Source organism: Petromyzon marinus, chromosome 45 (assembly GCF_048934315.1).
Source record: "Petromyzon marinus isolate PM22_M1 ecotype Great Lakes invasive population chromosome 45, UKy_Petmar_22M1.pri1.0, whole genome shotgun sequence".
Classification (NCBI taxonomy): domain Eukaryota; kingdom Metazoa; phylum Chordata; class Hyperoartia; order Petromyzontiformes; family Petromyzontidae; genus Petromyzon; species Petromyzon marinus.
In genome coordinates, this window is record NC_133711.1 from 5,417,456 (window position 1) to 5,489,544 (window position 72,089).

The 72,089-nt window shown below is 52.3% G+C and overlaps 1 long non-coding RNA gene across 1 annotated transcript in view; it reads right to left on the reverse strand.

Moving 5' to 3' along the window:
- LOC142930911 (uncharacterized) overlaps window positions 1-934 on the reverse strand; it is a 20,568-nt gene extending 19,634 nt beyond the window's left edge. The window contains exons 1-2 of the long non-coding RNA XR_012946893.1: window positions 623-934; window positions 1-174 (exon numbers count right to left, since the gene is read on the reverse strand). The exon at window positions 1-174 is cut by the window's left edge and continues 4,792 nt beyond it. This is a non-coding gene — a long non-coding RNA (uncharacterized LOC142930911). The remainder of the gene's footprint in view (window positions 175-622) is intronic.
- Window positions 935-72,089: the final 71,155 nt, after the last annotated feature.

Sequence of the window (72,089 nt, forward strand, 5' to 3'; positions counted from 1 at the left end):
CATACCGGTAGGAATCCGATGAGCTATGAAGCTCTTTTTTGTCGCAGGCGTCCAGTCTGAACCATCACGGGGCAGCTCTGTCCACCCAAGACGTTGTCGGCAGTCGGTCTTCCGTCATCGCACCTGGCCCGGCTAAAGGCAGCGCGGCCGCTCGACGGTCCGAAGGGTGGGGGACTGTTACGAACGTGGCAAACACAAAAAACATCACCGAGCACCCGACCGTGGAAGTGCCGGGGATTTTCTCTCTCTCTCGCGACGGCTGTGGATCACGCTGCACCGCGCTCGGACGCAGCACGGGGTTGCGTGCGCGGTGCACCACGCCGTTCCATGAACGAAACATCGAAGGTTTTCCAATCTCCAGAATGCGGTAAACCCCCAAACCATCAAACGCATCGCCGACGAGTAGCGCCGTCCACGCCACACACCCTGGCGGTATGGCTGCAATCCGTACAGCGTATACTGCCGCCTTCGATTGGTCGAAGGACCTTAACACTCAAACTATGACACGTATACGAACTGTTGCTGACACGCTGAACGAAAGAAGGAAGGCCCAGCCGGCTACACCTTGAACAAAGCTACACAAATACACTAGCGGGCAAATACGCCTCCTCGACCCCAGCACCTGCGATTAGCGCGGTTGGCTGCGTGCGGTGCCAAAGAAGTTTCAACGTTTCGTTTGTCTCGCCGGTAGTCGTACGGCTTTCCGGCAAATGCGGAATGTCAGCCGCGGGGAACATGGGACCTATTTCTACGAGCAGCTAATAATTGCCAGCCCGTTGTCAATAATGTTGGACATTTGACCGATTGGTCCAAATGAGTCGTAACTTCTTTGGCCGCCCCGCCATCCCTGGTTGTGAAGGTTTCCTGGCTCGGTTGAGAAGTTGGGACTGTGGTCACGTGGACTCGTGTATCTCCGTCGTGATAACCCCTTTGTGGTGTCTGCTTGGTCGTCGGGAGTTTTCATTTGCTTGGTAGTAGCTGTATATAGAAACATAGCTATATAGTTCAGTGGGCCTTACCTGGTAAAATAAAAAAAGTTTAGTTTCATAGAAGTTGGTCCTCATATATAATTAATGCACAGCTGGGATGTCCTTCCTCCGCACCTCCAATCAGCACGGTTGGCTACGTACGGTGCGAAATAAGTTGAACATACACACATACATAGACTCACATAGAGACCCATAGACTCACATAGAGACCCGTAGACTCACACAGAGACCCATAGACTTACATAGAGATCCATAGACTCACGCAGAGACCCATAGACTTACACAGAGACCCATAGACTCATAGAGACCCAGAGATTCACAAAGAGACCTAGAGTTTGCTGTCCTTCCCCCGCACCTCCGATTAGCACGGTTGACTACGTACGTTGTGAAAGAAGTTCAACACCAACCCCCCCCACCACCCCCCCCCATATCTCCAATAAAAGTTTGATTTTAACATCCCACCAGCCACACGGAATTCCATCTTGTAGCTATTATTTTTCCAGCAGCATTGGTTTTCAACAACAAGCAAACCCGGGGACCAGCTTTGACATTCAGTGTCTCATCAGCAGAGTCAGGCTTTGCTCAAACCCGATCCATGGTGAACTGCCGGATGCAATTCCTCTTTCATCGTCATCGTCAATCAGAGTCAATCATCGTCATCATCAAATTTAAAGACAAATTGCAGAAGGAATTCCCCAGGTGCGCTGCTTTGTTTGAACGATTTTTGCTTGCTGTTACCGTCCGGTGCCATCGCAATGAGACAAGCGAATGGAGTAACAAAACCAAGTAATGAAAACATTCGCTCTGGGCGGTAAAAGCACGACTGCTTGGGAGGGAACGAACAGCACCTCTCTCGTGAAATAAAGCCGGGGACTATTCACAAAATGAATGGACGAATAAATAATAACACATTCTGCTCGCAAACCTCCCCACAACCGCCCACCCCACCCACCCCGCCCACCCCACCCACCCCACCCACCCCGCCCGAGCAGCAGAATTGAATGGAGCGGCGGTGGGGGGGGGGGCCAGCTCAATACGCAGTTAATAATTCAACTGGATGTAGCCGAGTGTGGCGAGATATTCATTGACCTGAGTATTCACAATTATTTAGCGTTAACAATTATTTACGTGGGACCGCCGCCGCCAGCCCGCCCGTACATATTTACCGTGAACGTCTGGCCACTCTGTCCACCGGGGGGTACGGGCTTGCTTCGTGGTGATTGAATGGCTCGTGGTTGATTAACGATGATGGGTTCAGCAAAGTGCCCATCGCGCAGCAACGGCAGCCGGCCGGATTACCTTCGGACGCAGCAAACGCCTGGTTAAAAACGCCAACGCCCCCCCCCCCACCACCACACCACATCGCGCGTCCTCACACGCGGGGGGTTAATATAAACGATAATAATTTTTGCTGACTCTTAAAGTAAGCAAAATTTTTTTTATTTTATTTTACCAGAGCAAGGCTACATAGGTCGTTTTTTCTTTTCAGAAGCGACCTGGTTATCACAAATGTTAGGTCAACGAAGTGGCTCATCGCGTGGACATTTATTGCATCCAAATGCTCTAAACGCGTGACGTTCATTCCAAATTTGAAGGGGGAAAACCTGAGGACCCGGAGAAAAATCCACGCAACCGCGGGGAGAGAAACACACTGACTCCAAATATACAGCAGCAGGCGTCAGGATCGGGATCAAACCGACGACCTCCTGTATACCAGGCGGGGTAGTTAACATCTTGCCACCGTGGCAATAGAACTACCCTCCAATCTGCCAGGGCACATCGCAGCATTGCACAACGTCACATCTCATCTCAAACGCGTTTTTTTTTTTCTTCAAGTGCACCCCCAGCGGCAGCTGTCCCTGTGCGGCACGAGGTGACTCAGCGCCTGGCCCGGCGAGCGGGGCATCGGCATGCCCAGCGGGAGGAGACGCAGATTGCTGCCGTGCGTCACCGCAATCGAGTGGCTTGCGAGCGTTGGCCAATTTGGACGACGGAGCCGGCACGCAACTGGGCGGCCTCCTCACCGCGGGCGACGTCGCCACACGGTATCGCCGTGAAACGGACGGGCGCGTGTTTAGATACCATCGACGACAACCCCCCACAAGCTGGAAAGGGGGGGATGGGGGGGGGGGGAATGAGACCTCACAGAGAGAGGAAGGCCTCACGGGGGGATGGCACGACGGCGGATGAGGACGACATGAGAGATCGGTGCCAGAAGAGATGCGCAAGGCCACCACACTTGAGCATATGGGCACGAGGCAGAGAGGAAAGTGGAAACAAGTGACGAAACTGCGGCAGTGGACACACCTACTACGGAGCTCTCCGCACCCATGGATCACGACGACACCCACGACATTTAACCCATTTACACCACTGCTGGGTGAACTGCTGCGCCGGGAGATTGAATCCCAGCGCGCTCGCTATCGCACCGCCGAGGTTAGCATTCCTGGCGCAATGGACGGACGGGGAAATCCCTATACCCCTTTACGTCCATTAGTCCCAGTGGGATGAAAACGGGGGTGCTATAGGGGACTTTCTGCCAAACCTTACCCTGCACAGGGGGCGCGTGGCGAACGCGGAAAAAAAAACAATTACAGTTACGAAGAAAAATGTATTTGTTTTGACGCGCGACGGATTATTTTTTTCCGCGGGTTTTTCAGAAATACAGATAACCGTTCCAATGAGCGAAGAATGATACATCACAGAGGCGTCACGCTCTGCGCCAGCCAGCCGTCTAACGGTGGGCAAGTGAGGGCCTGAAAAGTGGAAATTTTACAATGTTCGGGAATTTTTTTTTTTGCTCAGCGGGTTCCCGAGATACGCATTATAGCGACGAAATGAGCAAAGTTTGCGACGAAAAATAAACGCAAATAATAATAAAATACACGGTCAGATCACGGTGTAAGATTGTACAAAAGCAAATATATCAGTAGTTTAAATATTTGTTTTTATTTAGCTTGCATTGCATTCAATCGCAAGACAATTTACAATGCCGTCAAACAACAGACAAAGCTCGTTCCTCCCTCTTTTCTGGTGCCCGAGTGCAAAAACAGCCCTGAAATGAAACGGATCAAGATATTTAAACAAATTTAACGCCTTTTGCAATCACTGTGCAAAGGTAAAAGGTGCAGCCCTGCAATTGCTTGCTCACACCACTCTTGGCAGAAGGGATCATTGGCCTACTCTTCCACGCTGAGCAGAAGTCTTGAAGGAGGCTGAAGTACCCGCACACTCTGCCCCATAGGCAACGGCATCAGAGAGCGCAATGCTTCGTGAACCCACAAAACCCAGAATCCCCCCTTCCCCCGAGTTCAATCCCTGTCCGTGGCCGGCTAACGTCAGCGGCGAGCGACGCCTGGACCCGTCCCGTCCCTCCCTCAATTCAACAAACCCCGCGGCGACCCAGCGCGGCGAAGTACGGTCGAACAAGCGACGAGCCACGCGGCGTTCGGGGAGGTGTTCACGCCCCACCTCCCTCTCGCCCTCACCACCCCCTCCCCCGCACCCCCTCGAACCGAGCACTCGCACGCCGGGGACGATTCCGTCGCTCCGTCTCCGCCGATGGACGTGGGCACCTCGCTGCACGCGAAACGGTCGACGCCGACGTTGGAGGCCGACGTTGGAGGCCGACGTTGGAGGCCGACGTTGGAGGCCGACGTTGGAGGCCGACGTTGGAGGCCGACGTTGGAGGCCGACGTTGGAGGCCGACGTTGGAGGCCGACGTTGGAGGCCGACGTTGGAGGCCGACGTTGGAGGCCGACGTTGGAGGCCGACGTTGGAGGCCGACGTTGGAGGCCGACGTTGGAGGCCGACGTTGGAGGCCGACGTTGGAGGCCGACGTTGGAGGCCGACGTTGGAGGCCGACGTTGGAGGCCGACGTTGGAGGCCGACGTTGGAGGCCGACGTTGGAGGCCGACGTTGGAGGCCGACGTTGGAGGCCGACGTTGGAGGCCGACGTTGGAGGCCGACGTTGGAGGCCGACGTTGGAGGCCGACGTTGGAGGCCGACGTTGGAGGCCGACGTTGGAGGCCGACGTTGGAGGCCGACGTTGGAGGCCGACGTTGGAGGCCGACGTTGGAGGCCGACGTTGGAGGCCGACGTTGGAGGCCGACGTTGGAGGCCGACGTTGGAGGCCGACGTTGGAGGCCGACGTTGGAGGCCGACGTTGGAGGCCGACGTTGGAGGCCGACGTTGGAGGCCGACGTTGGAGGCCGACGTTGGAGGCCGACGTTGGAGGCCGACGTTGGAGGCCGACGTTGGAGGCCGACGTTGGAGGCCGACGTTGGAGGCCGACGTTGGAGGCCGACGTTGGAGGCCGACGTTGGAGGCCGACGTTGGAGGCCGACGTTGGAGGCCGACGTTGGAGGCCGACGTTGGGCTCGCGGTTGGAACTGTTGGGCGAGTGTTGGCCCACAGTAGGGCGGACTTTCAAGCGGCCCACTGGGTACACCCCTGGCCCATTGCGAGGCCATGGGAATGCACAGCGCAGAGGTGTAGGGGACTTCCCGCACGCCCGCGCGCGCACAAAACGTTTTTATATTTGCGTTCTTTGTTATTATTCTTATTATTGTTTTTGCATTGTGAAAAGTGATGCAGGTGCGTTATAGTTTTCAGTCAGGAGTAGAGTTGGAATGACTGCACGAAATACATCCCTGAGTTTTTTTTAGCTTTAAAATAAATGGGCAAAACAAAAAGCCATTGCGATTCGCAAAATGTCATTTGGACGCGCGTGTTCTTTTGAAGAACGTGTCCCCCTTTCGTTAATCGAGGGGACACCAGAAATTTCCTGGATTTATCGTCGGCCTATCACGAGGCGGAGTATCAAGCGTGGCCTCGCGGCAAACGTTTGGCGAACGTTGGCAAAGATTGGCAAAGATTGGCAAAACGTCGCAGCTGGCGCTGGGAGACCGGCAACTTGCGTGGCTGTTGCCGGCCTCCCAGAAAGAGGGGTGGATTAGACTTTTAACTTTTAAACAACTTTTATTGCCGCCAGCAGCAACGGCACTGGAGGCGATTCCGATATGAAATTACACAAAGTCACCAGCAACACAAATAATCGCTATAAATCCACGCGCTGTGGCGCTAAATGCAGCGCGCACAACACGAAAGAAAAGTCACGTGGTGGTGGTGGTGGTCATCGCGCACGCCACGGTGACGAGCGAGCGCTTCAGAAGGTGAACATGAGGGTGCCGTCCACGCTGGTACAGAGAGGGGCTTGTCCGGCTCCCCAGCGTTCGAAGAAGATGCACACATCAGAGAGGGGTGGATAGAGAGTGAGCTAGAGAGAGGTGGATAGAGAGTGAGCGAGAGAGAGAGAGGGGTGGATAGAGAGTGAGCTAGAGAGAGAGGGGGATGGATAGAGAGGGGGGTGGATAGAGAGTGAGCTAGAGAGAGAGGTGGATAGAGAGAGAGGGGGGTGGATAGAGAGTGAGCTAGAGAGAGAGGGGTGGATAGAGAGTGAGCGAGAGAGAGAGAGGGGTGGATAGAGTGAGCTAGAGAGAGAGGGGGGTGGATAGAGAGAGAGTGACAGCGAGAGAGAGACGGTGGAAGATGGAGGGGTGGATAGAGAGAGAGATGTGTGGTTAAATCTTTCATTTAAAAAGGAGGGGGGGGGGGGGTTACATGAAGCAAAGCATTAACAAACAAAAACCAAAAAACTAAATGATGAACGAAGCAAAGTGCCGACTACACCGAGCATCTTCTTGTTTCCTCTGATCGTAAAAAAAAGAGTGAGCTAGAGAGAGAGGGGTGGATAGAGAGTGAGCAAGAGAGAGAGGGGTGGATAGAGAGAGGGGTGGATAGAGAGAGAGGGGTGGATAGAGAGTGAGCTAGAGAGAGAGGGGTGGATAGAGAGAGGGGCGGATAGAGAGAGAGGGGTGGATAGAGAGTGAGCTAGATAGAGAGGGGTGGATAGAGAGAGAGGGGTGGATAGAGAGAGGGGGTGGATAGAGAGTGAGCTAGAGAGAGAGGGGTGGATAGAGAGATGGAGGGGTGGATAGAGAGAGAGGGGTGGATAGAGAGTGAGCTAGAGAGAGAGAGATGTGTGGATAGAGAGTGAGCTAGAGAGAGAGGTGGATAGAGTGAGCTAGAGAGAGAGGGGGGTGGATAGAGAGAGGGGTGGATAGAGAGTGAGCTAGAGAGAGAGGGGGGTAGATAGAGAGAGAGGGGTGGATAGAGAGAGAGGGGTGGATAGAGAGTGAGCTAGAGAGAGAGAGAGAGGGGTGAAAGATAACGGGAGGGGGGAGGCGCGAAGGCGTGGGTTATGCCATGGGGGGTGGGAAGGGAGGGCAAAAGTTACCACTGTGTGATAGAGGCCCACTGCGCTCTATTGATCCAATGCAATTTGTAAATTGCTATTGGCTCAGCACCTAAAATAGCTTTCCCGTAAACTATTACAGCAGGTTTATCAATTCTTGCCGCGTTTTAACAATGATTCTGGCCTCCCGCCCGCGGTATATCACAGCGGGCAATGGATCGCCGCCCCCTGTGCCTTTATTGCCAAAGTAGTATTTCCACTTCCGAGCGTGGCATGTAGAGTTTATGTTTATGTATGTATATCAGTGCGTGTGTGCGCGTGCGAGTACGGGGAGCGGTGGTGCAACGGTTGGCGCGCTGCGCTACGACCCCGGGCAGCCCGAGTTCGATTCCCGCTAACGGCCAACACCGGTGACAATTATCTGAACCGGCTCTGGGCCTCCCCTGTGTCGGCTCAGCCTCAAATAAAATTTGTTTTATACATTTGTGGCGCCCATTGGAAAACATAAACACTGGATATCTCAGAATATTGAAGTCAGCCCCCCCCCCAAAGTCAAAATCCTGGCTCCGCCCCTGTTCATGGGTGCTCGCCAACAGCACTTGCCCCGACAACATACGTGGGCTAGGCGGAAGATGTTTGTCTTTGTATTGGGTGGCGCAATGATGACACTGACCCGAGATTCATGGTCACGATGCTCATTAACAAGATTGGCAACTGGTCACCAGACTTGGCCTGGACCACCCCTGGGTGAACCCAACGCCGTCACTCGTGCCTCAATCGCAGACTACACCGCTACACAAGCCACCACTACGGCCACCACGATCACCACCAACACCACCACCGTCATTACCACCACCAGCATCACTACCACCACCACCACCAGCAGCAGCACGACCAACGGCACCACTATCACAACCACCACTACCGCCACCAAAGATAAAGGCAAAGATCCCCCGTATAGCCTCGACAGACTCTTGCGGCAAGTGCTGTTAGCGAGATGCACCTATGAAAGCCGGCACGGCACACTAGGGCGTGGGTGGTCAGCACCACCATCACTACTAAAAAGACCAAGATCCCCCGTATAGCCTTAACAAACTGTATAGGAAAGTGCTGTTAGCGAGCACCTATAAAGGCCGTGGTCAGCACCACGCCCGACCGCCTTTGTCTCCCCAGTGGCGATGTTTACACACCACACCAGGTACTCATTTGAGGCCGAGTCGACCTAGGGGAGGCCCAGGACCGGTTTAGATCACTGGCGTTGGCCGTGAGCGGGAATCGAACTCGGGTCGCCAGGGTTCGTAGCGCAGCGTAGCGCTAACCGCTACACTACCGCTCCCCACTAGCAGCAACACCACCACCATCACCAACACCACTATCACCACATTCCCCACCAGCATCATCACTCAACCACCGCCGTCCCACCGCAACTCCGACCTGACACCAAGCGATGCACGCAGTAGCAGCGGTAGCAGCAGCAGCGGCAGCAGTGGCAGCAGTAGCAGTGGCAGCAGCAGCAGCAGTGGCAGCAGCGGCAGCAGCAGTAGCAGTGGCAGCAGCAGTGGCAGCAGCAGTGGCAGCAGCAGTAGCAGTGGCAGCAGCAGTGGCAGCAGCAGTGGCAGCAGCAGTGGCAGCGGCAGTGGCAGCAGTGGCAGCAGTGGCAGCGGCAGCAGTGGCAGCAACGGCAGCAGTGGCAGCAGTGGCAGCAGTGGCAGCAGCAGTGGCGGCAGTGGCAGCAGTGGCAGCAGCAGTAGCAGCAGCAGTGGCAGCGGCAGCAGTGGCAGCAGTGGCAGTGGCGGCAGTGGCAGCAGCGGCGGCAGCAGTGGCAGCGGCAGCAGTGGCGGCAGTGGCAGCAGCAGTGGCATCAGCAGTGGCAGCAGTGGCAGCAGTGGCAGCGGCAGCAGTGGCAGCAGTGGCAGTGGCGGCAGTGGCAGCAGCGGCGGCAGCGGCGGCAGTGGCGGCAGCAGTGGCAGCGGCAGCAGTGGCGGCAGTGGCAGCAGTGACAGCAGTGGCAGCAGCAGTGGCATCAGCAGTGGCAGCAGCGGCATCAGCAACGGCAGCCGTGGCGGCCGCCGTGGTTGCGCACGCAGTGTGGGAAACGTGCCGAGAGGCAGTGCGGCGCGACACACGCGGCCATACGGTTCACGCTGGGGTCATTAGACTGGGCACCGCTGACTCGAGCGTGAACACGCGCTGCATACGTCTTCATTTGGCAACAAACGGCCACCTCTGAAAAGCTTTTAGATTGTTGTTTATTGTTGGGACCCTGTCTCTCTTTTATTTTCTCTCGCTGCCCGTGCTCTCTCTCTCTCTTTTCCTCTCTCCATCGCGCTCTCTTTTTCAGTCCCTTGCGCCTTTCATCTCTTTTACGATGCTGCGACGGGGAACAATGGCCAATTAGCCCTAATGCGAGACTAAGAAGCAAACGTGGTGCTTTTTTGACCGATCGCGCACAACCAACAATATAGAAAACAATAAAAGTTGTACAAAAGCGGCGGGCTGGAGAAAGAAAGAGCGGAGAGAGAGCGATGAGAGAGGCGAGAGAGCGACAGAGAGAGAGAGAGAAGAGATACAGGCAGGCGAATAAAAAGAAACCACCTAATTCAGCAGCGGCTCATTGTCGTTTAATTGCTCTCATAAACTTCGGTGACCGTAGAGGAGCGGAGGGAGAGAGAGCAGAGAGAGAGAGAAGTAAAACTTGCGCTCACAAAAGGCGAGAGAGCCGCCCGGCGATTATCCTGACAAAGGCGGCCCCGGGGTCGATGGCACCATGGAGTTGGCGCTGCTATGTTGTTGGCGCAGGGACAATGAGGAGGAGGAGGCGTGACCTCCGATCTCGCTCTCGCTCGCTGGGAGAGAAGAACTTTCTCTGCCTCCCCCCCCCCATCACTCCCCCCCTCCCCGCAAGCAGTCGTGACCCAACGCGGATTTTTCTTCAGCCGCTCGGCACCCCCCCCCCCCACTGCTGCTCCAGCAGTGACCGCCGGAGTGATCGTTGTGATGATCACCGTGGTGAACACCAGGCTGATCAGTGCGGTGATAGTTGTGGTGAGCACCAGTGACCACCAGTGACCACCACAGTGATCACAAGTAACCACCACAGTGATCACAAGTGACCACCAGTGACCACCAGAGTGACCACCAGTGACCACCAGTGATCACGAGTGACCACCAGTGACCACCAGAGTGACCACCAGTGATCACGAGTGACCACCAGTGACCACCAGAGTGACCACCAGTGACCACCAGAGTGACCACCAGTGACCACCAGAGTGACCACCACAGTGACCACCAGTGACCACCAGAGTGACCACCAGTGACCACCACAGTGATCACCAGTGACCACCAGAGTGACCACCACAGTGACCACCAGTGACCACCAGAGTGACCACCACAGTGACCACCAGTGACCACCACAGTGACCACCAGAGTGACCACCAGTGACCACCAGAGTGACCACCAGTGACCACCACAGTGATCACCAGAGTGACCACCACAGTGATCACGAGTGACCACCAGTGACCACCAGTGACCACCAGTGACCACCAGAGTGACCACCAGTGACCACCAGTGACCACCAGTGACCACCAGAGTGACCACCAGTGACCACCAGTGATCACGAGTGACCACCAGTGACCACCAGAGTGACCACCAGTGATCACGAGTGACCACCAGAGTGACCACCAGTGACCACCAGAGTGACCACCAGTGACCACCAGAGTGACCACCACAGTGACCACCAGTGACCACCAGAGTGACCACCAGTGACCACCACAGTGATCACCAGTGACCACCAGAGTGACCACCACAGTGACCACCAGTGACCACCAGAGTGACCACCACAGTGACCACCAGAGTGACCACCAGTGACCACCACAGTGACCACCAGTGACCACCACAGTGATCACCAGAGTGACCACCACAGTGATCACGAGTGACCACCAGTGACCACCACAGTGACCACCAGTGACCACCAGTGACCACCACAGTGACCACCAGTGACCACCACAGTGACCACCAGAGTGACCACCAGTGACCACCACAGTGACCACCAGTGACCACCAGTGACCACCACAGTGACCACCAGTGACCACCACAGTGATCACCAGAGTGACCACCACAGTGATCACGAGTGACCACCAGTGACCACCACAGTGACCACCAGTGACCACCACAGTGACCACCAGAGTGACCACCAGTGACCACCACAGTGACCACCACAGTGATCACAAGTGACCACCAGTGACCACCACAGTGATCACCACAGTGATCACAAGTGACCACCAGTGATCACAAGTGACCACCAGTGACCACCCGAGTGACCACCAGTGACCACCACAGTGACCACCAGTGACCACCAGTGACCACCACAGTGACCACCAGTGACCACCACAGTGATCACCAGAGTGACCACCACAGTGATCACGAGTGACCACCAGTGATCACGAGTGACCACCAGTGACCACCAGAGTGACCACCAGTGACCACCACAGTGACCACCAGTGACCACCACAGTGATCACAAGTGACCACCAGTGACCACCACAGTGACCACCAGTGATCACCAGTGACCACCAGTGACCACCACAGTGACCACCAGTGATCACCAGTGACCACCAGTGACCACCAATGATCACCATAGTGATCACCAGAGTGATCGCCAGAGCGATCGCCGGAGCGAACGCGTCAATCCTCCTTCCACCTTATCGCCTCCGACCGAAATGGGACCCCCTTTAAAACGTAAATAAAGAACCCAACACAATCCCACAGTGATATATTTTCTTTAAAGGCTAAACAACTCCCAGGTTTCTTTTGTAGGACGGGGGAGGGAGGGTGACGGAGGGTGTGAGTGAGGGGGCGGTGGTGGGGGGTGGTGTGGGTGGGTGGTTGATTTGGAGGGGTTCTTTTTGTCTTTTCTTGAAGCCCAACATTTGACCTCTCCAGCGAAAGCAAGGTCGGGGGAAATATTAACTGACCAATTAACGGGCGGCGGACAAAGGTGCGGGGCATTTAGCGACAGTTAAGGATTTCCACTAAAAGCCGCGTGAACTCTCTCGCTCAGGAGATCAAGAGAGAGCCACGGGGACGTGGGGACAGAGAGATACAATGGGGGTTACGATTGGACATAGAGGAGAGAAGAGACACAGATACGCAGAGACACGGAGAGGCACTGGGGTCACGATTGGACATAGAGGAGAGAAGAGACACACAGAGACGCAGGGACACGGAGAGACAATGGTATTACACGATTGGACGTAACAGAATGATTTGCTGCTATGAATGAAAATCAGAAGGACATGGGGACACAGGAACAGGGTATGTTGGAGGAATTAACTTTTAAAATACGACAATTGGAGCGAGACACTAGGGCACAGATTAAGAGGTGAGCTAATTGGGTTTTAATTAAGAGGTGTTATTTACTGTTAGAAATGTTCATGAGTGTATATTTGTACTCGTCCCGGTGGAGTGAGATGCACGAGGTGTAAGTTCGAAGCTAAGAAATACTTTTGTTTTTACAGAACCACAATTGACTTAAATCAACGGCACTTATTTCAGCGGAAGAAATCTTGAGCGGAAAATTCGATGCGTGAGAGAGACAGAGTGAGAGAGAGAGAGAAAGTGTTAAGAGCAAACAGGGGTCTGTCCGGGTGAGCGACCTGTCAGATAATTCCACACCCGCCACACCACAACATCCACCAAGCCTCTCACCACCGCGCCCGTGGTGGCTATTATAATAATCTTATTTTAACTTCTTAAACTTACATGGATTGATACAGCGCCTTATTCTCACGAACTTCATTTGCCTCCTTATCGCTCTTCTGATGCTGCAGGCGCCTAGTTCCGAGGCTCCGTACAACATTGTCAAAAGTCGTACGAGAGATGACGGTGTTCGGGATAATAAAGAGGAGTGGGGTTGTCATTAAAAGTGGTGGTGTAGTTCGGAATCGGAATGTCTATTTATATTGGGAGAATCCGATGAGCTATGAAGCTCTTTGTCATGCATTTCCAGTAGGGACACGGAGTCAGAACAAACAATACAAAAACACCACAGGGGTGCAAAGTCGAGGAAAGGTAAACAAATCAATGGAAAAAATATGCAAATAAAACTAAATTAAAAAAAAATATTTTACCAGGTAAAGCCGACTGAGCTAATTAGCCTCGTTTATAGACGCGACCTGGCCACAAACGACAGCTCAACGAAGTGCAAAAGAAGTTCAACGTACATGCACATGCATATGCATGCATCACGTGGAAATTCACGGCAGGCAAAAAATCATCTCAATAATCTCGCCAGCCTCGTGCCACCCACACCAGTCTCCCGGCGACCGGCGACTTTGCGCCTTGTGCGGTGAACGGAGTGGGTGGTGGGCCACCGGTTCAGATACACCGCTCGCCGATGTCAGCCACGGCCGGGAATTGAACCCGGGGAGTTGGGGGGGGAGGGTTCATCGGCCGCGCGGAACACCGACCCGGCGATTTTTCGCGGCGAGTTCCAGTCGAGCGGAGGCGGCGGAGGCGGCGGAGGCGGCGGAGGCGGCGGAGGCGGCGGAGGCGGCGGAGGCGGCGGAGGCGGCGTCCAAACGGCCAGCGGCTGCCTCGTTGGGGCGAGCCGGGGATATTTCACTGCGATTGGGGAGGACGACATAAAGCGCTCGTCTGGGTGTGAACAATCTGCGAACAAACAAAAAAAAATCTAACAAATAAAGAGGCAACTTGAAAAAGGAACGGCGGTGGGGGGGGGGGGGGGGCAAGGGGGCCCCGGACTTTGGGTTCAAAATTGGGCCGCCCCGATCCGCGCTGGGCTAGCGGGACTTTTCTGTGCGGTTGTTAAAAATTTACAAAAGTCCGCTTGAGGTTTGCCCGGTGATTTATTGCCGAGTGTGGTGTTCTATTGTTGTTTTCGGTGGTGGTTGCGGCTGTTGCGTTTGTGAGATGCCTTTCAAGCTGGCCAAAATGAGCTTCCCGGTTAAACGAGTCAGCCGCACTCACCCGCTGGTGGCCAGTCACCTCCGTGTAGCTCTTCTACCGCTACTGCCGTGGTTACCGTTCTCACGAACTTCACTCATCGATTCACTCCAGCGGGCACTCGCCCACTGGCGATCAGTCGCCTCCGTGGAGCTCTTCTACCGCTGCTAACCACGGCTACCGTTCCCATAAACGTCCCTCGCTGAGTCCTCCACCCACGTTGAAGCCTCATTCTGCCAGACTGACCGTTACATCTCATCCACATTGTGTTCGACCACCACAAGGCTCAATTACTTACCCACTCGTTCACCCACTCACGCACCCACTCAGCACACTGCAGGTCACAACAATTATCTTTCCCTCGCATTGCTCTGCTTTGGAATTCCCTCCACCGATGATCTCTTTTCCCCAAGCTCTTATAATAATATTTTTTTCTCAATTCAATAAATACATTACAACTCTTATTGATTATACATTCATTATACCACAGAACCATCCGGCAGTGGGGGGGTAAAGTGTGGGTACGCCCACTTCTCCCAATATATCTCACCAGAGTGGAAGAGTAGGCCAAATACCCAGTGGCATGAGCAAGAAATTGCAGGGCTGCGCCTTTACCTATTACCCACACATTCGATGTAAGCAACACTCCAACCTGTATCTCCAACGTGTAAATACAATAGGTGTAACCCTTTCTGGCAATAAAACAGGTCTTGAGATGTTCAAACACCAAACAGAAACCTTTTGCAATCAAGACTGCATTGACAACGCGTGCTTGTCGTGAACATGCAAAGAAACGCGCTCTGATAGTATATGGCATTGTCTTTGAAACTGATTGGCCTACACCAGAGACAGCCTTCTTCAGGGCCTAGACCTCACACCAGTGTCAGACCACAGAACTTGATTCCTTGCAAAATGTTTCTATTTGGTGTTGGAACATCTTAACACCTCCTGTTTTATTTACAGAAAGGGTAAAACCTATTCTTATTTTTTCATACTTTGATACTGGCGAGAAAAAAAAGGTAAAAATGTTGCGTAAATACACAATGTCTCAGTCCATTTGGCCTACCAGCAGCTTTAAGCAGACCACTAATACCAAAACCAACTCTCTACTGGTGTCGGCCCTTCGAGGTCTCATCAAGCTCGGCGAGAGACACGCCGCCCGGTGTTCACCGCAAGCCGTTCGGCGAGAGACACGCCGCCCGGTGTTCACCGCAAGCCGTTCGGCGAGAGCACTCCGTGCGGTGCAACGGGCAAGAACCGAGACCTCGTGCGGCACTCCTCCAACCAAATGTAGTCGGTGGCTGTTTGTTGCTGGCCGCCTGGGGCACTTTGTGGGCCGTTGCCAATGGGGGTTGGCGGGGGGGGGTTGTGGGCTGGGGTCTCAGAGATCTCGATGGTGGTAATAATAATAAATAAACAAACGTTGAATAAGCGGTACACATCGCTTCGTTAACCGATACGCCTCCCGCGACGATTCCAATTCCTAGCAGTAAGCGCGTGGCGGTGATGTAAAAAAAAGTAATTTCCCCATTATTATTTTTCATTCGTGGGGGGTTTAACGGCGGGGATGATATACACGCTGAGATTAGGGAGGAGGCTGGGCTCCCATGAATATTATTACTCCCAGCGGTATATATTTTTTTTCTTACGGAGACGGTAATCATGGCCCATTTGCGCGCAAAGAAGGGCCCATCTGGATTAAACAACAGGGAACACACAAGTAGCAAATTTGACAGTGTCTCTCTCCCTCGCTCTCTCTATCCCTCTCTCCCTCCTACTCCATTAATGCATCCTGCGCCAGGCCGGATAATGGGCTGCGGGTGAAAAATAATAATAATTTTTTAAACAGTTAATTCTCCAGAGTGGGCTTAGGGATGCACGCGAAGAAAAAAAGGCAAAAACGGGCGAAATTTGCACCCACCATTCCCGCGCACGGTGGTAAGGGGGCACTCAAACATCGTCCGCCTTGACAAGAGCCACGGATTAAATGAAGAGCTAAATGTTCAAAAATGAATTGCATCCGGCCTGCATGGCTCGGAGAGATGGAACTCCAAAGCGCAAGTTCAAATCCGGCCCATCACTCCTGCCTATGGGGTCGATAAGATACATACTCCATTGGAACCTCCTTTGCCAGTAGCAAAATATGATTAATTGTTTTTTTTTACCATTTTATCTGGTAACAAAACTGACACCTTTTTTTTACAAGGAGTCATGTTTGCATTGAGCACAATACCTGCGGTCGGAATGCAAACAAAAAACACAACTCTGATAATGTATGCACTGTCCTTGAAATTGATTGGTCCACACCCGAGACAGCTTTTCTTAGAGCCTAGTCTCACATGGTCCAACACCACGGTCCAACACCATGGTCCAACACCATGTGAGACTAGGCTCTTAGAAAAGCTGTATCGGGTGTGGACCAATCAATTTCAAGGACAGTGCATACATTATCAGAGTTGTGTTTTTTTGTTTGCATTCCGACCGCAGGTATTGTGGTCAATGCAAACATGACTCCTTGTAAAAAAAGGTGTCAGTTTTGTTGACAGATAAAAGGGTAAAAAAACTATTATTAAGATACATACTATTCTGTCAGGAAGAAAACGGTGGTTGTCCTAAGGAGAAAACTCTCGTCCCCCCCTGCCATTGGAATGTGGAATTTCCACCACTGGCAGAAGGCTATATAATAAGAGATGAGCACCCATACCTTAAATGCGCATATGAGTAACAGATGACTCGGATTTTGAATATTACAACTGTCTGCTGTGATCTCACCGTATTGTTGTCCCTACAGATATTAATGTATTTATATAAACTCATAGATTATAGATGAAATTTAGATAAAACTAAATAATTGCATTTGTGGATATTTAGGCCGAAATTTTGACTAAATTTCATATTTATGGATTTGCAGATTGCAATGTATTACATTTTACTAACCATCCTTGTATCTTCGAGATTCATCATTTTAATTTATCACACGAGTTCCATCGGTAAAACAATAATAGCAATGTATTTATATACATATACTGTAGAAGACAGCTTATGAAAAAGTGACGAGTCACGTATTGTCTGAACGATGTTCGGTGATGGGAATTTTTGCCGGGAGAGGCAAGGAAGTGACAACATAGAAATTACAGCACTTACTGTGACATCACATTTCCGGAAACATATTTGTCCGCAACTCAAAAATTTCTCATCCAGACCAGATTTTTTTTTCTCCCTCATATCGATTAAAAAATTTTCGGAAAACATCCCGAAGATATACATACATGAGTATGTGTGCATAGCTCCAACGGCTTCCTAATATCGGGAAGGAAGAGCGCTCCAGACGGCCGCAGAAGCGCGTCTGAAAGTGCCGCGCGATGCGGTGACCACCGCCTTCGTTCGATGGCCGAGCCAAAAGCCGCCGCTGCCGCCGCTGCTGCTGCTGCTGCGAGAATGAGCGGAGTTCGCACGATGATGATTTACAATACCTCGCCAATGGAGATCAGCGACGTATTGCGGGTGCTCCGGTTTCTTTCCACGGACAGAATCACTCGAAACATCTTGATAGACTGCGGGCGGCAGAGCTCCAGGCAGCTGTGGCCCGATGCCTTGTCTGCGGTCCCTGGTGCCCAAGCCGTTCTCTTCGAGAGCGGCCGACTAACTCTGCGGCACGTTACGAGTTGAAATTCTCATTAATTGTATTTGAAAAAAAAGAAATAACAGCAACGAACTTGTTTTCCTTGTCCAGGAGAGCCACGCTGAGTCTTTGGCTCTTTTTCAAGAGGGTCCCGCAGCTACCACACTGGGTTTTTATTTGCAAAGATGTTTTCAGCCAATTACTGATCGTCTGTGTTTATTCTACAAGTGGGGAGGGAACCAGAGGCACCCGAAGAAAACCCCACGCCTTGCGCAAGGGGGCAACGCTCTATTCCCCCATGTACAGGTGGAATAAACAGATGGCGATTAGTCCAGAGGCACCCGAAGAAAACCCCACGCCTTGCGCAAGGGGGCAACGCTCTATCCCCCCATGTACAGGTGGAATAAACAGATGGCGATTAGTCCACACTTGTGGTACTGCCTTCTCCTGGCGGGCCAGGGGTACGGCACTTCCTCCTCGACACCCACAACACCCGTGCGGTGATCCGCCAACCCTAACCCTTCCACAGTACTGGATTACAGATCGCGTGAATATCAGGATGGAAATATTTGTTTATACTGCCGGAGGAATCCGATGAGCTATGAAGCTGTCCAGCAGAGGCACGGGGTCACAACGTTACCACAGCAATGCATAGCTACCACCACCTACTGCAGGGATGCACCTTTAGCTTCCTCTTCTACAGCCAACGCCCCCCCCCCCACCCCCCTCTCCCCCGCTCCAGTGTCTCAGAAAGTGTAAGGTGTTTTGTTGGAAACCAGACCGGGCCTGGTGTCACGGTTGATTATCCTGGACAGCAGGGCTGTCTTGTGATGGGGAGACATTTGAAGCCTAGGCCATAGTATCCCCACCACCCCCCACCCCCCCTACTGACAATGCATCTAGCCCCGGGCTAAATACAAACACACAGCGGCGGTGCGGAAACAAATGTGGAGTGGTGCGGCGGGGGGGGGGGGTGAGAAATCTGAAATTCGATGAAGCTCCCCCCCCCCCCACCGATCCCGAGCCATGCACGCTCCGTGTACCCTGCCGACACACCCAGGGCAATAGCCTTGAGGAAGCTCACGTGGAGAGAGCGAAAACATATTTAAGAATTCCGCGGCAAGTTGTGGTTCGGTTTTTTTCGAGGCGCCGTGCGTGCTTTTAGCCGACGGGGTTTTTTTTTTCGGCTGTCGTTTTTTTTGTCGTCGTCGTCGTCGTCGTCATCATTGCCGTCCGCCCGAGTGTTTTCTCGCATTAACGTCGGAGCGTTATCACAGGGACGACGCTATCGCGCTACCGCGTGCGCTACGCGTGTTGAACTTCTTTCGCGCCGTACGTAGCCAACCGTGCACTAACCGGAGGTGCGGCGGGGGGAAGGGCAACAAACTAAGCAAGTCTGTCGAACTAGATGATGATTTAAAAGTACGTGGCTTCATAGACTTCCTAATATCGGAAGGAAGAGCGTTCCAGACGGCCGCAGAAAGCGCACCTGAAAGCGCCGCACGACACGGTAACCGTCTTTGTTCGATGGCCAGCAATGCAGAGAGAGAGAGAGAGCGCTTGCCTGCAAACATCTGGGCAGTTCGCCAGCATTGGCTTAAGCGAGGCCGACTCTGCTGCCGATGAGACAGTGAATGTCGAAAACCGGCACGGAGATTTTGCTTGTGTCGAAGCAGACGCTGATGAATTGATGCACGTGGATGGGATGTGTGTGTAAAAAAAATACATTTCCACGTTTTTTTTTTTATGCGGGGGAACATTGTGCGGGAAACGTGGCATATCGTCTGCGTATTTATCACGTGTATGTAATCTGTAAAAGTAAATAACAGCCAAGGCATCCGTAGCAGCAGCAGCAGCAACATCGATAATCACGCCTGCCACGTTGGTATGCATGATATGTTTGTCGGCATGGAGTGCGGACATCACGGAAGCTCCCTAGCCTCAGGCAAAGTGCTGGTTTACAAAAGAAACTGCCACCTCCGTCTACAAACAACTAACCCCCCCACCATTCATCCACCCAACATCAAATCCACCACCCACCCACCACCCACCCACCATCCACCCCATCGACCACCCCACCATCCACCCACCCACCATTCAACCCCTTGTTTAATACGCCCAAAATTAAGCTCACAGCTCCCTCTCTCTCTCTCTGGCTTCCCTCCTGCCTGTGCGGAAGGACCTAGCCAAAGGATCAACAGTCAAGAATCTGTCACCCTCGCCTTGTCGCGGGGTTGGGTTCGTTCCCTGCAACGTTGCACCGACGTCTCTACCCCGAAATCCGCCGCACTCTGCGGTTTGAATTCACCCGTAGGTCGGACGTGGGGCAACAGCGCTGTTTGTGCGCCACGGTGGCTCGGAGATATTAACCACCTCGCCTGGTGTACAGGAGGTCGTGGGTTCCATCCCGACCTTGACGCCTGCGGTATATTTGGAGTTATGCGGTTTCTCTCACCATCATCAAGGTGGCTCGGAGATGTTAACTACCTCGCCTGGTATACATGAGGTCGTGGGTTCAATCCCGACCCTGACGCCTGGAAATGTGCAGTTTGCATGTCTCTCTCTCTCTCTCCCCGTGGTCACGTGGATTTTTCTCTGGGTCCTCTGATTTCTCCCTCCACACATTTAGAATCAACATCATTTTGTTCAGAGTATTTGACAGCTAGATAATCATATTTTTTGGGTCTTTCGGTCGGCCGTGAGCGGGAATCGAACTCGGGTCACCGGGTTTGTAGCGCAGCGTGCTAACCGCTATGCCACCGCTCCCTAAACACATCACACACAGACCCAGACACACAAAGACAACTCTCCCCCGTAGAACCTTAACATGCCGTTCCGGGGTCCTCTGGTTCTTCTCTCCGCATTTAAAATCAACATGCACTTTTAGAGTATGTGGCCGCAATACATTTTCACGTGATGATAAGCCACTTCGTTGAGCTATCATTTGTGATGGCCAGGTCGCTTCCGAAACAGAGCTATACAAGCTGAGTGGGGCCTTATCTGGTAAAAATACAAAATTGTTTCGTTTGTGTACCGTGTGCGCTACTCGGCAGGCAGCTGTTCCGTGCCGGTGCATTGTTTGGGTCGGGTGACTGCGCGTTGTGGGCATGCTGTGTGTTTGTGGATTGCGGGTGACTCTGCGGCACGTGTGGGCATGCTGTGTGTGTGTGGATCGGAGGTGCAGCTGCGCGGCGCTGCACACGCGAGTCTATGCGCATGTGTGTTCGCGTGTGTGTGTGCGTGTGTGAGTGGGGGGAGCGGTAGTGTAGCGGTTAGCGCGCTGCGCTATGAACCTGGCGACCTGGGTTCGATTCCCGCTCACGGCCAACACCAGTGACGATTATCTGAACCGGTCCTGGGCCTCCCCTAGGTCGACTCAGCCTCAAATGAGTACCTGGTGCGGTGGGTAAAAACATTGCTACTGGGGAGACTAAGGCGGTCGGGCGTGGTGCTGGCCACTCACCCCCTCGTGTGTACCGTTCCAGCCTTCACAGGTGCTCGCTAACAGCACTTGCCCCCAAACAGCATGTTAAGACTATACGAGGGATCTTTGTCTTTTTCCTGTGTGTGAATGGGTGGTGGACTGAGTGTGCGAGCGTGTGCGTGCGTGCGAGTGGGTGGCGGAGCGAGTGTGCGAGCGCGCGCGTGTGTGTGTGCACGAGCGCGTGTGTGCACGAGCGCTGATGCCCACATGCTGTGCGTGCCGCGCGCCTCGTTAATGCAAGACTAATGTAGCGTCTCTCCGTTACCGCGTCGTCTGCCGCGTCGCTACAACCTTCACCGCGTGCGCTACGTAATTACCGACTCCACTGTCAGCACTTCGCTCCCAAATTGAATCTCGGCCTCATTCCGCAAAAAAGATAAATACTTTGCGCATAAGAGCGCCCTATTTATATAAGCGCTAAGTGGTTAAGGGCGTTTGTTTAATATGCTGCCCCAAAAAAAGAGAAAACGGAAGAAGCGTTTATCCAATTTGCACAGCGGGTGAACACTTTCTCATATCCGTCACGATGTGCGAGGGGGTGGGCGTCACGGTGGCTAGGAGATGTTAACTACCTCGCCTGGTATACAGGAGGTCGTGGGTTCCATCCCGACCCTGACACCTGTGCACATCTGGAGTTCGCGCGTCTCTCTCTCTCCCCCTTGGTCACGTGGGCTTTTCTCCGGATTCCTCCTTTTTTTTTCTTCCCCTCCACATTTGAGAATCGACGTCACGCATTCAGAGTATCTGGCTGCAATAAAAGTCCACGTGATGAGCCACATCGTTCAGCTATATAGCTCAGTGAGGTTCACACCTGGTAAAATAAAAAAAAATAGATGCGATGTTGCGGATGCTATTATTCGCAGTTTTACTCCACTTATCCACGACGATGATGAATTAATTTGCGGTGTGACGACTCCCTCTTAGTGGCTTTTGATAGACAGGAAACCCGTTTTTAGCGAAGCAGCTCGGGGGGAGGGGGGGGGAGGGAATCGCCGCGGATGCACGGATGGTCGCGGATAACGGGAACGAAAAGGGGAATCGCTAGCAGTTTGCGTGAAACCCATTGCAGGTCCCGCGGATTATGGGAGTCGCAGGTAGACAGGGTTGCGGGCGAGAGGAGGGAAGCCCTTTCGCGTTTGTTACTCGGTCGAGCGATCCGTGTTTGACCGCTCGCACGTGTTAATCCCACGTGTTAATCACACGTGTTTATCACACGTGTTAATCCCACGTGTTAATCGCACGTGTTTAACCCACAAGGTGACCTTGGTTTAACGCGTAGTAGGCTTTTTTCGCCACCAATGTTATTCATAATGGAGGTTTTGTTTGGGTTAGATCGTGTGTCTATAAATGCGTCGTTAGACCCACCACCACCCGCCACTGCCAATTAGTGAGGATTGTCACGTAAAAGAAACGTGCCGATTAGTTACTAAGTTCAGCACACACCGATGGCGGTGTGTTGGAGAGTAAACCCGCAACATTTACCATTGCAGTAACGTGTCGTTAACCCACCACCACCACCACCGCCACCCGACACACACCGGTGGCGCTCAAGTGGCAACTTATCGGTACGTTTGGTTCACGTGAACAAAGCCCTCGCCCGAGCGGCCGCGTTCCGGTGGCTCGCGATCCCGCGACGCAACGGCCCGCTCGACTCTCGCGCACACGAGAGCGGTGCTTCCTGCCCCGGGCACAGACCTCAAAACCCCTTCCGGCTGCCCCCGCCCCAGCCCTCCACCCACTCCCAAAGTTTGCCCCGAGCCGAAATGCGAGCGTCTAGCGCCGGCAGTGTGGCGTGAACATCGGCACCGGGGAGACAAAGGCAAGCGAGCCGAGTGATATTTACGCAAGTCCCACCACCGATCCACCCACTGGGCATTAATAGTCGCTCGCTAACAGCGCGTTCCCCAGCACCCCCCCAACCCGCCCCCCGCCGGGTTGACTAAAGTGGCCAGCTGACGCAAATACGGGTAAGTTGATGAATCCATCTGTGCAAAGCTACTTAGTGCTTTTGTTTTGATTGGATGTTCTGCAAACGTTCCAGTTGCCTGCCACGTGCCAAACATCCCAACGTGACAACCTCCTGCAAGGGCATCTTGAGGCTGTGCAAGGGCTCGCTCCCCTGATGAAACGACGGGAATTATTATCGTTGCCGCAAATACTGAGGCCTTTACAGGCAGCACAAAGATGCCCCGTGTAGCATTAAACGGACTGTTTGGGAAAACGCAGCTAGCGAGCACCTATGAAGGCCGGCACGGCACACGAGGGGGTGGGTGCCCAGCATCCACGCCCGGCCACCTTTGCCTCCCTAGTGGCGATATTTACACACCGCAGCAGGTACTCATTTGAGGCTGAGTCTACCTAGGGGAGGCCCAGACACACACGCACAGGCGCGCGCGTTAGTATTTACGTTTGTTTTCACAACTTTAGGGGAAAATCATGCGTGCTCGTAGATTCCGCGATGCTTCGTCAGGTGCGTTTGTCTTCGGGAAGTGTTTAATTAGCCTCCGCGGAAGCTGTCAGGGGGGGGAGGGTGCTAAAAACGAAAACATATTTCGTCGTATTGTGGCAACCATCCCTTTAGCGCTCGTTGCCGCGTCTTACAAGTTGCGGGCGACGTTTTAAATCATCAGAGGTAGCGAGACCGATCCCTGGCCCCCCCCTCTGTGCGCTGTAGCGGTGGATGGACAAACGCCGAAAATGCTGCTGTTGATGCTGATGATGACGGTGGTGGTGGTGGTGGTGGTTTCACTCCCCGCCCCCCCCCCCCCCCAGTTATGAACGCACGGCCCTAATAGCCTCGACCTTCGCTGGAACGCTTACAAAGGGAACACCGACAACCCCGAAAATTATTTATAATTCTTAGATCTCTGTTCATCTACACCACCTCAACCACCACCCTCACCATACCCCCCACCGATCTCTCACCCCCCCCCTCCACCACTACTAATCTAAAACTATTTGTTTATTTTTACCAGGTAAGCCCCCACGGAGTGAAATGTAGCTCTTTTTCAGAAGCAACCTGGCCACAAACGATAGCCCAACGAAGTGGCTTATCACTGTGTGGACATTTATAGCGGTAGGCAAATACACGCGATATTGATTCTAAATGTGGAGGAATGCATCACTCGAAAAACCGGAGGATCCGGAGAAAAATCCACACGACTGCTGCGAGAGAGCGAGACGCAAATTGCAAATATATAGGAGGCATCAGGGTCAGGATCGAACCCACGACCTCCTGTACACCACGCGAGGTAGTTAACATCTCCTAGCCACCGTGATGATGATGATGATGAGAGAAAGACACCGCAAACTCCAGATATACCGCAGGCGTCAGGGTTGGGATCGAACCCACGACCTCCTGTACACCACGCGAGGTAGTTAACATATCCTAGCCACCGTGATGATGATGATCATGATGACAGAAAGACACCGCAAACTCCAGATATACAGCAGGCGTCAGGGTTGGGATCGAACCCACGACCTCCTGTACACCAGGCGAGGCAGTTAACATCTCCTAGCCACCGTGATGATGATGATGAGAGAAAGACACCGCAAACTCCAGATATACCGCAGGCGTCAGGGTTGGGATCGAACCCACGACCTCCTGTACACCAGGCGAGGCAGTTAACATCTCCTAGCCACCTTGATGATGATGAGAGAGAGAGACACGCAAACTCGAAATATACAGCAGCAGGCGTCAGGGTTGGGATCGAACCCACGACCTCCTGTATACCAGGCGAGGTAGTTAACATCTCCTGGCCACCGTGATGATGATGATGATGAGAGAAAGACACCGCAAACTCCAGATATACCGCAGGCGTCAGGGTTGGGATCGAACCCACGACCTCCTGTACACCAGGCGAGGCAGTTAACATCTCCTAGCCACCTTGATGATGATGAGAGAGAGAGACACGCAAACTCGAAATATACAGCAGCAGGCGTCAGGGTTGGGATCGAACCCACGACCTCCTGTATACCAGGCGAGGTAGTTAACATCTCATAGCCACCGTGGCGCACAAACAGCGCTGTTGCCCCACGTCCGACCGCGTCGCCGCCCTACGGGTGAATTCAAACCGCAGAGTGCGGCGGATTTCGGGGTAGAGACGTCGCACGGAACGAACCCGACCCCGCGACAAGGCGATGAGGGGGTGGAAAAAAAAAAGCCTGGATTCTATAAACTTGGTGACCCGATTCTGATCTGTTGATCCTTGCCCAGGTGCTTCTGGATCGCCCCCCCCTCCCCCCAGACCGAAACCCCGCCCCCCCCCCACCCCAAACTCCCCTTCCCAATGTAAAATTTCACAGTGGGGCTATCGGCCTGCCCCGGTCACGAAATGCACCCCCCCCCCCCACTCCCGAGATTCGCCACTCATTATCTCACACAGCTCCCTCCTCCTCCCCCCACCTCCACTCCCACCGCCCCCCCACCAACCTCCCGCCAGCCCAAGTCAATTTAAATTCACCCTACACCCGGGGAGGTGAATGAGATTGGTAGAGGAACGGAACGGGGAGGTGGGGGGGGTGCAGGGGGTGAGTGGATTGTTAAAGGCGTCTGAAATTAAGCCGACGTGTCCTAATTTGATCACCGTGTGGCTGTGCCTGCTGTGACGTCGCGCGGCTCAAAGGATTCTGGGAGTGGTTGTTGTTTGTTTGTTTGTTTGCGATGTTGGTGAAACGGGAACGATTCGTGGTTTTCCGTGAAGTTCTTTGGCCCCTGTGACCAAATCTCGCAGACACCGCCCAGGGGTGCCACGGTGGCTAGGAGATGTTAACTACCTTGCCTGGTTTACAGGAGCGCGTGGGTTCGATCCAGACCCTGACGCCTGCTGTATATTTGGAGTTTGCGGTGACTCTCATCATCAACATCATGGTGGCTAGGAGATGTTAACTACCTTGCCTGGTTTACAGGAGCGCGTGGGTTCGATCCAGACCCTGATGCCTGCTATATATTTGGAGTTTGCGGTGACTCTCATCATCAACATCATGGTGGCTAGGAGATGTTAACTACCTTGCCTGGTTTACAGGAGTGCGTGGGTTCGATCCAGACCCTGACGCCTGCTGTATATTTGGAGTTTGGGGTGACTCTCATCATCAACATCATGGTGGCTAGGAGATGTTAACTACCTCGCCTGGTTTACAGGAGCGCGTGGGTTCGATCCAGACCCTGACGCCTGCTGTATATTTGGAGTTTGCGACTCTCTCTCCCCGTGGTCGCGTGGATATTTCTCCTGGTCCTCCGGGTTTTTCCCTCCACGTTTAGAACCGACGTCACGCATTCAGAGCATTTGGCTGCCCCGAATTTCCACCTTGCGATATCGACCATAGCATTGGGCCATCATTTGTGACAGCCGCGTCGCTTTCGAAATAGAGCTAGGTGTTGCGTTCTGTGGGCCTCGCCTGGTAAAATAAGAAATACTAGAAGTAAAATAGTGAATTGACGCACGGCGGCTGAGATGAGACACAGCCGACTTTGCGAGGTGGAGTTGTCACCGCCCGTGAATGTACCCTGAAGAGCTGGGCGGACGGATTGGCTAGAGAGAGAGAGCGAGCGAGAGCGAAACGACTACGATATAAATTATCCACCGCGCACGCTTAATACCGCGACTTAGAGAGAAAAAAATCAATATTGAGCGGCTTTAATTGATGCATTTGTCACCTTTTAAAAATTAATTTTCCGAGTGATGCGGTTTCACTGCGCACACACTTAGAGCCTCCTCCTCATCACCATCATCATGGTCACCCTCCTGTCGTTCTGCCTACGCCCTCTTCTTCCTGTCCCTCCTATCGATCCTCCTCCTCTCTCATCAACATCATCATCATCCTCATCATCATTTTCCTCAACCACCCCATTGCCTCCTCCCGATCTAATTATCTCAAATACTCCTCTGTATCTCCTCCTCCCTCCTCCGTCTCTCCTCCTCACCCCATTCCTGCCCCCCCCCTCCCTCCATCCCCCCCGCCCCCACCAGTTATTCCGTAGTATTAAACAATGTCATCCCCACGATGGTCGCGTGTTGAGTGCTAATTACGCACGCTGTCTGTGCTCTTCTCGGGAGTAATTTAATAACGCCGTGGTTGAAAGTGAGAGTTGTGTGTTTTTTTAAATATTTTTTTTCCTCCTCCTATCATCAGGACCCGGTGGCTGTCATAGCGGGGGACATCTTTCCTGCTTCAGAGAAGTAATCGGAATCTTTATTTTATACTGGAGGAGGAATCCGATGAGCTATGAAGCTCTTTTTCACAGGCACGGGTGGTCAGAACGTTACAGCAACAAAACAATGCAAGAAAAACACGAAAGGAGTCCAAAGTATAGGAAAGGTAAGCAAATCACACGGGGAAAAACAATTTTTATTTTTACCAGGTAATGCACACACTGAGCTATTACCTTCTTTTTCAGAAGCGACCTGGTTTACAAACGACAGCTCAACGACGTGGTTTTTGATCAATGTGGACATTTCTAGCCGCAACCTAAATAATCTAGACGCACGATTATGACAAAACAAAAAAAACTCCACGCAGTCTGAGTGGGAGGGACGGCTTCCTAACTGCGATGTCGGAGGCTCTCCGTCTCTTGATCCAGAAGTGCTGGACGTACTAGGTTCAAGCCTTGGATCGTCGATCCGTCTCCTGCAGCCCCCCCCCCCCACTTCCCCGCCCCCCCCCAGCCACCACACCATAAAAAATAAAAGCAAAGATTTCCCCGTGTCGCCTTTAACAGAATGTTGGGGCAAGTGCTCTTGGCGAGCACACAGGAAGGCCGGAACGACACACGGGGGGGGTTGGCCCGGCCACCTTTGTCTCCCCAGCACTGATGTTTTTACACACGGCACTGGGGTTAATTTACCGCTGAGTCGACCCAGGGGGAGGCCCAGGACCGGCTTAAATATTCGTCACTGTTATTGGTCGTGAGCGGGAGTTGAACCCTGGGTCGCCGGGGTATCGTAGCGCGTCAAGCTAACCCTTGCGCCACCACGTTACTCCCCCACGCCCCCCACCCCCCACACCACCACCACCAAAGACAAAAATTCCCCGTGTAGCCTGAAGAGACTGTTTGGGCAAGTGCTGTTAGCAAGTAGCATCTATGAAGGCCGGCACGGCACACGAGGGGGTGGGTGGCCAGCACTACGCCCTGCCGCCTTTGTCTCCCCAGTGGCTATGTTTACGCACCGCACCAGGTACTCATTTGAGGCCGAGTCGATCTAGGGGAGGCCCAGCACCGATTCAGCTAATCGTCACCGGTGTTGGCCGTGAGCGGGAATCAAACCCGGGTCGCCGGGTTCATTGCACACCGCGCTAACCGCTACCACCGCCGCTCCCCGCACAACCACCACCGCCACCAACAGCAATCACCACCGACAACAACAACAACAACACCTCCCACGGTGACATCCGCAGGGGACAGACAACACAAAAGGCAGCCGGATGGACAGAGTAGGTGAGGAACCGGGGCGAGAGCATTATCATACCGACCCGAATCGTTATCCAATAACCCCCCTCCCGAACGTCCACGCGGCGCTCGCGTTTGAAAGCAAAAGAAAGCTGGGGAGGGGAGGGGTGAGGGAAGGAAGGGGGGGGGGGGTGAGGGAAGGAAGGGGGGGAGGGCGAAGGAAAAATCCTCGTCCCTCCCACCGCCGTCAGCCGCGGCGCCTTGATGCGCGTGTAAAACTGTCAATTTTGCAGGGAAGCAGCCCTCAAGTAATGAGTGGTCACTTGGGCTGAGGGCCCACAGAGAGAGAGAGCGAGCGAGAGAGAGAGAGCGACGCTTCTGAGGCAGAAGGTCGTTTTAATGGCCTCATTTAAATAACACACAGAGCCCAGCAAGCGCTCCTGGGGCCCCGGGTAACCAGCGCCAGCCATGGGTACCGTTTTATCGAATTCGTTCCCAACAGGGAGGCTTAGATGGGAAGCGTCAGGGAGGGAGGGTGGAGGAGGTTGGTGGTGGTGGTGATGGTGGGGGCGGTGGTGGTTGGTGGTGGTGGTGGCGGCGGCGGGGATTGTGGTCGCTGCTGCTGCTGCTGCTGCTATTGAGGATTGGCGGTGATGCTGCTGATGGTGGGTGGGAGCAGGCGGGGTGTTGTGTACAGCCACTGCTGGGAGAAAGCCTTAATCCTTATATCACTTTTATTTCCCCAACCTCTGCACTACCCCCCCTCCGCCCCCTATTTCGCAGCCAAACCCTCACCCCCAAAAAGCTGCCTCAAAACCACCGCCCCATCTATAAAGACATCAAGAGGCAAGGGGCTACGGCAGCTGCTCATCTCTTAGGCCCAGAGCCTAGGCAGGACCGATTATATATATTTGTATTCAAAATAATATTATATTTTTGTTATGCTTTTCTTTCCCACCCACAATTCCCCCCACCCCACCATCCCATCTCCCCCCCCCCCCCCCCCCGTCATTTTCTCTTAGGTTAACCCGGCCCAGGCTGTGAAAGCCAGCCCCCGAGACGCCGGCTCGCACCGTCTGACCCGACACGGAGGCATCTCTTATCAGCGCGCGAGCAGCAAAGAGAGAGGCCCGCCCCCGCCCCCCCGCCCGCCCGCCGCCCCACCGAACCCCCCACCCCTGGTCCATCTCTCCTGGCCGCCGCGTCAGAGGATTTGGGGGGCGAGCGGGGGGAGCGCGAGAGGGGTTGCTCTTTGGTGGGCTCCACACGCGCGTGACGAGCGAGCGGGCGAGCTGGCAGGCGAGCGGGCGGGCCGGCACGGATAGAGAGAGAAAACATTCTCTCCGAGAGGCCACCGCCGATAAAAATCCAGGCGGGAGATTGCAGCTCTGGCCGGCAGTCTCTATATATTTATATAAACACCACAAAGCCGCGCGCTGGAAACGACTTCACTGTTTGTACTGATATCTGCCGGACATTTTTCAAAGTGCGGAGGGACCTACGGTTTATAAGGGACAATTTTTTTTTAAATATATATTTTTCCTTCCTTCGAGGGAAGGTGCGATTTGGAGGAAGAGGCCGTGGCTTGACTCGGTTTGGCCACGGAGGTTGGAAGAGTCTTTATCGAGTTTTGTGATTTAAAAAAAAAAATCTTTCTTTGGCCTGAGCGAAATGGAACTATTTCCAATTCTGAAATTGCAAACAGGTAAATGTTGTCCCACCCACCCACCCACACCCCTACCAAACAAAAATAAACGAAATTCCGTAAATGTTCCCATATAACTTATCTTGCATTCTCCATTAAAACCGACTTTGCACTTGTCCTCATAAAATAATTTACTCCATATTTTTTTTTTATTTTATCAATACGTAAAGTTTCCACTTCAAACTTAAAAAATATATATAAAGTTATATTCAGACGAAGCTCAGCTTATTCACAATTTATCACGGCAGCATTCATTTCATGGGCTTGCCCTGCAGAATATAAGTGTCGAGGAAATTCAATAAAATGGTGTCGCATGATGACACGTCTACTCCACATGCTAGCAGCAATAATAACGTGGATGTTTTACAACCCCTTGTAAATCCACTGCTGGATGAACGCCTTCACACCCTACGTCAGTCGTAGGGAATATTTGAATTAACTGTAAGAAACTATAAACTATCTTTATTTTAACCGGCTAAGGCCCACTGAGCCATAGAGATTTTTTTTCAGAAGCAACCCGGCCACAAATCTGGCTGTCGCCTGATGAAGCTGGTTGTAATTACTGGTCGAAACGTCGTACTCAGATTGTAAATGTCGTGGCTTGGCTCTCCAACACTACCGGTGTGCTGTGCTAGTGACGAATTGGCACGTTCTGTTGATATGACAACCCCTTACTAATTGGCTGTGTCGAGTGGTGGCGGGTTTTAATGACACTTTTATATATTTACGCGATCTAACCCACAAAAACCTGGATTCTCGCCACAAACGATTGCTCAATGAAAAACAAAAATCCTTATCACGTGGAATTGTATAGCAGCCGAATACTCTAAAACGCGTGACTTTGATTCCAAATGTGGAGGGAAAAACCGGAGGACCCATAGCAAAAATCCACGCGACGACGAGGAGAGGGACACGGAAACTCCAAACATACAGCAGCAGGCGTCAGGGTCATGGATAGAACCCACGACCTCCTGTATACCAGGCGAGGTAGTTAACATATCACCGCACTGGGCAGTGGAAGTTGATAAAGGTGAAGGGGGGGGGAGGAGGGCAGTTACCCATGGCTCATTAATTTATTTATTTGACCATACTTCACCACGATGCTCTCAGTGGGGGGTTTGGTTAAAGAATGGTGCCCAGGACCGGTTCAGGTGTCACTCATCACTCTCGTTAGCCGTGGCCGGGTATCGAACTCAGGTGAGCGGGTTCACAGCTCAACGAAAGGATTACAGCGGTGATGCTGCAGTTAGCGCACTGGAACTGCACCTTAACAAAGTAAATGTAATTACGTTCCTATATATTTTTTTATGTCTGTGCACATATTATTCCTTCCCCTTCTTTATGCTACCCTACCCTTTCCTGGTATCCCCTTCCCTGCCCTTTCACTAATTCACCTACTAACCATCACCGTACCATTTTTTTTGTAAGTCATCACAAAGCCGCTTAAGACAGCGTGATATAAATTCCTTGTTAAGGTATATACATATATAACAACCGTCATTCGCCACTAAGTGGCAGGTGACATCACCATGGCGCTTGTGCCAGGCTAAGTGCACTTTAAGGCCACGTGAAGTGTCCAACGGGACAGACCCAGGTGCCATGGGTCGACTGACTTGAGAAGTCAAAATTTCGAGGTGCCGATATGAACCCTGTTCATCCCTGCTGCCCACAATCACTGCCACTCACACGCGGATGGGCAAAGTGCCGTTCATGAGCAGCATGTACGAAGGCCAGCAGGGTCCCAGCGAAGTGAGAGGTCAACAACACCACGGCGTACCGGCACGGCGTACCGCTGTGTGCCGGCTGACGTTCCCACCGCCGTGCGCACACACATACACACACACGTTGCCACCGCAGTGCGCACACACACACGTGCACACACATACACGTTCCCACTGCCGTGCGCACACACATACACACACACATACACACACACGTTGCCCCCGCAGTGCGCACACATACACACACGTTGCCACCGCAGTGCGCACACACACGTGCACACACAGACACGTTCCCACTGTCGTGCGCACACACGCACACACACACTCGCACACACACACGTGCTCACACAACACTAATCTCCAAGCAACTTCATTCGCGAGCATCGATGATGCCCCACCTGCCCACTTTATTGAATTGACCTTTTTTTATTTAAAATTTGAAACCAATCGGGGCTCCCCCTGACCGCTCCCCCCCTCCTGCCCTGTAGTAAAAATAGAATACAAAAAGAAATAAAGAAAGCCTTCAAGGACAATTTACCATGAAACACCGCCGCTAATCTTGCTGTTGAAATGGATTTCCTGCAAAAGGAGCGAAAGAACCGCAGCCTAATTACTTGATCTCGATCCTCCAAGCCTTTATTTTCGTGGAGGACATCAAAGCCATCAGGCCCCAGCATCAACAGTGGGGATTTCTGCCTCTCCCAACAACAGTGCCGCATTCTCAACTAATTCCCTGATTAAGCCAAGAATGTTGGAAGTAATTATCCGAACGCCCGGCCCGTCAATCCAAACGAACGGCAGCGTGTCCACCCTCTCACGACTGGCGGGGGTGGTGGCGGTGGTGGTGTTGGGGGGGGGGGGTTGGCGACTGGATGTCAGGGAAGAGATGGGTGCAGGGGCTGGGGGTGGGGGGGAAGGACAAGAAGAGAATGAGCGTGAGAGAGAGGTGGAGAGAGGGAGGAGGACTGGGTGAGAACATTTACTGGGGACAGGGGGTGGCTTGGGGTGCAAGGCTTGGGTCTTTTCGGGGGTGTCTTGTCATGGATATTTATCTTTCCCCCCCCCCCCGCCCCACCGCCACCAGCTTTTCTAAAGCAGATTACAGATCCTTCTGTCACATTAGTCGGCACCCCATGATCCCACTGATGTCGCTGATCAGGAAGGAATTATGTGGCAGATACTCGCGCACACACCACGCGTGAGCGAGAGCGCGCGCACGTACGCACGCGCACGCACACCCACGCGCGCACAAAGGCGCAAATGCACTCGCGGGTACTGATGCACACGCAGGTATGCACGTACGTACGCACACGGTCATGTACGAAGAAGACAAAGATCCTCCATACAGCCTTAAGCAGACTGTTTGGAGCAAGCGCTCTTCGCGAGCACCTATTAAGGCCGGCAAGGATGCAAGAGGGGGTGGGTGGCCAGCACCACCTCCAGCCGCCTTTATCTGCCCAGTGCCGATGTTTGCACACTACTCATGCAAGGCTGAGTAGACCTGGAGAAGGCCCAGAGATGGTTCAGATATTTGTCATCAATGCTTACGGCGAGCGGGAATGGAACTCGGATCGCCGGGTTTGAAGTGCTGCACCACAACTGCTGCGCAACCCGCTCCCCCAGGCCTGCACAAAAAAACAAAGATCCCCCGTATAGACTTTAACAGACTGTTGGGGCAAGTGCTGTTAGCAAACACCTACGAAGGCCGGCACGGCACACGAGAGGGGTGGGTGGCCAGCACCATGTCGAGCCGCCTTTTTCTCCCCCGTCGCGATGATTACACACCGCACCAGCTACTCATTTTTAGGCTGAGTCGACCTGGGCGATGCCCAGGACCGATTCAGGTAATAGTCACTGGTGTTGGCCGTGAGCGGGTATCTAACTCGGATCGCCGGGGTTCGTAGCACAGCGCGCTAACCCGCTACACTACTACCACTCCCAGACAGACACATGGGCAGACGGACAAATGTAAGAGACAGGCAGACAGACAAATGGAGGTGGACATCAAGAAGACAAACAGATGAACATGCGCTGCAGAAATACACAGGGAGGTCCCGACGGAGGGAGACGGATTCCAGATTGACAAAGCAAAGTAATAGTAGTAGTAATAATGAATGAATGGAAGTAATAATATAAAGGTAATGAGAGCAGACGAGATGGGCTGAAAATTGGTCGAGGCTACCTTGCTTTGCTGGCTTTGAGAATAAATCTCTTTTCGTGAAGCTTTGAGCCAGCGCGAAGTGGGGGGTGGGGGGTGGGGGGAAGTGGGGCGTCAAATTGATGGGAGCACCACTCCAGGTGGTAAGATGCATTGGGGGGGGGGCAGGGGGTGGGTGGGTGCAGGGGGGGGGGGGGCGACTAATTCCAGCACCGATGTTTGTTATTGCTCCGACAAAAATAGAAAATTCACACGCGTCCGTCCGTAACACTGCGGCATTAAAAATAAAATACGTATTTGTGTGCACGCGCGCGCACGTGTGTGTGTGTGTGTGTATGCAAACAGGCGACGTTTCTCACGCTGGGCTCTTCTTTAAAGGAAGATGGAAAAAAAAAGTCACGGAATTATGTTTTTTTTAAATAAATAAGTATGCACGTAGAAGGCCCATTGCCTGAAACGTCATCTATTATCATGTCCACTTATTTTCCCAGGCAGCTTTTTTTCCCGTCGTATGGAATTGGCAACGTTTGAGGCCCACGGTGGTGTTGTTGTTGTTGTTGTTTTTGTTGTTGTTTTTCACAGGTTGCTGCTCGCTCACAACACTTACCCCCCCCCCCCCCCAACAGTCTGTTGAAGCTTCCACGGGGGATCTTTGTCTTCGTTGTTGTTATTGACACGGAACGCGTCGAGTGGTTCTCGTTGTTGGCTGTGCTTGTGCCCCGCTACCGACACAGCAGCAGCAGCAGCATCCCGCACCTCCGATTCACACGGTTGGCTATGTATGGTGCAACAGAAGTTCAACATACGTCAAAGAATGTGTTGGCAGCAAATCGATTATTTTTTAGATCGCACTACTCTTCGGTGGCTGCCCCTAGTCTCTGGAACAATATCGCCGCAAAGCCAAGCCTGCAAGTCATTCCCGTCGATCAGTCACTTTAAATCTCGACTTTCAAGTGAATTCCTGCCCAGCTGCTAATGTGTAGAGAGTTAGACGATGTATACATATTATTTGCCTGTAAGCGAGCACTTCTGTGCATTGTTTACACTACGTTTTTTATGGATGCTGTGTTTTTTTTATTCCTCAATATAATGCCATCGTGTTGAGGCTCTATCTGAATTATAATTACTATTGCGGATTTAAATTAGTATTATTGAGAGATACAGCGTGGCATCTGATGATAATCTCTATTCAACTACATTTTTCTTTAAGTAAAAATAACTGATGTTGTGATTATGATTTGCCAGCAATTGTTTTATTTCGCTTATCTGTTCTTGTTTAGTGTTGATATATTTATTGTGACTCGTTGCGTAAGCCGGATAAGCGACGGTGGTATTGTATTTGTTGACGAAATACGATTTAAGAGCTTCTTGGCCCAAGGGGTACTTGAAAATAAACTTAAACTGAACTTCTGTATGTGCTATACACTGCTTTACAATCGCTGAGGGACTGTGTTTTCATCAAGACAGGGTGTTGCTTTTAATTGACACTGATATTGATGATGATGGCAACCGATGATTGACAGTGGTGGTGGTGATGATGAAGACGACCAAGCTGAGCGTTAGGTACGGAACACTCTCAGCAAACAGGGGGCCGAGAAAATACGTGGATATCTTTTGGAAACTACTCGAAATGTTATCTGTCAACCTGGCCTTTAATTCTCAAACGCACAATTAATGCTGCGGTGCGCTACTGGCCAACATTGTAAGCAGCGCAATAAGTAACTTTTGGTATTTCAATGACAATGGAAGATCGGGAGTGATGATGATGGATTATGATTGACAGATTAATTACCGAGTCGAGCAAAAAAAAATTGAATGTTCGCCAAATAAATACACCGTAGGTAATAATGCTGTAAAATGGGATTTTAGCTCATAATCATTATTGTCAGGCATGATCAATCCACTGCTGGATGAACGCCTCCCAAAGGCTTCATCGCCACCGCTCACGATCTGGCACTTGAACCGATTCCATCGCTCCATCTCCTCCCTTCACGCTCGCCCGGACGCGATCCCGTTCCTCGCTCGTCACGTATAAATTCAAATAAATAGTCGTTATAACGTAAGTTAAGGTGTGAGTCAAAATAAGCTGTTTGGAAGATCGGATTAAGAAAAATGTTTACAAAACCATGTCGGATAAGCCAATATATTATAATTGCAAATGTTCCTCTTTCGCAGAAAATAAATCTATATAAATAAAAACCCTAATCTGTCTAAGTCAAAAACCTCCAGGGTACATCCCGACAAGGTAGAACGCTGGAATTTGGTACGTATGTAGCTTTTAGGAGACAAATATCAACAGGAGAAATCTGAAAATCCCCCAAAACATTATTTGAAGGCCCCCCAAATCTCAATTTAAAGTGCCCCATGAACATGTTTGTGCCTGGTATCATTCAGACACCGTTTAAAATATACGATTGCGGGTTTTTTCGTTTCATAGAGCATTAAACAGCAAATAAATTTAAAGCGAGAAGCATTGTTCTATATTTTATTTTATTTTTTAATATTTCGGATTCAAGTGGTTTTGAATGAAACAATACATATTTTATGATGTTCAAATCTGAATAATTCGAAAACGATCAAAAATAGGAGCCTTCCCCTCATAGACTATTATGTTAATTAATTGTTGTTCTTTCTAATATAAAAAAGAACGGAATCTTTAAATAGAGCGGTTTCCGATGAGTACTCTTTAAATATAAAAAGTTGTATCAAGTCGTCAACTATTTTCGTGTGTTTTTTTTTTCCGGAAAAGTACAAATGTTCAGAGTAGTTATTAGTGTCTTATCGTAGATAATAATTGTAAAAATCACAGCAGGTTAATTATTATATTTATTGAAATGTTTTGCCTGGCGAAGACAGGCTTCATGAACTAGTATTATATATTTCGGTAAAACTAGCCTTCACGTTTCAAACAGCTAAATCTCACATGCTTTAGTTGTAAGCATGCCTAACACACACACACATACCTTGTCAAAGATCCCCATTTAGCCTCACAATAGCCTGCGGGTGTAGGTGCTGTTAGTGAGCGTCTATTAAGACCACCACTGTCCACAAGCGGGTGGAGCCAGACACAAATAAAGATCCCCTGTATAACCTTAACATGCTGTTGGGGCAAGTGCTTTTCGCGAGCACCTATGAAGGCCGGCACGGTGGCACACGAGGGGGTGGGGTGGCCAACACCATGCCCGGCCGCCTTTGTCTCCCCAGTGGCGATGTTTATAAATCACACCAGGTACCCATTTGAGGCTGAGTCGACCGCGAGAAGGCCCAGAAATTGTTCAGATATTTATCATCAATGCTTACTGTGAGCGTGAATGGAACTCGGATCGCCGGGTTCGAAACAAAGCACACCAAAATGCTGCTCCACCGCTCCCCCAGGCCTGCAGAAAAAGACGAAGTGAACCTTGGGGAGGCCCAGGACCGATTGAGATCATCGTCACTGGTGTTGGCCATGAGCGTGAATCGAACTCGGGTCGCCAGGTACGTAGTGCGACGCGCTAACCGTTGTGCTACCAGTCCCCATGGGGCCAGAACAATATCCACACACGCAAAGATTCCCCGTATTGCCTAAACAGACTTTTAGGACAAGTGCCATTGGTGAGCACCTATTGAAATGTTAAATTATGTTAAAAGTTTAAATGTAGGTTATTTTTTACTCATGCAACTATACATTCAAAATGTTAATTCAGTGATGAATATTTAAAACTATTCACACCACGACATTTAGTGATCTAATCAACTCCGTTATGTTACTAAAAACAATTTAACTGTAAAATATGAAAATACATAATAAACTCTTCATTTTTACCGAAGAATTCTCAAAAATCTGGTATCCAAATAGTTTTTATACAAAACGCCTCCTTTGTACCTTTGTTGTGAAGTAATCGCTTAGCCGGATGATGGACATACAATTGTTTGGTAATTTTAAATGATCATAAAACAGAAAAACAGAGGCCTTCATCCAGCAGTGGATTGACCACAGCTCCTGCTGCTGACATAACAACAACCGCCATTCGCCACTAAGTGGCGGTGACGTCACCACGACGCTTGTGCCAGGCCATGTGCACCTTGACATAAACACACGTACACACACACCAACGCACGCACGGACACCAACGCACGCACAGGCGCGCACACCAGCACACGCACGCACAACGCACGCATACACCGACACACGCACACGCACGCACACACACCAAGACACGCACGCACACCCACAGAGGCGGCTGCAAGTGATTCCTGCAGAGGCTGCAGGGGGTGAGAAACTTAAGTTTGTTTTTCATCTGCTCACTGTTGCTCTTTGAAACCGCGAAGCCCCTAATGCGCCAGTGTAGTTGACGGGTAATTTAAGGCAATGAATGCACGGAGGCTTAGGGAAAATCCCCGTAATTATAGACAGCAGGACACCTAACGTGGAAGGATTAGCGCTGTACGGGAATGCTAAGGGGCACCGCATGCTCCGAACAAAGGGAACATCCACCCACCCATCACACCCACAACCCCATCCAAGCGTGTGTACGCAATAGAATCCAAACACGTACCACTTCTATGCCACGCGTGTGTATGCGATACAATCCCAAAAAATACCACTTCTTATGCCACGTGTATATGCTATCGAATCCCAATACGTACCACTTATATGCCACGTGTGTATGCGATACAATGACCAAAAAAATACCACTTCTTATGCCACGTGTGTATGCAATATAATCCCAATACGTACCACTTCTATGCCACACGTGTATATGCGATACAATCCCAATACATACCCACCAATACACACAAGTATAAATGCAACAGAATATCTAAATACCGCCTGTCTATGCAACATAATCTCAATACGTGCCATCCCTATCCACACGCGTATGCAAAATAATCTCAATACATATCACCCCTATGCAAACACGTACATGCTATAGCATATCAATACAACCCACCTCAGTGCCACGTGTGTATATGCAACTGAATCTCAATACATACCACCAATACACACAAGTATATATCAAACGTAATATCTACATACCACGCCTACCCACACGCGTGCGTGCCACAGCGCCACCATCTCGGTAAATACGCTAACGTGGGCCATGGTCAATCCACTGCTGGATGAAGGCCGAATCTGTCAGCATATCGCATCGCGATCCCGCGGCGGTGCAACGATCCATCTCGCTCCCGCACACGAGCCGATGTCACTCGCTCTGCCACAGGCGGTGGGCGGGTGGGGTGGGGTGGGTGGGGTGGGTAGGTGGGGCTGGGGGGAGCGACACGGCGGGAGAAGTCCCGGTCCCCCCACATTTCAAGATCGCTGGGCACCTGTGTACCTGGACATCCGCGGGGGGGGGGGGGGGGGGGGGGTGGCGGGAGAAAAAAGAGCTTCATAGCTCATCGGATTCGCCCCCAGCGTCAACGATTTTTCCGATTGTGATTCTGAGCGACGGAGCCCGTGTGGGGGGGGGCGCAGATTTCGAGACGGAAGGAGCAACGGGTTGCAGTCGCGCCAAGCATCACGCCGAAGAAACTTCTTGCCCCGACGGCGCCCAACCCAATTTGCCGAGCCTGCAAACAGAATCCAGATGCGTTTGTTTATCCCTCCGTCTTCATCTGACGGCAGGAGGGCGGGCAGTGGAGGAAAGGGGTGGGGGAGTCGATGGGGGGGGGGGATGGGGGGGATGGGGGGGATGGGGGGGGTCCTCGAAGAACTTTTATTCCCGCCCCGCGCAACGCGCAGTGGCGTAGCGTTTTACATGAAGCATCGTCGTCGTCATCGCCGTCGTCGCCATCTTCATCGTCGTCGTCGTTGTCGCCATCTTCATCATCGCCGCCATCTTCATCATCGCCGCCATCTTCGTCATCGTTGTCATCGCCGTCGTCGCTATCTTCATCATCGTCGTCGTTGTCGCCATCTTCATCATCGCCGCCATCTTCATCATCGTTGTCATCGCCGCCATCTTCATCATCGCCGCCATCTTCATCATCGCCGTCGTCGCCGTCTTCATCGCCGCCATCTTCATCATGGTCGTCGTTGTCGCCATCTTCATCGCCGCCGCCATCTTCATCATCGCCGCCATCTTCATCATCGCCGTCGTCGCCATCTTCATCATCGCCGTCATCGCCGTCTTCATCGTCGTCGTCAATGTCGCCATCTTCATCATCATCGCCGCCATCTTCATCATCGCCGTCGTCGCCGTCATCTTCATCGTCGTCGTCGTCATTGTCGCCATCTTCATCATCGCCGCCATCTTCATCATCATCATCATCGCCGCCGTCGTCGACGCCGTTCGTGCAAAACCGCATCTCACAACGGCCCCGAGGAACCGTGGACCCCGCTGGAGGGTGGCAAGCAGCCAGGCGGCGAGCCGGCACCCACGACAATTGTCCGCGAGCTCTGACGCCATCGACACGCCAACATGTTGAATTTTTGGGCCAATTCGTGAGAGCGTTTACACCTGCGGGAGGAAACCGGAGAAAATCCCACGCCATCGCGAGGGGGCAACGCTCCATCCCCACCGCGGATTGGAAACCGAACGGACGACATTAAGTCCGCACCCTTCCGTGTCACCTTCTCCTGGCCAGCCCAGGGTACGGTCGCAGCAGGTCTCAGGACAAATCAATTCCGGCCACCCGAAGCACACAGGCGTTCGTACGCCGACCATCTTTTCTGCACCGTGCGCGGCCGACCATGCCGACGTCGATTCCCGGTGCCGTCCGATGTGGAAGAGTGGACCAAAACACCCCGTTAACGGCAGCGGCTCCCTCGAAGCCGCCTCTAAGCGGGAGTCCCCCTTCCGCCAGCAGTGGCACGAGCAGGGAATTGCAAGGCCTGCGCCTCTGCCCTCGCTGCGGTAACCCTAAACGATTAAACTGTACTTAAGCGTGCGTAGCTCTGGCGAGCTACAGCCGCCGGGTGTTTTGCGGCGGTAAATGCCAATGGGGGGCATGGGTGGTGGCGGGGAGGGGGGGGGCGGCTGGTCGCTGGGGCTATTGACCTCCCTCTCATCGCCGTCGTCACGGCGACGGATTCATTAAAAGCCTCGCAGCGGTTCATTTCATGGGAAGCCTTTAAAGTCAAACGAAAACTACGTTTCTTTCTTTCATTTTGCCAGGTGTGAGCTACATATGTACGTCTTTTTTGAGAAGCGGCCTGGCCAAAAATTACAGCTTAACGAAGTTTGCGTATCATCGCGTGGACATTTATAGCGGGAGCCGCATACTCTAAAATGCATGTCGATTCTAAATTCAGAGGGAAAACGGAGGACTCGGGAAAAAAAAAAATCTGTTAGCCAGCACCTTCATAGGTGCTCGCTAACAGCACTTTCCCCAACAGCCTGTTAAGGGCACACAGCGGATCTTTATATTTGCGTGTGTGGGTCTGTGTGTGTGTGTGTGCGAGCGTGTGGGGAGCGGTGGCGTAGTGGTTAGCGCGCTGCGCTACGAACCTCACTACGCGAGCTTAACTCCTGCTCACGGCCGACACCGGTGACGATTATCTGAACCAGTCTTGGGCCTCCCCTAGGTCGACTCAGCCTCAATGACTACCTGGTGCGGTGTGTAGTAAAACATCGACCACTGGGGAGAAAAAAAGGTGGCTGGGTCGTGGTGCTGCCCACCCACCCCATCGTGTGTCGTGTCGGCATCAATAGATGCTGCTCGTTAACAGCACTTGCCCCAACAGTCTGTTAAGGCTACACGGGGGATCTTTTTCTTTGTTTGTGTGAGTGTCAGTGCGAGTGACAGTCTGCTGCAGGATGAATAGATTTCATGGTTGTACCTCTACATTTCCATTTGGGCCACTGTGCATCCCAAGATTGTGTGTGGAGCATGGGCCTTAATAAAACCTAGCAATAGAGTAGAAATAATTCATTGAGTAAATAAGATTGCCAGATTGGAGAGAAAAAAAAACATGTGGGGTTGTCCGTAAAGATATCATCCATTATTAAAGAATTATAATTAGACAGCAGCTGATAAAACTAAACACACACACACATACACACACTGGGTCGTGTGAATATCTTATCACATGAGTCGCATCCTTCTAAACCACTCCGTTTCTGCCGTGGCGATAACGGCACACGAAGTATAGCGGGCGAGCGCGAACCGGGCGGGATCACATTGAAGGATAGGCATGGCAAATAGCCAGTGGGAAAAAAACACCTGTATCGTGCTGTCCCAGTATTGACACGGCTCACAAGTGCCAGTGGAAAAAAAAACACCTGGACCATGCTGTCCCAGCACTGGCTTGGCTCACAAGTGTCAGTGGAAAAAAAAAACACCTGCACCATGCGGTCCCAGCACTGGCTTGGCTCACAAGTGTCAGTGGAAAAAACAACCGTACCGTGATATTCCAGCACTAGCACGCTGAAGTGCCAGTGGGAATAACCAACAGTGCTGTGCTAACCCACCACTGGCTTGGTTCAGAAGTGCAAGTGGAAAAAGCACCTGTACCGTTCTGATTCGGCGCTGGCTCGGATGTGCCAGTGGAAACGCCCAGTGGAAAAGCGGAAACGCCCTTCATCACTAGCGCCAAGGGGCTCAAGCGTGAATTGTATTCATCCGAGGGCTGGGCACACAAAAGAACTGCATTGAGGGCAAACTTTTTGTCGCTGTTGTTGTTGTGTCAATCCACGCTCGGGCACGCAAAGATAGGCCAACGCGAGCGAGCGAGCAAAGGAATGGTCCAATTAGGGGCCAATAATGACTCTGTTTTACAAGGGCCCTGCAGCAACTAATAATGGAAGACTTCAAATTAGCGGCCTCGGCAGTAAGTAACTGCTCCAGAAAGAAAGACCGCCCCCCCCCCACCACCACCACCCCCCTGTAATCAGATGAAAAAAAAACAACCCTTGCTTCTCTGTCACACACACACACACAGAAGAAGAAGTAGAAAAAAGAAAATGAGTACCACGGCGTGGGTGTGCAGAGTGTACGTGCGGGGGACAGGGGGACGCGGCCACCCGCCCCCCCCCCAGTCTTAGGGAAACGTGAGACACTGGGAAAGGAGCGGAGGGCGGTTGGCTGGAGGAGGAGGATGGGGAGGATGGGGGAGGTTAGGAAATAAATAAAGAGAAGTGGATCAAATTACAGAGAGACAGAGATTGTGTTTTGGTGAAAAGAAATCAACATAATGAGCTTACAAATGGACGTGATGATTCCGAGGTGAAAGAGCGATAATTTTTAGCTTGGACCCCCCCCCACCCTCTATCCGTACCGACCCCCCCCCCTCCCCCACGCCTCCCCCTCCACAACCACGCTCTCCTCCCACCAACAACGCAACCACAACCACCACAACCACCACAACCACCCGTTTGTCACCTCCACCCCACCATCCTCTCTCGTCCTCGTCACACATCTTCTTCAACGCCCATCAATTTCTCCACTCCGTCTCGCCGAATCCTCCTCACTATCGATCTGCCACCCCCCCCCTCCACCCAACCACCCCCCCACAACACCATCGCTGATACGACACTCGCCCCAACCCTGGCGCAACACCTTAATTAAAATCACCCACCGCCGCCGTTATTAACGTCACCCGGGACGGTATTTATGAACTCGCCGTAGCGTCTGTGTTAACAAAAAAAAAAAGCTTACATCGTAAGATATAGATTCGGCATCAATTTTTATGGGTGCTGCAACACTGCTGCAACGTGTGTGTGTGTGTGTGTTGAACTTCCTTCGTACCGTACGTAGTAGCCAACTGCGCTAATCGGAGGCACGCAACGGATGGCACTGCTGGGCTTACGATCCAGAGGTTGGCATACTGGGTGTGTGATCCAGAGGTTGGCACACTGGGCTTGTGATCCAGAGGTTGGCATACTGGGATTGTGATCCAGAGGTTGGCATACTGGGATTGTGATCCAGAGGTTGGCACACTGGGTGTGTGATCCAGAGGTTGACATACTGGGCTTGTGATCCAGAGGTTGGCACACTGGGTGTGTGATCCAGAGGTTGGCATACTGGACTTGTGATCCAGAGGTTGGCACACTGGGCTTGTGATCCAGAGGTTGGCATACTAGGCTTGTGATCCAGAGGTTGGCACTACTGGGCTTGTGATCCAGAGGGTGCCGGTTCAACTCACGGCGGGCGCTTCAATGCTGGTGCAAGATTCTTAAATCTCCCCCTCCACACCCCACCCCTCCATCCCGACTGGCTCGATCCAGCCAGCAGTATAAACGGGTGACACCGCAATAACTCGCTCGCCGGGACCCGTGCGGTGGGGTAAAGTGTCGGTACTCTGCCACCTCTTCCATGACAATTAGGCCGAAAGAAGTCCAACATACGTATGTGTGGAAGAGGTGGCCAAAATGCCCCCTTACAGAGGGCCCTTCCCGAGCCCCGTCCAGCGGAGGCACTGACGCCAGCAGTGGAGTCAGTGAAACATTTCCGGGCTGCACATTTATCTTAATAATAATAATCTTCACTCCAGCGTGCACATTTTCCCACGGCCTCTGTTCACAGCTCACGCGACACAACGCATAGATCCTCACCATCCTCACCATCATCACCCACGGTCTATCCACTGCTGGACGGAGGCCTCCTCCTCCCATGCCCATCGCCACCCATCGTGGTGCAGTGCAACGCACAGATCCTTGCATAATTAAAATCTCTAAAGGACGAGAAACCCCATCACAATAGAAACATTGACTAACCCTAACCCATTCACCTAACCAAAACCATGCAACTATTCCTAACCACACAGCTAACCCAACTATACAGCTAACCCTAACCATACAACCAAATGACTAGCCGTGACCGTATAACTAACCCTAACCCATACAACCAACTAACTAGCTGTAACCATACAACTAACATGAGCACGCTGGATTGGAAGGAAGCCCAAAGCTCAGGGTGTGAACAACGACAACCACCACAGTGGCAGCTCCAGCACGCAAAGCAAATTCAGGGAAGATAAATAAAACCTACAATCATCATCATCGTCATCATCTTCATCATTGTCATCATCGTCGTCGTCATCGTCGTTATGGTCATCATCATCGTCGTCGTCACGGTCGTCATCATCATCGTCATCGTCGTCATCATCATCACCAACATTGTCATCATTGTCATCATCGTCGTCATCATTGTTGCTATCGTCATCGGCGTCGTCATCATTGTTGTCACTCTCGCAAACCAAGATGTGTGCGGATGCGCTCTCATTTCGCCTTTCGCGGGGGTCACGACGCACGATGCAGCTCGCGCTAATAGTTTATTTTTTTGTAATGAATTTTTAAATCGAGAGCGCCGCTTGGAAATGAACACTCCAGCGCTCACGCCTTTGTCGAGGGCGCGTGCGACCGTCCTTTTCTTCCTGAGCCGCCGAGATTAAAGACTTAAAGTGGCAACCGAGTTGATTTTATGCACGCGCGCACACACGCACGCACGCACGCACACACGCACGCACACACGCACACACGCACACACACGCACGCACACACGCACGCACGCACGCACGCCGTTTGTGAATTCCGCTGCACAATTTGAAGCGCCATTGTTAACACCGTAAACACTTCTCAAAAGTTTAAATAATCACCCTCTTTGTAAACTTGCGTAGTGACAATAATAATACGACATTATGCCACTGAAACTTGCCATATTTTAGCTTTGCAACAAAGCCTAGGATCTTGCAACGATCGTTTAATCAGATTTATAATATTGTTTTTATATTAGGAAGAATATCCGATGAGCTATAAAGCTCTATTTCACAGATTTCCAGGCATGGCCCGTGAAACGTCGGTCGAACTGCCGCTGATAGAAGGCCTGTACTTTATAATATGGAGCTCTGGAGAGTCCACAAACAGAGTATTAATTGACCACCTACTCTTCCTAGCTGGCCGCACAATATTGAAATTGGTGGAAGCCACACTTTACCCCACCACACGGTAGCCACTCACCGACCGTGCTGGTCATTGTTCCACATCGGTGATCATTTAAAATGACCACCAATCTACATCATCTGGCTAAGCGAGTACGTAGCAAACAATAAGATGCCCGTGTACTCGGGATGAGTTTGAGAAAAAACTATTTTTAGAGATATCAGATTTTATTTTTTGTGAAGGCACAATTTTTGATTTGATTTAGAGTGCATCTGTCCCGTGCTGCGTTGGGCACTTTTTCAAGAGAGGTGATAAAACACACACACACACATTAATATGAACACACAACAACAAAAACAACGATATTAACAACAAAAACAACGATATTAACAACAAAAACAACAATAATCCCCAACACACAATAGGAGTGGCAGGCAGGCAAGGGGAGAGGAGGGAAAAAAACACAACAACAAAATAAAAACATCACTCGATAAAAATCAAAAATCTGAAATCTGTCACGAACATTAAGCCAGGGTGTAGTGCAGCGCTGCTCACAATATTCCGCTGTGAGTCGGTAATGGCGTACACGGAGCAAAAACAAATTCGCACGCACACTACTACTTACTACTTATTATTTAACCAGATAAGGCCCACTGAACAATGTGGCTCTTTTTCAGAAGCGACCTGGCTATCACTAATGATAGCTCAACGAAGTGGCTTTTCACCTGGAAATGTATAGCAGCCAAACACTCTGAAGGTGTATTGATTCTAATTGTGGAGAGAAAAACCCGGAAGACTTGGGAGAAAAATCCACGCGACCATGTGGAGCGAGACACCACAAACTCTAAATATACAGCAGCAGGCGTCAGGGCCGTAATCGAACCTGCGACCTCCTGCATACCAGGCGAGGGCGTGAACATCTCACCACCGCGGCGCGCCCACCGTTTGTGGCAGAGGCTCGCGGTTCGAATCCAGCGGCCGCCCGGTTCGAATCCAGCGGCCGCCCCGGTTAACACCGCGCGTGCATTCATCGTGCCACCACTGCACCGCCTGCTTCGCTCGCGGCGGACGTCAAAGATCCCGCGACGTCACTCGGAACGATAAGAGGCCGGTCGCGGCGTTGCCACGTCCCGCTCCAGACGCGCCAAATTTTCTTGACAAAAATTATGCCGCGAATTGCTCAATTGGGGATTACACGTAACACAATCATCTTCCGCAACCCCCCCACCCCCCCTTACTCATAGACTAATACCCCCCCCCCCGCCGGCCGGCCCCCCCCGCCCCACCCAGCCGGCCAATATCAGTCGTGCAAATGAGACCAGGCCAGTCAATGTTGACATCCCCGCCCGGTTAAACAACACGAGAGTGAATCTCCGTCTGTCCCGCACGGCGCCCCTCCCTGCCACCTCTCACCCCACACGGAAGCCTGGCCACGCCGTTGACACAACCACCGAATGGACCGAATTATTATTACTACCACTTCTAAATTTTCGCCGACACGACTAGATGATGTCTCGGCACGTTGCGCGGAGAGTGGGGGGGGGTGTTAGTGGGGGGCGGTGGGGGCGGTGGAGGGGCGGGGGGGTGATGGCCGTATCAGCGTTCACGAGGGCACCGACGCACTTCGAGAGACACGCTCACAAATTGTCGGGAGCTCGTTTTTTTTTTAATCCCCCAACCCCTTTCCCACACTCATGAGATTTCAACGTTCACATTTATCCCAGGGCTTGAGGAAGCCTGTTCGTGTCCAACCACCACCAGAGACAAAGATCCCCCCTATAGCCTGTAACAAGCTGTTGGGGCAAGTGCTCTTAGCGAGCACCTATGATGGCCGGCACGACACACAAGGGAGTGGGTGGCCAGCGCCACGCCCGGCCGCCTTTGTCTCCCCAGTGGCGATGTTTACGCACCGCACCAGGTACTTATTTGAGGTCGAGTCGACCTAGGGAAGGCCCAGGACCGGTTCAGATCATCGTCACCGGTGTTGGCCGTGAGCGAGAATCGAACTCGGGCCGCTGGGTTCGGAGCGAAATCTCACTCCATCGTAGCCGCCCCCATCCCACGGCTCGGCATTTGCCAATAACCAAACGACGCGGGGCCGATAAGGATAAGAGAAGGAGGGGCAGGGAAGGATGGGGGCGGGGAGGGATGGTCAATGCCAAAACGTGTGACAAAATGTGTTTAAAGCTGCTCTAATAGCATATCAGCTTCTCATCTGAGTTACCCCACTGTATTAATATGAAACTTCAATTTACATGTAAATTCTCCGCGGGTTCATCTCGCCGCGGAAGGCGCACGCAACGCTCGCCTCGGCAGGAAATAAATATACCAGAGAGGGGGGGGGGGGGGACAGAGAGAGGAGAGAGTGGAAATATACGTGTATGAGAAGAGAGCGGAGAGAGTTAGATGAGCAGAGAGAGAGAGAGCGGAGACAGAGTGGAGGCAATGCGGGAGTGGAGGCGGAGGAGGGGGGGTGTTAGCAGACTGAGCGGGCGGGCGGGCGGCCGGGCGGGTGGGCGAGCGGGCGAGGAAGAGACTGGAAATTCAGCGGTGGGATTATCAAAGGAGGTGTGGGTGGGTGGTGGCAATAAGCGGCAGCAATTACACAGAGAGAAATAATATGAAGAGATGTGGAGGGCGGAGCGGTTGAAAATGGAGATGGACAGGAATGGGAGAGCGCTATTGTACGTGTGCTGAACTTCTTTCGCGCCGTATGTAGCTAACCGTGCTAATCGGAGGTGCGGACGATGTGGATAATCACCATCATTATGATTATTTGTGGGCGATGCGGAATGGCGGGCGAGACCGTGATACATTCACAAAAATGATCGCGTACAGCAGTGGTTCTTAACCTTTTGCATTTTCGAAGCTTTGCCTTCGAAAAAAAATCTGCCCATGTCTCGCGCCCCCAGAAAGGGCATCTCGCAACCCCCAGGATAAGAACCGCTGGTTTAGAGGCTTCAGCAGAATCCACTCCTGAATGAATCCACCCCGTGCGTTGTCCCTACCCCCTCTGTGCGAGCGGTGGGTTTTCTCCGGGGTCAATGCGGGTTTCTCACCCCACGTGCTGAGCGCGCAGCACAGACCCTCCTCCTCTGACACTCGTGGGCCAAAAAGCGTGATCGTCACTCGATCGGCACGGTTGGCTACGGACGGTGGCGAAAGAAGTTCAACGTACGAATATTTTAACACGTAGGCTTTCGTGACCAATATCATCCTTAATAGAGGTTTTTGGGTAAGATCGCGTAAATATATAAATGACTCTCCAACACTACCGGTGTGGTGTGCTGTACTAGTGACGAATTGGCACGTTCTGTTTACGTGACAACCCTTACTAGTTGGCTGTGTCGGGTGGTGGCGGGTTTTAACGACACATTTATAGATTTACCCAAAATCCTCTGCAATGTACGTACATTACATTACAGACTACCAGGGGTAAAAGTGCTGTCCGCGAGCACCCATTAAGGTCGACGTGCCATGCCCCTCGAGCACTGGTGTTTGCGCACTGTGCTAAGAACTTAATTTAAGGTTGAGTCGACCTAAGGGACGCCCAAAGACACGTTCAGATATCACTTACCGCTGCGTTTACCCGCCTCTCTTCCATCCCCACCACGCAGATTTGTAAACTCAACTCTGCCGTGATGGAGACGATCCAAGTATATAGAATGGTGAAAATCATAAAATAGTAATGATGATGATGATGAAATTGATGATTTTAGAGTGGCAGATGACGATAAAGATGCTGATGATTGATAACTGATACTTGTGGCAGATGACGATAAAGATGCTGATGATTGATAACTGATATTTGGTGATTGTATGATGATCATCATACGTCAATGGATCTTGGGGTCTGTAATGATAACGGTGATGTGGTGGTGGTGTTGGTACTGATAAACAGAATGGCGGTGATGATGACGGAGGTATTCACGGTGACGGCAGTGGCGATTGTGGTGATATAGATGAACATAATATTGGTGATGGTGGTGGTAGCGGTGATGGTGGTGATATTGATGAACAGAATGGTGGTGGGTGGTCATACTGATGAACACAATGGCGGCGGTGGTGAAGATGGCGGAGACGGCGGCAGCGGTTACAGCGGCGACGACGATGATAATTACTTTAACGGCACGAACCACGGTTAAGGGAAGCAGTTAAAAATAAGGGTCGGCAAAACAAAGACTCAGACAAGTTGGGGGAAAAATAAAATAATGAGATGGGGCCTCATCCATTTTCAAAGGATGCGGAGTTATCGCGATACATCACGTGCTCCTGCAAGGCGGTTTTTGGATTTTTATTTTTTCTCTCTCTCTCTCTCGGAGTAATTTCTACATTTTAATGAGCGCCACTCGAGAGACAGAAGAGACCTAAAAACACGGCGTGAGTCGAGACGGATTGCAAGCGCGAGAACCCTTCGCACGCGGCCCGCGTGCCCTCGCGAGCACGCGTTATTTTGCGTGGCAAAAACATCAAAATTTGGTTCAACACGTAGTAGTAGTAGGGCTTTCGCGACCAATAGCATCCATAATGGGGGGGGGGGGGGTGGGTTTGGGGTTATATCCCGTAAAATATAAACGCGTGTCGTTAAACCCGCCACCACCCGACACGGCCAACCAGTAAGGTTTGTCACGTAAATAATAAAACGTACCAATTAGCAACTAAGTTCGACGCACAGGAGCGGTGGCGTGGCGGTTACGGCGTGATGCACCGCAGGCTGAGTTTTTATTGCCATCCGCGGCAAACGCGAGAGGCGGGTGACGTCCGCGCCGGTAGCTAACCTGGGCGCACACTCCGTGCGACTTCTCTAGACCCGCCGCTGACCAGCGTGGTGAAGTATGGTCAAATAACCATACCCATGCAGCAGCAGCAGCAGCAGCAAAATCGCCAACGTAATTTGCAAATTATCCGCATTATAACGCGAGAAGGACCAGCAAAGGCAGGCGCGGAGAGGTGCAAATGTAATAACCGTCACGTTAAATTCTCACGCAGCGCAAAGTCACAATTGCATTTCTTTGGCCAAGTCCGGTGGTGGAGGGGTTCACAACAAAGACAATGAGGTCCGGATCGTTGTCACGTGGCCCCAAGCCAAACGTCAATTATGTAATGCTGGCTGTGGAAAAAAAATTCAAATAAAAAAACTACGACGCATTCAGTTCAACAGTGCTGTTCGTCACGACGGGCTGCTTGGCGCTTTGGGCTATTGGGGCCAAAAGCGCCGAGCTTTGTTAATTTGGGGGGGGGGGGGGGGGGAAAGGGTTTTTCATCGGAGCGGAGGCAGTGGAGTCGGAAGAGATGCTACCATCGTTTGTTTGAATGTTACGGATGTTTCGGCAACTGCGATGAGCAAACCAAAAGGTAAAACACAACTACGCGAGCCTTGAAAACACGCAAACACACGCACACAAACAAACAAGCAAACTGATCGATCCGAAAGCGTGCGTCGACAAACGCAGCCTCCGTCCGCCACGAGCGGATCTTTCGCCCACAATGAATCGAGCCTCCCGCGGTCGAGACAGCCGCCGCTAACGCATCCAAGTCTGCCGCTCAATCTCTCGCGCGACACAACAACCCCCGCCCTCCCCGCCGCCACCGCCCCTGCCCCGCCAACGGATTATTGAATATCACCGATTCATAATTGACTCTCGCTCAGGTTCAGGGCCACGCGTAAGTAAGCACGAGAGTGGAAATGTTTTTAATTGTCGCGTGTACCCCCCCCCACCCCTCCCGGGAGCCGTGCCCCGTTAGGGGTGTATACGGCGAATGGGGGAGACTGCTCCGGGCCCCGCGATTTGGGGAGCAGCCCTCCACCCCGCGTCACGGTGTCAGATGTAATAGTTTCGGTTTAGTTTAAAAGCGTCAGGGGAGAGGGGGGGGGGGCCCACACTGTGAAATTTGTCCCTGCCTTTACACCCCCAACCCTGATGGGCGGCCCCTTGTGTGTACCCTCCACCACCCGACGCAGCCATCCGAATAAAATTGCCACGTGCGTAAGCGCTTATCCCGTCAATCACGTATGTACGTTGATCTTCTTTCATACCACCGTACGCAGCCAACCTAGCAAATCTGAGGTGCGGGGGGGAAGGGCATAGCTCCGGTGGCTTCCTAACACCGGAAGGAAGAGCGTTCCAGACGGCCGCAGAAGCGCACCTAAAAGCACCGCGCGATGCGGTGACCACCGCCTATGTTTCGATGGCTAAGCCAAAAGCCGCCGCTGCGAGGATGACCACCGCAGTTTGCGTGACGATGGTTTACGCTCCTTGACGAGATCAGGAAAGGTATTGTGGTTCAATCAGCGAGGTAGTGTGGTTCATTCGCAGCAAGCACTTTGCGTGTGTAACGAGTGCGACCTTACAGAATTTGTTGCTTCGGCTCGTTCGCCGGTAATGTTGAAATAATGAATAATAATAATAATAATTGATAACAAGCACCCCATCTGCCAACCCCCCTTTTCCTTCCTACCCCCCGCCCTCCCGCGCTTCGTGAAGTCATCGTGGTGTTACTTTTATGTTTAGTTTGAGAGGTTTTTTTTATATTTCGAGTGCCTTTTTTCTTTCTTTCTTTTTACAGCTGTCAAACCCGGGGTGATTTTTTGGTCCGTTGTTCCCTGCGCACACGCGCATAAGACAAAGATTTCCCCAACGTATAGCCTCAACAGAACATTCGGGGCAAGTGCTGTTAGCGAGTAGCACCTATGAAGGCCGGCACGGCACGCGAGGCCGAGGGTGGCCAACATCCACGCTCGACCCGCCTTTGTCTCCCCAGTGGGGCGATGTTTACGAACCGCACCAGGTGCTCATTTGAGGCCGAGTCGACCGAGGGGAGAGGCCCGGGAAGGGTTCAGAATATTGTTGGCCGTGGGCGGGAACCGACCTCGGGTCGCTGTGCTCGTTAAGCGGCGCCTAAAAGCGGTGCACCATCACCGCCCACGCACGCACACTGCTCGGGCCCACTTGGCTTCCGTGAGCAATAAATGTTCGGTCCGGGGCACTTCGACGCGAACGCTAAAAATCCCGATGCACGAATGTTCACGTTCTTTTTGTTTTCCCGCCCAATGTGCACGGAGCGATACATCGACGGATGTAAACCCCACGGAGATAACAGGGAGAGAGTGCCAACAGCGATGGCTAGGAGATGTTAACTGCCTCGCCTGGTATACAGGAGGTCGCGAGTTCGATCCCGATCCTGATGCCTGCTGTACATTTGGAGTCTGCGGTGTCTCTCTCTCTCTCATCATCATCACGGTAGCTAAGAGATGCTAACTCCGTCGCCTGGTATAGAGGAGGTCGTGGGTTCAATCCCGACCCCGACACCTGCTGTATATTTGGAGTTTGCGGTGTCTCTCTCTCATCATCATCATCACGGCGTCTAGGAGATGTTAACTCCCTCTCTCTCTCCCTGTGGTCGCGAGGATTTTTCTCCGAGTCCTCCCGGTTTTTCCCCCTCCACATTGAGAATCAATGTCGTGCGTTTAGAGTGTTTGGCTGCTATTCATTTCACATGATAAGCCACCACTTCGTTAAGCTATCATTTGTGACCAGGTCGTTCCTGAAAAAGAGCTACATAGCTCAGTGGGCCCTACATGATAACAATTTGAAAAATGTAATAGTTTAATGTGTGCTCTCTCACAGATCTGGTGTTTCATATGGATTTGTATTACAGGTGAATCTGCGGCTCCTATTACGGTATATGGCGGAGCTGCAGGGTCTGCAAAAACGCACTATCTGCATGCCTATTTCTTCCTATTATCTGCCGTTATCCACGATTTTTACCCATAATGCAAAGTGAATCGGCTTCATGATACGGATTAGTGGAGTCGCATGGAAAATTACTCCTGTCATCCGCGGCTCTCTTTCTTTGGATTATCCACGGGGTAATCGGCGATCCGTTGCCCAGCGGATAAGAGGAGTAACATCGCGGATAACAGGATCGGGCTCCCATATCACTTTGGAGTTCTCTTGTGGTGTGAATCTTGGAAGGAACCGGAAAGAGAGGAAGACCTAATGGAGAATGGCTTGAGGCGACGACGACGACGACATGAGAGATTGTTCCACTAACATGAGCGAGACACAGAGAGGTAAGTTGAAACAAATGACGAAATGTGCAGCGGACACACCTACGGGTCTACATGCCCATGGATCGCGATGATGAGGATGATGACGATGAATCTTGTTGTTTATATTTAGTCGCTGCAAGTTTCTCTCTCTCTCTCGGTATGAGAGCGAGCGAATACCGCGCGAGCCGAGATTATAAATTTTGTTGATTCAATTTTTTGCAACCAAACCACCCTCCCCCCCCCCCCCCATCTCACCCTCGGCTCATTCGCTGATGGGCCTCGGCTTGAATCGCTACGGGCCTGGAGCACCATTAGCCGGGATCGCCGAAAATTCACTCGTCACTCAATTGCGTTTTGTTGTCAGCGACGCGTTCTCCGTTCGTTTTGTTTATATCCAACATCTTTTTTAGCGCTAGGAGGAGGAACAGGAAGAAGAAGAAGCCATCGCCCCACAATTCACGATACTTTGAGTAACGATCTCCAGGAAATGCGCCCCCACCCTGCCCCCCCCCCGCCGCTTTGCGGTAATTAATTTGGCCAGTTAAATACAGTCGGCAGAGTAGTAAAAACGTCAGCGAATTCACACACACACGCACACACACGCACACACACGCGTTCCCATAAATAAGGCGCTCGATGAATATTTAAGCAAGTTTGATTGTGCGAACGTTTACATTATCACTTCACTATTTTGAGAAACGGGCGGACTTTCCGGGGAGAGAGAAAGAAAAATCACGAAGCACGGACAACATTACACCCCCACAAGTAACCCGTAAATAAGGCACTCGGGTTGTGTTTTATGTTAAGTAAGAGGTTGAGGATAATGGGAGCCGATAAGCGGTGTCTTGGAAAATGGAAAAAAAAAATTCTCTCTAAAGGAAATAATCAAAAATGAGAGGGCGGGCACTTTAAGGAATCAGGCTCATTAATAAAACTCAATATTGAGAAATGAAAGTGTGCTCATTATCTCAAACCCAACAACCATCTGCCCTTTTTGCTCAATATACCGTGACCGCTCTGTTATAATAGCGATGCCTCATTCGCCCGCGCGCCCAAACCCACCCACCCACCCACGCCTCGCTCCCTCCCTCCCTCCCCATCCATCCCATTTGCCGCTTCTTCTCGCGTCGGGGCCTTTTCATGCGCTCTCCGCAGTCAAACAGCAAAATAAACGCCTCTGAAATTCTAAATAAAGAATCCCGTCTGGGCGGGCTGTCAGAGGAATGATGTGGCAGCATTAGCCCACCCGCTCGCTTGCTCTTCTCCCTCCCTCCCTCTCTCTGCTGAACAAACCACGAGCTCAAGCAAGCTGTCTCTTGCTCTGGCACAGACCTAGAAAAAGACAACCAGCCCGTCTTTGTGAAGGGCTGTAGATTTATGGACAAGCTCAATAGCTCACCTTGATGTCTACGGCAAAGGAAGTTTGCTTTATATTTCAACACCCAGCACCCCGGCTCTTTTTCCCCAGCTCTTTTATTCAACATTTTTATTTTGACGTGAGCTCACACACGCACGCACGCACGCACACACGCACGCATGCACGCACGCACGCACACACAGGCGCGCGCGCCTGACGTAGGTGCTTCAAGCACACAGACACAGGTCCGAAGAGGACCAATGAGTGATGAGCAAGAGGAGCAAAACAATTAAATGATAAAGGTAATTAAGGCGTACGTGTAAATATGCTTATGATGGTGTCTGCGTGTGTCCGTGTGTGCAGGTGGGGAGCGGTAGTGTGGCGGTTAGCGCACTGCGCTTCGAACCCAGCGACCCGAGTTCGATTCCCACTCACGGAAAACACCATTGACGAATATCTAAACTATTCCTGGGCCTCCACTCAGCCTCAAATGAGTACCTGGTGTGGTGTGCAAACATCGCCACTATGGAGACAAAGGCGGCTGGGAGTGGTCCCGGCCACCCACCCCCTAGTGCACCGTGCCCGCCTTAATAGGTGCTCGCTAATATAAATTACTCTGTTCAGGCTATACGGAAGATATTTGTCTTTGTGCGTGCATGTGGTTAGGGCAATCCCGCTGATGACCAGTAACAGCGGTAGCGAAAATTCGAACGAGTTCTGGGCCTCCTATAGGTCGACTCAGCCTTAACTGAGAATTAATACCTTGGTGCGGTGTATGAAAATCAGCAAAGAGAGAGAGAGACAAAGGTGGTCAGGCGTGGTGCTGGTGGTCACACTGCCACCTCCTGAGATTATAATGCTAACAATAAATCAATAAAATGTAAGGCGAATCTCATCCAAAGATAGCAATGCGCCCATGCATGCTCTATATAGGTGCTCGCCAACTGCGCTTGCCCCAACAGTCTCTGCAGGCTTCACGGGGAGAGAGAGAGAGGGGGAGAGAGGATATTGGCATTTGTCTTCGCATTCATATATTCACGCGCGCACAGTCAAGTAAAATTAAAAGAAAGAAAAAAATTCCAGCCACCTACATAACAAAAATATATATATTCTGACATCCCAGACAGTTGCATTTGTCACAAGTTGTCAAATTTGCTGACACCGCTGTGGGCTTTCCAGTGGTTATAGTGGGGGGGGGTTAGTGGGGGGGTTAGTGGGGGGGGGGGGGGTGGGTGGTGTGCGGCGGACGGGAGGTGGAGGGGTATTTGAAGAAGAAAAAAAATCCTCACTCGGCTCAATTTAAGCTCCTCGCAAAAGGGTAACAACTGTAATTAAATCATTAAATCGTTGTCTACGCTTCACAGAGCGTAGAGAAATTAACTTCAGCCCTCCATAGCCCAACCTCCCATCCCCCCCCTCCTCTCAACCCCCCAGCTCTGAACATGAAATAATGATTTTCCGCCGGTATAATTACAAAGGCAACAGCTGATGGAGTCTGCATCCAGTGGGAATTATAGCAACGCCGCCCGCATTAAACCTCATTACGAGCGCTGCTGCAAAATTATTACAGCTTGTAATTGGGTGCTGAGATTTATCTACAGATTGGGCCCGGGTTCGCTAAGATTGTAATTACAGGCTCCACTGGTCAACCACTTATCTGAACTTCACAGCAAAAACAACTGCTAAAATAAAATGAGCATTTTATTAACCCGTGGCCCCGCCAAGGGAGAAATCAGCGTTTACACCAGTGTACGAATTAGCATAAATGGAATCGTACATTTTGTTCAGATGCCCCCCTCCTCCCACCACACCTACCCCCCCCCTTAACCGAGCCCAACCTAACCCCCCATCTTCACTCTTACTACCACCACCTCCTGCACTACAACCCCATCAATTCCCAGTTCTGCACCTCACCACCACAACCACAACCTCCTCCTGGCTCCTCCATTTCTACCGGGCGGCCTCCTCCATCATCCATCGCTCTTCTTCACCCCCGATCACCCCCGCTGGTGCATCCACTTCAATTGACCAACCTCTCCTAACGACCTCCCTCTATCAATGCCTCGCGTAGCCCGCAATCAACCCAAGCGCCACATCTACCACAACGCTAAATCCACCCCAACTAACCACCTCCTCCTACCTGCATCCCTTCCTCAATCCATCTCTCAATCATCCATCTCCACCCCAACCACCACATCCACCCAACTAACCACCTCCTCCTACCTGCATCCCTCCCTCAATCCATCTCTCAATCATCCATCTCCACCCCAACCACCACATCCACCCCAACTAACCACCTCCTACCTCCATCCCTTCCTCAATTCATCTCTCAATCATCCATCTCCACCCCAACCATCACAACCACCCCAACTAACCACCTCCTCCTACCTCCATCCCTCCCTCAATCCATCTCTCAATCATCCATCTCACCCCAACCACCACATCCACCCCAACTAACCACCTCCTCCTACCTGCATCCCTCCCTCAATCCATCTCTCAATCATCCATCTCCACCCCAACCACCACATCCACCCCAACTAACCACCTCCTACCTCCATCCCTTCCTCAATTCATCTCTCAATCATCCATCTCCACCCCAACCATCACAACCACCCCAACTAACCACCTCCTCCTACCTCCATCCCTCCCTCAATCCATCTCTCAATCATCCATCTCCACCCCAACCACCACATCCACCCCAACTAACCACCTCCTCCTACCTGCATCCCTCCTCAATCCATCTCTCAATCATCCATCTCCACCCCAACCACCACATCCACCCCAACTAACCACCTCCTCCTACCTCCATCCCTCCCTCAATCCATCTCTCAATCATCCATCTCCACCCCAACCACCACATCCACCCCAACTAACCACCTCCTCCTACCTCCATCCCTCCCTCAATCCATCTCTCAATCATCCATCTCCACCCAACCACCACATCCACCCCAACTAACCACCTCCTCCTACCTCCATCCCTCCCTCAATCCATCTCTCAATCATCCATCTCCACCCGAACCACATCCACCCCAACTAACCACCTCCTCCTACGTGCCTCTCTCCCATCCTCAATCCCTCCCCCTCTCTCTCTCAATCAGCCCCAAACAACCACCTCCTAGCTCCTTCCCTCCCTCCACCGCACCCAACCACCCACGCATCCACCTCGACAGACCACCGCCACCACCTCTCCCTCCCCTCCCTCCCCTCCCCCTCCCTCCCTCCGCACACAGCGTGGCCGGGCACAGATTGAGAGGGGTAGACGCGGTTCATCATTTGACCTCTATAATCCGCGGGTTTTTAAGGCGTAATGAGCTCTTCTCTCCGCCTGTCCGCAAGTGGATAAACTCCGCGCAAAAGCTGTTAGTCGGCACCTAACGGACTGTGAAGTTATTCATTTTGCATGCTGTTTGCATGGCGGGGGGGGGGGGGGGAGGGGGTTCTCTCTCTCTCTCGCTCTCTTCCCCATCTATCTCTCCCTCTCTCTCGTGTGTCTCCAGGGCGGCTCAAGAGGTGTTGCTGGAGGCTGGCTGCAAGATGATGGAGAGAGGAGAGAGAGAGGAGATGAGAAGGGAGGGCATTTAAGAGAGCAAGAGATTGTGAGAGAGAAAGAGATTGTGTGTGAGAGAGAGAGAGAAAGCTGACGGACTGCAAAAAGGAGCGCTTTGATGTCAGCTCAACAGCGTGAGGAGTAGAAGGGACGAGATGGCGGTGGTGGGTAGGTAGGGGGGGGGGTGTTAAAAATAACAACAATAATAATAAAATAAAATAAATAAAATCCACACGAGCCTTGGCCTTGTGCTGGTGTCCGCTGGGGAGGTACAGGATGATGCTGCTGCTGCTGCCAACGTTGTGTGCGCGTTCAGTCGATACGACTCGCGAACAGCTGACCGGCCCGCCTCATCGTGCGAAAAGTCAATAACCATGAACAAAACTGAGATGAAAACACTCCTCCCTCCCGCCTTCAAGCGAGACGCCGTCTTTCCCTTACAGCTGTTTTCCCCTCCTTTGTCTCTCCTCACACCAACACCACCACCCTCCCACCACCACCATCCCCCCCCCCACCACCACCACCCCCCCACCTCTATCCACCCCCCCCACCTCTACCCACCCCCCCCCACCTCTATCCACCACCCCCACCTCTGTCCCCCCCCCACCTCTATCCACTACCCCCACCTCTATCCACCACCCCACCTCTATCCACCCCCCCACCTCTATCCACCCCCCCCACCTCTATCCACCCCCCCCCTCTATCCACCCTCCCACCTCTATCCACCCCCCCACCTCTATCCACCCCCCCCCACCTCTATCCACCCCCCCCACCTCTATCCACCACCCCCACCTCTATCCATCCCCCCACCTCTATCCACCACCCCCCCCCACCTCTATCCACCCCCCCACCTCTATCCACCACCCCCACCTCTATCCATCCCCCCACCTCTATCCACCCCCCCACCTCTATCCACCCCCCACCTCTATCCACCCCCACCTCTATCCACCCCCCCACCTCTATCCACCCCCCCACCTCTATCCACCCCCCCCACCTCTATCCACCCCCCCACCTCTATCCACCCCCCCACCTCTATCCACCCCCCACCTCTATCCACCCCCCCACCTCTATCCACCCCCCCACCTCTATCCACCCCCCCACCTCTATTCACCCCCCCACCTCTATCCACCCCCCCACCTCTATCCACCCCACCTCTATCCACCCCCCACCTCTATCCACCCCACCTCTATCCACCCCCCACCTCTATCCACCCCACCTCTATCCACCCCCACCTCTATCCACCCCACCTCTATCCACCCCCCACCTCTATCCACCCCCCACCTCTATCCACCCCCCACCTCTATCCACCCCACCTCTATCCACCCCCCCACCTCTATCCACCCCCCACCTCTATCCACCCCACCTCTATCCACCCCCCACCTCTATCCACCCCCACCTCTATCCACCCTTTTTCTTTCATGTTCTTTTTTTTTGGGGGCGGGATTTTTTTAAGTTGTTATTGTTGTTGGTTCGTGTTGTTGTTGTTGCTGGCATGCAAACACACACAAAGACAATTAATATCCAGCCCGGTCGTCTTTATCTCCCCAGCGCATCATGTTTACACAGCCACTCGTTTAAGGCTGAGTCGACCTAGGATACGCCTCAGGACTGGCTTAGGTAAACCCCCGTATAGCCTTCACTCACTGTCGGGGCAAGTGCTGTTAGCGAGCGCCTTTGATAGCCGCCATGGCGAATGATGTTTACACACCGCGCCAGCAACTAATTTGAGGCTGAGTCGACCTGGGGGAGGCCCGGGACAGGTTCAGATAACCGCCACCGGTGTTGGCCGTGAGCGGGGAGAATTGAACTTGGGCCGCCGGGTTCGTAACGCCACTAAGTGGTGTGAACGTCACCACGGCGCTTGTGCCAGGCACATATAAACACTGAACACACACAGACGCGCGCGTAAACCAGGCTCCGAGTAAGCGGTTACCTTTTTAGCGGACGTTTGGGAGCGATGCCACGGGGCTGTTGTGATGCGTCAATCATAGCACAAAAAACACCGGTGCGGAATGATGACTCCGTGCGGACTCTCCCCCTTCCCACCACCCCCGCCTCCTCCCGTATCGACGGCGAGAGCCGCGACGTGTCCCGTTATCTCGTCGGCACGCGCGCACGCGCGCGCGAGGCCTCTTCAGCGAGCAATAATTTGCCCGGCCATCGCCCGAGTTTTACGAAGCAGCGGCTAATTAAACGCAGAGACGACCCCCGTTTCCATCTCTCTCTCTCTCTCTCCCTCCAGACCCAACCTCCACCCTCCAACCTTCACTGCAACTCAACCGTGATCGGATGCAAAGCGGGGCTCAGCCTGAATAGCGCTCGGACGGGTGACGACCGTGAATGAACAGGCAGTTCTGGCCATCGGCCGATCAATCCATCCGGTTGTAGCTCATGTGCTTTTCTGAAATGAAGACACATTTTTTTTTTTACTATTTTTCACATTACCAGGTAAGGCCCACTGAGCTGTACAGCTATTTTTACAGAAGCGACCTGGCTAACAGGAATGATAGCTCAACGAAGTGGCTTATCACGTGAATTTTACAGCAGTCAAATACTCTACACGTGGAGAGAGAAACCGGAGGACCCGGAGAAAGTTCCACGCGACCACGTGGAGAGACACGCAAACTCCAAATATACAGCAGCAGGCGTCAGGGTCAGCATCGAACCCACGACCTCCTGCGTACCAGGCGAGGTAGTTAACATCCCCTAGCCACCGTGGCGCCCCGTCATTTGGCAATGCTGCCCGCTGCTGTTGGCAGTGGTGCACAAAGACGGTGAACAACCGTGGCTGGGGATTGACTCAGCCCATCATCCATCTGAGGTCGATAAAATTCGTACTGCTTTGTGGGGGGGGGGGGGGGGGGGGGTGGAAAGTCAACGATGTTTGTCCTATGGAGAGAATCGCCCCTGACCACGTTGAGGCTGTGGGAATTTCCACGACTGGCACCTTGCAGGCCCTGTAAACGGAAGATGGAGGACCGGTGGCTCAATTGTCATTTGAGCCGGAAATCGCTTCGATTCAAATAAGTGCATCGTTTAAGAATCAATGTAAATCGACGCGTAGCTACACTCCCAGAGATTAGCATGGAATAGTCATCCTCATCCTCATCACGGGGCCATCTCGGAGCACTTTACTTACAGACAAGCGACTCGCATCGTCAAATAAAGTAGAACCCCACTTAACGACGGTGATTGGTTCCACGAAATCGGTCGTTAAGTGATTTGATCGTTAAGCGAGTATAGGAAATGCACGTTAAAGGCTTAATTCGTTCCGATAGCATCGAAGTTGACCCTTTGCACCCAAAAAACTCACTTTATAATATTAAACAATGGATATGAATACATGAAGATACTAACAACATTATAAACACATCATAGTCAACGAAACATGGTTAATAAATTAATTAATTCATATTTATTGTATCGACAACAGCCCGTCGTTAACAGTGGAATGGTCGGTAAGCGCACACAATGGGCTCTATGGAGGCCTGTCGTTAAGTGATAAGTCGTTAACAGGTGTGGTCGTTAAGAGGGGTTCTGCGTACACTACTATACACTACACTATGCTACACTACGCAATACACTCCACTACTATACACTTCACTACTATACACTACACAATGGGCTCTATGGAGGCCTTGTTGTTAAGTGATAAGTCGTTAACAGGCGTGATCATTAAGAGGGGTTCTACTCTACACTACTATACACTACAATATGCACTACACTATGCACTACACGTTGGGCTCTATGGAGGCCCGCGATGAAGCGATTAGTCGTTAATGAGATACGTGGTCACTAACAGGGGTTCTATTGTATCCCACAACAACATTTTAAAGGGGGGCACCCCCAGCGGCAGTTGCCCACGTGCGGTGGCACGCGACGGCTTTGCTACCGGGGCCTCGCAAGCGGCCATCAGTCTGCTGCGAGTAATCCCGGCCGAGTGAAGTGGAAACATAACGCCGGACCGCAAATTTAAAAGCGGGGAATTATTTTTTATTGTTTTAACAGGTAAGGCTGAGAAACGCGGACAATTGCAATCGAAGTGATTTTTTTTTTAAAAAACGCGCAGAGGTGCGGGGAAGGGAAGAAAGACGTGGAGCAGAGGATACACGCAAACAAGAAACGAAAACAACTGAAATATTGTTTTTATTTCACCAGGTAAGGCCCACTGAGCTGTGTAGCTCTTTTGAAGAAGCAACCTGGCTAACACGAATGATAGCTGCACGAAGTGGGCTTATCATCATCATCATCACGTGGATATTTATTGCGGCCAAATACTCTGAGAAAAATCCACGCCACGACGAGGAGAGAGAGAGAGAGAGAGACACCGCAAACTCCAAATATACAGGAGACCTCAGGGTCTGCATCGAACTCGCGACCTCCTGCACTCCAGGCGAGGACCTTTTGACGTCCCCACCGTTTAAGAGAGGACGATGCGCGTACACGTCACGGTTGATACGTGCGCCGCAGCGTTTAACCGGGTCGGCCCGCCGGAATTCGAACCGCAAGCCTCTGCGCTGTGGCCGCGTCGTTGCCGGCAGGGGCGGAGTTCGGCGCGCTCGCCGATAAATCAGCCGGGCACACGCGAGCACGAGCGCCTGCGTGCGAGTGTGTGTACACAGCCAAGCGTTGGTTTCTATCGGATGCTGCTAAATTAAAATAAATATTGGACCACTCGAGGTGTCTCCCTGTTTGAACAAGCAATAAGCGCGGGTGAAACGCTCGATACAATGCAATGTAGATTTATATACAGTCTAAGTTCGACCGCATCTCAGGTTTCCGCGCAGAAGCGGGGGCCATGTTTTATCTGTAGTCATGGGTCTCTGAGACTATGGGTCTCTGAGACTATGGGTCTCTATGTGAGACTTATGGGTCTCTGCGCGAGTCTACGGATCTCTGTGCGAGTCTACGTACGCATGTTGAATTTCTTTCGCACCGCCGTACATGGCCAACCGTGCTAATCGACGGTGCGGGGGGGGGGGGGGGGGGGGGAAGGTCATCGAACCAAACAAAAGAGCAGTTCCTAAATAAATTCTAGATTGAGAAGTGAACAAGCTCTCAGTGGCTTCCTAATGATCGTGCGGCCTTTGTGCGACGGGGGACCGCCGTGCCGGCGCAAGCCGCGGCCGTAGGGGCGCGCCACGCCGACGCGGCTCGCAGCCGGTTTCGCTTCCCCACGCGCTACGGCGTTGCCCGCAGAGGTGAAACGGCAGCGAGGGCGAGGGTCCGAGTGAGCGTGGGCGAGAGGGTCGCGAGGGTCGCGAGGGTCACGAGGGTCGAGAGGGTCGGCGAGCAGGTTGAGCGGTTGGCTCGTCGCACGACGAAGCTCAACGGACTGAATTCGGCTCCGGCTCGATGAGCGATACGAATCTTAATGATGACGATGATGATGTTAATGACAACAATTGACGGTAACAATATTGTTGACGATGATGGCGGTGACAGCGACGACCGTGATATTGATGCGAACCGTGATGGCGAATATCTGAACTGCTTCTGGGCCTCCCTTAGGTCGGCTCGGCCTCAAATGAGTACCTGGTGCGGTGTGGAGTAAACATCATCACAAGCAAGACAAAGGCGGCCGGGAGTGAGCTGGCCACCCGCCCCGGCGTGTGGCCGTGCCGGCCTTCATAGGTGCTCGCTAACAGCACTTGCCCCAACAGTCTGGTTGACGCTACACGGGGACCTTTGTCTTTGCCTTTGCCTGGGCCATAAAAGCAAGAACTGATGGAGTCATTATTGAGGCTCATTGTCTGAATTAAGCCGGAGCACGGATCAATTCCTTTCTGTCTGAAGATCGGCCAGGGATCTCGAGATAGGAAATCAGAGGGTGGCGGGGAGTGGGGCGGGGGCGGGGCGTGGGGAGTAAGTGGGGGGGGGGGGAGGAGTGGGTGGGGGGGGGGGCGACCCAGGGCCCCCAGCCCACACCCCCCCTCGGGCCCTAGAATGAACGCACTCTCTTCCAGATTTATAAGCGAATTTGACACCCTCCATTAACTGGGAAGTTTCGATGGCCAATTTCGCGCATTCTCTCGCCGGAACAGCCACGGCAAGTGGCTCCGAGACTCTCTCCTCTCTCTCTCTCTCTCCCCCCCCTCCCTCCCGTTAACCGATCCGAACGGCGTTGCCTCTCGCGTCGTCAGAGACTCACCCCCCTCCACCGCCCGCGTATTTTACACGGAGTGCTCTTGCCAATACCAGCTGGTAATGACATCTGGTAATCTGGCAGCGGGTTGCTTAACGAGCCGGACGCTGCCGATGAGTCTCACAAGTTTTAAACCGGTCCGGAGTTTGCCTGTTTAGCAGATGCCGGCAGTGGCGAGATATATGCAGGAGGTCATGGGTTCAATCCCGACCCCGACACCTGCTGTAAATTTGGAGTTGGCGGTGTCTCTCTCTTCATCATCATCACCACGGTGGCTAGGAGATGTTAACTCCCTCGCTTGATATACAGGAGGTCGTGGGTTCAATCCCCGACCCCGACACCTGCTGTAAATTTGGAGTTTGCGGTGTCTCTCTCTCATCATCATCACACCGGTGGCTAGGAGATGTTAACTCCCTCGCCTGATATACAGGAGGTCGTGGGTTCAATCCCGACCCGACACCTGCTGTATATTTGGAGTTTGTGGTATCTCTCTCTCTCTCTCTCCCCATGATCGCGTGAGATTTTTCTCCGGGTCCTCCGGTTTTCCCCCTCCACATTTTGAAGCAACGCCACGCGCTCAGAGTCATTCGGCCGCTTCAAAATGTCCACGCGATGAGAACCCGGCTTCTTTGAGCTTATCCACCTGCGATGGCCAGGTCGCTTCTTTAAAAGAAAAAAAAAACACTACACAGATGCTAAGCGGGGCCCGTGCCTGGTAAAACAAAACACCGTTTAGCTTTGCTTTCATTTTTCACGAGACAATAAACGCGCAGGCGCACGAGACGGACGCGGCGAGTGGAGATTTTCCGAACCCGCGGGGGGGGGGGGGGGGGGAGGGAGCAGCGATGTGGAGGTGAAGAAGGGGGCCGATAGGAAACAGCCAGTGAGGGGGGGGGGGACACCGTTCACAGCAAGGAGTGCGAGAAGGGCATGGGTAGGCTATGGGGAATAGTTGCGGGGGGGTAGGCAAAGGGGGTGAGGTTAAAAAAATGTGTACAGCCTTCCTGTGACAGCATTCCGATAATCCCCTCCTCTGGCAAATTATAATCTGCCCGCATTAGAGTGGCAATTCATAACTGCATCCCACATATTGTCACAGCAGTTAGCTACAGTCATAGCTATAAGAGCCCCCCCCCACGATCGATGGGCATGTGTGCGAGGCCAGATCGATACACAATGAGCATCAGACTCTGCTGTGCTTCCCGCCCCCCCCCCCCCCCCACGTCACCCCCGCCTCCACCCAAACCCCCTTTGTGTTTTTCTTCTGCTGTCCGAAATATTTAATTATCGTCAATAGCAAGCTGCCGTCAGGACAGACATGTTAGTCTCAGGCAAGGCCCGGTTATTATTTCTGTCTTATTTATATTTACCGTGGGGCCCCCGTGTGTGCGTGCGCGAGTGTGCGTGCGTGTGTGTGTGCATACGCGCGCCTGTGTTTGTGTGCGCGAGTGTGTGTGTGTGCGTTTCCGCGCCCGTGTGTGTGTGTGCGCGAGTGAGCGGTAGTGTAAGCGGTTAGGGCGTCCGCGTCACGGAACACGCCGGCCTGAGCTCGATTCCCACTCACGGCCACGAGCACATCAGGCGACGATTATTTTAAATGGCCCTGGGCCTCCCCTAGGTCGATTCCGCCTTAAATGGACACCCGATGTGATGTGTAAAGATCAGCAATGGGGAGACAAAGGCGGCCGGGCGTGGTTCTGACCACCCACCCACTGGTGTGTCGTTCCAGCCTTAATAGGTGCTCGCAAACAGCACTTGCCCCTACAGTCTGTTCGTGGAAATAGGGGGGAATATTTTTTATTTTATATTTGTGCGTGTCTCTGTGTAAGTATGACGGTGTGTTTTGTGTGTATGTGTTCACATGTGCTCGCTAACAGCAGTTGCCCCAACAGTCTGTTAAGGCTACGGGGGGAGCGGGGGATCTTTGTCTTTGTGCAAGTCTTAGAACATGTATGTGCACATTCGTGCTGTGTGCCAAAATGTTCGTGCGATATTACAATGCAATTGTTATCAGGCCCCCACGGTGCATAAAGATTCGGTGTCCAACTCCTGTCCTCCACTCTACTGCTATGGCCTCCCTGCGTGCCGTGAAGAAGGGCCCATGATCCGAAACGTCGCCCGCTCAATTTCGTTTTCTCCTCAAGGCCACAACAGTGTGGCTATTGATGATGGACTTGAGCGTTGTTGTTGTTGTTGGTGGTTGGCGTCGTTGTTGATCGCACCTTCGCACCACTGTCAGCGCATCAGCGGGCGACGGCAGCGGCAATTAATTTGTTTACCCAACATGCGCTCGCTCACAGCACTTGCCCCAACGGCACATGTAGGCTACACGGGTGGAGGGTTTGGAGGGGGTGGGGTTGCGTGGGGTGGGGTGGATCTCTCGTCTTTGCGTTATATATCTCCGTAGAATGCCATATTTACGTGGTGTCGGGGAAAGCAGTTTCCGCGCTCAATTAAACCGACTATCGCTTCGAGGAGGGAGGAGGAAAACAAACCCAAACACACGCACGCACGCACACACACGGCGCGTAAAGATGTTAGTGGTGTAAATCTTCCGGAGAGGGAATTTTACCGCGGGGGGTTTGGGATCGAGCGAGCGAGGGTGTAGGACGCGCACGGCTGAGCGGTTTGTGTCCGGCTCAACTTCATCGATGTATCCATCGCGGTCATCAGCGCCGTCGTCAACATCGTGGTTAGCGGTTAGCGTCGCCATGATCATCGTCGTTGTCGTCGTCGTCGTCAAGATTGTGGTTAGCGGTTCGCGTCGTCGTGATCATCGTCGTCATCGTCACGGTTAGGATCACCATCACGGTCATCGCTGTCAACGCCATCAACAACATCGTTACCATCATTGTTGTTGTCATTAACATCGCCGTCATGGGCATCATCATTAAGATTAGTGTCAGTCATCATTGTCATCATCATCTTATTTTATATTCATTGAGCGCCTCAGCTCATGGCGCTTCACGTAGTTTAAAAGCGGTAACAAAAAAAAAAACGAGTGATTTAGATGGCAGGGGCAGCGGAAGGGCTGAGCAATGAGTGACTGTTAAAGAGGACACGTGGGGGTCACGGAAGGGCTACAGGGGAGGGACATGACGGAGTGGAGGAGCGAGGGGAGCGAAGAGGAAGGGAATGGGCGATGGAGAAGAGGTGGTGAGGCTTTGAGGGAGGAAAGGAAGACTAAGGAAGGGGACTACTTAATGTACAGCCCACAGTGGTGAGATGTTATCTCTCTCGCCTTGTATACAGGATGTCGTGGGTTTGACGCCGAACCTGACGCCTGTATATTTGGAGTTTGCGCGTTCTCCCCGTGATCGCGTGGATTTGTCTCCGGGTCCTCCGGGTCTTCCGTCCACCTTTAGAACCAACATCACGCGTTTAAAGCATTTGGCCGCTATGTAACTTTCCGTGCGATAAGCCCACTTCGTTGAGCTATCATTTGTGGTAGCCAGGTCGCTTCTGAAAAAGAGCTTTAACCTGGTAAAGGGCCTTACCTGCTAAAATAAAAATAGTTTTACAGGTAAAGTTGATTTCAATGGAAGGGGTGCAAATAGGGGGAAAGATTAAAAAAAAGGATTGGCCACAGGGAGATAGAGGGGCGCTGTCAACGCCACTGACGATTACAGGAACCAGTCCTGGGCCTCCGCTAGGTCGACTCAGCCTCAAATGAGTACCTGTTAAACATCGCCACGAGGGAGACAAAAGACGGCCACCCACCCCGGCTGTGGCCACCCGCAGCCCGTTGTGTGCCGTGCCGGCCTTCATAGCCGCCGCTTGCCGACAGCACTTAGCCCCGAAAAGTCCGTCGAGGCTATACGGGGGACCTTTGTCTTGTTGGCTTGAAAAGGTCGCAAGCGCACACACGTGTAACGGGTGACGTTTCGGGCAATGGCCCTTCTTCACATAGCACGTGGCACGTGAAGAAGCAGTTATATTCTGACGCAGAGGGTCTGTCCCCTTGCGTTTCCCATAAACTGCACCCGAGCGTGGGATGTCCTTCAATTATCCGTTGTGAGCAAACTCTCTGTGCCGCATTATTCTGTATCGATCACCCGAGGTCTCTGTGGATGACCTCAATTTATTTATTTTTTTTGACTCTCTCTCCCTCCCTCTCCCTCCCTCCCAAGATTTGTGGGCCTTGTGCGTGGTAATATCAGACAATCCCGCCATTGTAATTAAATAAATATATATTCCCTTCCAATCCCGACGTGGGGATCCGTTTAATAACCGCGCTTGCCGACGCACAAAGATAAAAGGTCCCCTCTATAGCCTCTAACAGCCTGCTGAGGCAAGTGCCGTTAAGCGTGCACCTATTGAGGCCTGGCACGGGCACACGAGGTTGGTGGGTGGCCAACACCATGCCTCATTTGTGACCCCAGTGGCGATGTTCACACGCCGCACCGGGTACTCAGTTGAGGCCTAGCCGACGTAGGAGGGACTCAGGACCGAGTTGAGATACTTGCAGTCACTGCTGTTTGTCGACTCAGCCTCGCGGAGACCCGTAGATTCACGTAGAGACCGACAGAGTCACACAGAGACCCGTAGATTCACGTAGAGACCGACAGAGTCACACAGAGACACGTAGACTCACGTAGAGACCGACAGAGTCACACAGAGACACGTAGATTCACGTAGAGACCGACAGAGTCACACAGAGACCCGTAGATTCACGTAGAGACCGACAGAGTCACACAGAGACCCGTAGATTCACGTAGAGACCGACAGAGTCACACAGAGATTCGTAGACTCACGTAGAGGCCGACCGAGTCACACAGAGACCCGTAGATTCACGTAGAGACCGACAGAGTCACACAGAGACCCGTAGACTCACGTAGAGACCGACAGAGTCACACAGAGACCCGTAGATTCACGTAGAGACCGACAGAGTCACACAGAGACCCGTAGACTCGCGTCGAGACCGACAGAGTCACACAGAGACCCGTAGATTCACGTAGAGACCGACAGAGTCACACAGAGACCCGTAGACTCACGTAGAGACCGACAGAGTCACACAGAGACCCGTAGATTCACGTAGAGACCGACAGAGTCACACAGAGACACGTAGACTCGCGTCGAGACCGACAGAGTCACACAGAGACACGTAGACTCACGTGGAGACCCATCGGCAACATCAACTGAGTTGTGACCAAACCGGGTTGTCAAGTGAGTTGATGGGGTCAGCCCTGTCACAAATGATCACACAAAAAAAAAACATCGTTACATTTAACAATAACACCACCTTATTGAGAAAATAAGTATACTTAGGCAACGTTTCAGGCAATGACCCTTCCCGACAGCACATGGTGGCCTGCCTATGCCCTGTGAAGAAGGCCCATAGCCGAAAACTTCCCCCTTCATATACAAATTTTCCTTTAAAGGCCACACAGTGTTAATGGCAAGCGTCTCGCGGTATATTATTGTTGTTGTGATATTTCCCGCAGCTGCGCATGCAATTATTCTTACGATTTTTTTTTTTAAAGCAACCACATTTCCAACACGACGCTTCTGTTCCGTCGAGTGCCAGAGCGCGACTGTTAATCGCACCGATCTTATACGGACCATTATACACGTATTAGGGCGGGCCGGGGAGCGGCGGGGTGTGTTACAAATAGCACGTTCCCGCTAAAGAGACACTGCCTTCTGTTGACAATCTAAACTCCTTCCACCATCGATGACTTAATCTGCACATCGGCCATCACCGCAGCCATCATCATCAACATCATCATCGTCGTCGTCGTCATCATCGTTGTCGTCGTCACGGTCTCTCGTTTTGCGAGCGATGTTTAAAAAAAAGAAAACAGGCGGGCCGGCCGGCCCAATTGCCCGTGAGAAATTTGCGGAGATAAAGCCATCGGCGTTCAGATAAATATGGATGCCGGGAGATAAAGTGTGAAAGATGGGCTTTTCCCCAGGAGATGCGCCCGCACATGTGCGTGTGTGCGTGGCTGTGTGCGGTAGTGGGGAGCGGTGGTGTAGCGGCTAGCGCGCTGCACTATGAACCTGGCGACCCGGGTTCGAGTCCCGCTCACGGACAACACCAGTGACGATTATTTGAACCGGTCCTGGGCCTTCCCTAGGTCGACTCAGCCTGAAATGAGTACCTGGTGCGGTGTGTAAACATCGCCACTGCGGAGACAAAGGCAGTTGGGCTTGGTGCTGGCCACCCACCCCCTCGTGTACCGTTCCGGCCTTCATAGGTGCTCGCTAACAGCACTTGCCCCTTCAGTCTGTTAAGGCTATGCGGGGGATCTTTGTCTTGTGCGGTAGTGGGGAGCGGTGGTGTAGCGGTTAGCGTAGCTATCAGAGTTTCGTTCCTGCTCACTTGTCGACGCCAGTGACGATTATTTCAACAGGTCATGGGCCCCCCCCCTAGGTCGACTCAGCCTCAAATGAGTACCTGGCGCGGTGTGTAAACATCACCACTCGGGAGACAAAGGCGGCCGGGCGTGGTGCTGGCCACCAACCCCCTCGTGTGCCGTGCCGACCTTCATAGGTGCTCGCTAGCACGAACTTGCCCCAGCAGTCCTGTACGGCTACACGGGGGATCTTTGTCTTTGTTGAGTGGTGCACGCGCGCTGGGAGGGATAAGAAGCGGCGTCACTCTCTGGGCATTATTCTCGCAGCCATCAAACACATCTGCTGACTTGAGCCTCTAATTTAAAATTTAATTTGCTTTTACGGTAAATATTGCATACGGAGAATAAGAAGAAAAATATATTTTTTTAAAGATATGCTTACCGTTGTCTTCATGTGTGTGCGCGTGCACATGTGCGTAAGCGTGTGCGTGGCGAGCAGTAGCGCTATGCGTGACGACCCCGGCTCGCCGAGTTCGATTCCCGCTCACGGCCAACACCAGTGAGAATGATCTCATACCGGTCCTGGTCGTCACCTCCGCA